The 72,089-nt window shown below is 42.3% G+C and overlaps 1 protein-coding gene and 1 long non-coding RNA gene across 6 annotated transcripts; both read right to left on the bottom strand.

Annotated features, from left to right (window-relative positions):
* Positions 1-36,106: 36,106 nt before the first annotated feature.
* Positions 36,107-42,423, bottom strand: LOC135446036 (uncharacterized). Its single transcript, XR_010439652.1, has 4 exons — positions 42,232-42,423; positions 42,072-42,103; positions 36,224-36,356; positions 36,107-36,125 (listed from the first exon to the last, which is right to left on the bottom strand). It is a non-coding gene; the product is annotated as an uncharacterized LOC135446036 (long non-coding RNA).
* Positions 42,424-49,404: 6,981 nt separating this feature from the next.
* On the bottom strand, positions 49,405-69,912 carry BTBD3 (BTB domain containing 3). Of its 5 annotated transcripts, none has more exons than XM_064709437.1 (5): positions 69,851-69,912; positions 58,886-59,150; positions 58,249-58,339; positions 57,656-57,774; positions 49,405-53,739 (listed from the first exon to the last, which is right to left on the bottom strand). In XM_064709437.1, exons 2-5 carry the CDS (start codon positions 59,026-59,028, stop codon positions 52,707-52,709), a joined length of 1,386 nt encoding a protein of 461 aa, XP_064565507.1. In that variant the 5' UTR covers positions 59,029-59,150; positions 69,851-69,912; the 3' UTR covers positions 49,405-52,706. The 5 variants fall into 5 exon arrangements, with proteins under 5 accessions (XP_064565507.1, XP_064565508.1, XP_064565504.1 ...); XM_064709438.1 differs by lacking the exon at positions 69,851-69,912 and adding an exon at positions 69,562-69,724; XM_064709434.1 differs by lacking the exon at positions 69,851-69,912 and adding an exon at positions 61,706-61,780.
* Between the last annotated feature and the right edge of the window lie 2,177 nt (positions 69,913-72,089).

The following is a 72,089-nucleotide window of genomic DNA, read 5'->3' as shown; positions in this document are numbered from 1 at the left end:
AGATAATCAATGTTTACATTTTGTCCCTGAGGCTTCTCAGCTTCTCAGAAAGGAAACATCCTAAGAGAAGGGTTTTACATGAAAAGATGTCTGCGACACCATCTTTCCATTAATTCCAGTTTCTCAGGCCTGGGGTGTAATAGTATGCCTTGAATTCATCAGGTGCGAGCATGCCCAGCTCCTTGTAGAGGAAGGCTGTAGAAAAACCTCTGAACATGCACAGCATCCCTGTGGTTTAATCACACAAAATGGCATTTTCCTGTGTTGAGGCAGGGGAAACCACCAGTCACCACATGTTAGATGAGCCCTGTCTGCAGCTGAGCTGCTCTTTGAGTTCACTCTGTGGTGGAATAAAACAACTTGGTTTAAACCACTGTCAGACACAAGTTCCTAGCACACACCTCTTCCTGCAAATGTGAACTTCACAGCTGAGCTGGTTTCAGTGCCTCACATAGGCAGTGAGCAATCAGCCTCCAGCTTGTGATGGAACTGCCAATTTCTGTTCTTTATTCAAATCTTTTAATTCCAATTCTGTAATAAACTTCCCTTTCAATGACTCAAGGAATGATCTGCTTTGTCTCACATATCTCAGCATCTAAAGAAGCTTTGACAGGAGCATTCCTAGGGCTTCTGAGATAAATATATAATAAATCTAATGTTGTCAAGCATGGTGGCATTTTTATTTTATTTTCAAAGAGAATTTAATCTAACTTCCCAGGGGATTCTTCTCTTGTGTCATAACAAAGTCTGGCTTGTAATAGATTTCCCATTTTTCTTTCTATCTTGTATAATGACAAAATTGCTGCAAAGAGAAGCAGTGTTCTATATGTCACAAAACATAAGTGGGAAGTGACAGTCGTCTTCGAAAGGTTGGGCTCAGCCCAAGCCCCGATTTCTGGAATCACTGGCACTAAATTATTTCCTATGACCCCATAATGAGTTTCCAGCCAGGCCTGAAGTACAGGAAAAGTCCATATGTAACATGCACTCCCCCTCTCCCCAAACAAAACAATGAGGGGGGAATAAAAAAAAAAAAAAATCAATAAATAGCATTTAAGAGCCAAACTTTCAAATGATGGAATATTGATATAAAACAATATAAATATAAAGAACACTAAAATAACGTGATTTTAATATTAACCAGTCAAGAATCTGGTTCCTACATATACATCTCTACATGTCATCCTAAATCAAAAACTTTTAATATCAAATTTATGGCTAGTAATGGGATGTAATGGAATTCATATATCCTTTGGGGAAAGATGCCTCTATTACATTGCAAATACATTATAAATCCTTATGTATCAAAGTAATAAAAGCCACTACTCTCTTCAAGGCCGTAATTTTCTTCAACAAATTCTAGAATCTTTTCATTGTTATTGAGCATCCTCATAAAACACCAATATTTTCAACTGTGCTTTGGATGAATCTCTTTTGCTTGCTTGAAAATTGCATTGCTGGCAGAAAGCAGAGCTGGTGCTCAGTGCGCAGAGTCACATTTGCCACTTAAAAAGAGGATTAAAGGCATTTTTTTTCTGGGATGTTTTACATTGCAGACCTCAGGCAAGGAGTTCAGAGCACAGCAATTAGCATGTGAGCAACCTTGAGCTCACAGGTAGCTCATGTTCTGGAACATTCCTTGGAGAGCTGAATTGACATGGGAACCTGGGGGCAATGGTACTGCTCACATCTCACTGTCCAATTACACAAATGCTAATTAGCTGTGCTGGACTCTTAACAACACAGTGTTTTTATTTAGGAGAGTCCATTCTCTATCAAGAGCTGAGGTCCCTCACATGTCACACCCAGAGGCTGCTGTCATTTCTCCCCTCTTCATGCTGATCCTGCCTGTCGTGGACATCTTTTATGGAAAATCCTTTCCTTAGGAGTTTTTCCTCCTGAGAATGTGAGGCCTCAGGAACAAAATGTAAACATTGATTATCTGCTGCTGTGGGATGCAACAGGTGCATCTGTGATTGGCCCATGTTGGATGTTTGTAATTAATGGCCAATCACAGCCCAGCTGGCTTGGACAGAGAGCCAAGTCACAAACCTTTGTTATCATTCTTTGCTATTCTGTTCTTAGCCAGCCTTCTGATAGAATCCTTTCTTCTATTCTTTTAGTATAGTTTTAATGTAATATATATCATAAAATAATAAATCAAGCCTTCTGAAACATGGAGTCAGGTCCTCGTCTCTTCCCTCATCCAAGAACCCCTGTGAACACCATCACTCCTACCTGCTGGTTTTTCCACAGCTGGCACCAAAGCACCCTCCCCAAGCTGCAGGCTGGGATCATTATTTCCTTTTGACACCTGAAGATGCTGAGACAGAAGCAGTTGACTGCCCAAACTGTGCCACGTGCTGATGACTTAGGAACAGCAGAACTCAAATCCCTCAAAGACTCAGACATCTGTCCCAATAGACAGAGACTTTCTCCAAAGGCTTTGGCAACCATGCCTCAAGCATTTTGCCTTCAAAATTTCTAGCCCATGCGTGACGGTGTTCACAGGGGTTCTTGGATGAGGGAAGAGATGAGGATCTGACTCCATGTTTCTGAAGGCTTGATTTATTATTTTATGATATGTATTATATGACAACTATACTAAAAGGATAGAAGAAAGGATTTCAACAGAAGGCTAGCTAAGAATAGAATAGCAAAGAATGATAACAAAGGCTTGTGTCTCAGACTCTCTGTCCAAGCCAGCTTGGCCATTAATTAGAAACAACCACATGAGAGCAATCCCAGATGCACCTGTTGCATTCCACAGCAGCAGATAATCAATGTTTACATTTTGTTCCTGAGGCCTCCCAGCTTCTCAGAAGGAAAAAATCCTAAGGAAAGGATTTTCCATAGAAGAGATCTGTGACACCCATGGATCCCATTAATCACCTCTTACTCCTTCCTTAGCTTGACTGTGACTTCCACTGCACAGCTTCCCTCCCCTCTGCATGTATCATCCTTCCACCCTGGCACAGGAGCTCAGGGACACCCCAGCTGTGCAGGCTGGCAGGACAGGACTCTCACAAGACACCCACCATGAGGTGGATGGTGCTGAGGCTCATCAGCTTCATGACCTATCACAGGGGGAGCAGGAGAGGGACTTGTGTGATTGTTCTGAAAGCCTGCCAAGCAGCTCATTAACAGAATTAAACAGCCTGTAGTATAATTAGCACAGGGAAAACTGTATGGCCTTTTGTTACTTGCCACACAAAGTAGCTCATTTCCTCATCCTAACATGACAGGAGGAATGGGATCACAAGTACAGGTCACTGACCAAATGCACTGGACCTCTGCTCCATGGCTCCTGCTATTCAGGAGTGTTTGTGTTGCTTGTAGAGATGCCCAAAGTCTGGGCAGATAACTCATGCGGCTCTGAAATGAGAGGGTCCAGGGTTGCAAAGCTGGCCACTGCAAGATGCAGCTTCAACACAACTTGGTGCCATCATCCTGCTCTAAGAGCCCAGCCTCCCTTTTCCTGTGCCTTCCAAGATCTTCCCCCTTCAAGCACCACTTGAGCCATCAATAACAACAGCCCTAGGCCAGGCTCAGAAGCTTTCAGGTTTCAGTGTCTCCATCTGGGATGTTTGTGGGAGATTCTTGTTCTGTTCCAAAGAGCACCCAAAGAGTCCTACTGAAAATCCAACCGTCCCAAGGGTTTCTCATTCCCAGCTGTTACTAGATCTGATATAAAAGGTAAAAGGGATGTTTCCACAAACCTTGGTGAGGGTTGAGGCAGTCTCTGAGCTCCTCCACATCCACCACTCCTCTTCAAAGGAGGAGGAGGGGAAGCTGGTGTTACAGAAAAGGCCCCCCACCAATGTGTTTGTGCTCCACAACAATGCTGTAAACATTCTCTATAAAACCTCACTTTCACCATGACACAGGCTTTTTCCTGCTTCTTCCTGCTACTACTCTTGTGCGTCCTTGTTAATTGCTCATCTCCCTTTGCTGGGCAGCCAGGAGGGAAGAAGCTGCTCTTGCCAGGAGCTGCTGGAAGATGCTGCACGAGGGATTTCAAGCCCCCCTCCTCCCATCTCTTCCCCACCCCCACACACCACTTTCTCTTTTTATTTTTGAGAGGCTGGAATATCTCAGGATAAAGAGACTGCAGCTGTGTTGGGGGAAAAAAGCCCAGTCACGCCTTAGCAATTTATGGACAATTTCCCATTAATAAGAGATAATGGATTGCAGCTCAATAGATTTGCAATTGTACACTCACTCTTTGAGAACATGGAGGAGAATCTGACAGCAGTTTGTTCCTCTCAGCAATGGCATTACCATGATTTTGTATCTCCCATTGTACACAGGGGGATCTGGACAGTTTGAAAGGGTTTAACAGGCTGTTAGGGAAAGCATGGGTGTGTCAAGTTATTGAAATGACCTCAGATACTGTCACTGCAAGGGAAGCCTCTGATAGCAATTAACCTTGGGCAGGAGTGAGGCTGTTGGGTTGTGAGAATGAGAGACCCAGTTCAATTCTCCTTGCACAGGGGACCGGGAAAACCCATGCTGGGATGCTGCAGAGAAAATTTGCATGTGTGTTTCCTAGCAGATCAGCTCTCTTGGGTCCCACACATGCCCCACAAGCTACAGCCATCACAGGCTCTCACTGCACTATCCCCATGCTGGTCTGAAGTTACAATGCAGGAACAAAGAGACAGCTCCTGCAGGGACACAGAGCCCCTTGGGGTGAGAAACATGGGTGTACAGAACCCAAACTAATCAGTCTGTACAGGAGTTTTCTCCTGTGAACTGTTGTCACCGAGTGCCTGAGTCACTGTGTGCAGCCAGGGACCAATGCTTCCAGATAAATCTGCTCACGTGGGGAAGAGCTTGTTCCTCTCCAGAGTTTCTCTGCACTTCATATGCAGTCCTGGAGAGTCACATTGGTTAATGGTGCAGACAGTTCCTCTCAATTTCAATTTGCTGTCCCTCCAGTATAATTGACTCCCTCTTAATACCTTATGAGCAAGGGCAGCCACAAGTGCACCTTCTCCACCACTCATATTCCTGCACACACCCTGACACAGCTCCAGCTTTGAAGTGACTTTTCCATCACTAAGGCTAAAGACCAGCAGAAAATTTCTATTTAAAATTCACATCTCCAGCTCCTCTCTCATGCTGTAGCACTGTGCTGTTTTTGAGATAATAGAGCTTGGGTTCCCAATGAAGACACATCACCAGTTGTTTTACAAGGGGGTGATTATACTTTGTTTGCTGCAGCTACATGATTGCTAAAGCATTTCAAGCATCACTCTGAAGTGACAGCACTGAAGTGCAAGACCCACATACTGGTTTTTTGGCTACATACTGATAAAGCACTTACAGAGACAAGGGTGCATCACAGAGAATGCTACTGTCCAAAAGAAATGAGCTCCTGCTTGCCCCCCAGCCTGGACTAATTGCATTGATAGATTCCATCTCACCCATTACACTTTTAATGAACTATAAAAAATTAGTTTCCAGTCACAAGATTCCATAGTGAATCTACAGTTTGGCCAGAGTTTTTGCCAAATTCTTTACAGTCAACTACTAATTTTTAGATTTATATATAGGTAAGCATGTGTATATATATCTATACATACACATGAGGGGAAAGAAAGCTTGGATACACCAGTACTGAGGAAATGCAGCAACTCCCTAAAGGATTTCCCTAAGATATAAATCACAGACAACCAAAGCAGCACCTTTCCAGGTCCAGGTATAAGCAAAAGCCCACGAATTTAGCACATGTGGATGCACAACTTAAATTTGAAATCTTTTCTCAAAGCTCAGGATAGATTCTTGTCACAACTTCCCAAGATGATCCAAGTTCACAGCAGAGACTGAATCAGTCACACTCCATGTGGTTTCCAGTTTTAGTACAGGTCTCTCACAGTGACAGGCTTTTCCAAAGGATGCAGATTCTGGGCTGTACCACAAACACCCAACATGCACCTCCTGTGACATCTGATCCTTGAAAGTGAAAAGTCAACACTTTCCTAGGGAGAAACATCACTTTCCACTGGAGAAGTAAATGGTTATCAGTATGTCAATTTTCTCCAAATGGACAAGTTCCTCTCCTTCTTACTCCTGCCTCTAGAGACCACTGCTCAGCCAGAGTAAGAAGCAGATTGAATATTCCAAAATTCTCATTTCAAAAGGAGACAGACAAAGAACAGCAGCATTATCTGCCATGGATTGAACAGAGCAGTTTAGTGATCCAGCCCAGGGCTCCTCCTTCACTTTGGAGAATGACCTCTTCCCTGGCCTTTCTCCCAGCCCATCCTTTCCTCATGGAGAAGGGACATTTAGGAGTAGGCAGGGACACTAAGATGCAACAGTATTTCTTCCTTCCAATCTAAAATACCCTAGCATGCACCAGAGCACAAAATAAAACCCAGACAGGTTGAAGTTCACTGGGGGGAAAGATGTGTTTTGCATTCTATACCATACACAATAACATCTCATCTACCTTAAAAATCACCAGAATTTCAGGATTATGGATTTAAAAATCCATAGTTCTGGATTTTTAAATAGCTCAGCTGAAAACCAATTCTCCTAATGAAAAACAATAGCAAATTACTTAAATATTATTAATATCATGCACAGAAATAATTATTTCCCAATTAAGACTTGTCTAAAGAATAGTCTTATAGATTATTTTGAAAAGATGACAGGTCTCCTGCTTGGCTGCTGCGTTTAAATTTGCATAAACATGACATTAAAACCTGAAAAAATCACTTTAAAAAACAATTACTCCATCAACAAAACCTGACAGTGCAGAACTCAATGGCAACACTGAGATCATCTCAGTGAGAAAAGATAATCCTTCCCTTTAAATGACATTAAACCACCTCTTGCTTTAAACAGGACTGCAGTTCAGATTTAGGTTTTAGGACCCTTTAATAATTGAATGTGTGTCAATATCATTATTTTTTGGCTGCACTGCAGCAGGTCCCACACCAAGCACCTCGACAGGAGGAAGGATTATACAAGATCTTGCCATGCTGAGAAGACAAAAATGAGACACCTTCCTGTTATCATGCCATGCCTGTCTCTGGAAGCTTTTGTTCCATCAAAAACTTGTTAATTGCTGCCTTGGTACCAAAGGAACAACATGCTGTGGTGGGACCATTACGAGTCTACAGGGATGGCTCACCCTCAGGGGTTTTTAATTGGCTCAGTGTTCTTAGAAGATGCAATAAAGGGGGATAATCAATTGGTGTCAGCATCTAATAGTGGAGATTCTTTACAAAATGGAAGAGAAAAATCCAAACCCTACTTAATTGAAAGCTATGGCATCTGGGGCTGCAAAAAACGAGCTGGATGTAAAATTTATGAAGTATTTGTGCACAGCCAAAAAAAAAAGAAATGGTGAGAATTTTAAAAGGCCATCATCACTTCATCTCTCTGATAGAGCTATGGCTTCAGGTCTCCAGGAAGCAGGTCTGCAAACTCCCATGCAAAACAGTAAATTACAAGTCAGAAGACCCAGTGATCATCTGGCTAATCAATAATTCCCTTACTACAGCATTGCAAGGACTGCATTGCTTCTTCAGTCCTTCCTGGCAAACCAGAAGTTTCCTGTAGAACTCTTTTACCTCATGCAATGTATTCATGGAAATTCTCCAGAACTGCCACTTTGATCTCCTTAAGTATACAACACGCTCCAGAAGCTTCAGACCCAATAATTAGTTTTGTAGCATGGTTTTATGAAAAGAAATTAAATGAAGGCCTAGTATGGCCAGTTTGCATGAGGACTCAAGTCTCCAGACATTTCCTCATGAAAATTCAACTCTGATATCCCAACAGTATCAACTCCAAGCAGTGTATACCAAGACTGGTTTCCTGTTTCCCATGAAAATACAGTGGGGCTATAATGAAACAAATAAACTCATGTACATGAGACTAATAATAATTCATTTCAGTGTTTTTCTCAAAGGTATTTTGCTTTAAAAGCTACCAATCAGGTTTTCTCCAGGAGACAGCAGACAACAGGTCTTTTGGCCTTTTCCCTCCCCTCACAGTAAGCATCCTCAAACAGAGGGCTGTCAGAACTCAGAATTCATCCTCATCTTAAATAAACACCCTTTGTTTACTGACAAGTGGACTCTCTTTTGTCTGTGTGTACTCTCCAGTGTTTGGCACGAGGCAGAGCAGCAGAAAGGGGCCAGGATGGCCACAAGGACCATTCTCATCTTTTCCCAGAGCACAGAGCCTTTGTGCAGAGCAAATGCCAGCTGTGACAGCAGTTTGTGATCACAGCTTGCTTGTGACCCCTCCCTTCTTCCCCCCCCAGACCTCTCAGGGCCCAAAGCCAGCTGCAAGAGAGGCATTTTCACCTGGTTTTGTCCAAAGACACCTGCTGTGAGAAGCAGTCCATGGCTTTGCTTGGGAGACAAGGGCAGGCCGCAGATTTACCCTGTGGATCTCAGGCCTGGCACTTCCCATGCATCACTAAATGGAAGGAACATTTTCTGTTTGTGTCCTCATGTAAATTCAAAACAGTAATGAAGCTGGGAGCATCAAAAGGTTTTAGCAGTGTACAGGATTAGACCAGGCTTAGATAACTGAATAAATGAACTGACTTAATTAGCTCTCCTGAAGCAAATTATTACACAGCGCTCATTTCCAACTCTCATATGAACCCCAAAGAGTTCTAGAAATGTATTAATTCCTTGAATAATAAATCTTCTATTTTTGCATACCTACTGCAATTATGATGGATAATGAGATTTTAATTAATCAGACCCAGATTTTTTAATGCTTTTGAAGAATGTGGATACATTAGGGACTTATTTATCGAGTAAATTTTGGAGGGAAAAAAAAAATCAAAGGAGCAGAAGTCAACAGGAATAGCAACAAAAAATTTTCTGTGTTAACTCATCTCTAACGGATTTCTTAAGAACATCCATCCCACAAACACCCTGTCTTGAGTATGAACTCTGCAAACTCTCAAATCCTGGTCAAACTATTGACTTCAGTACCTCTCTAGAGGCAAAAACCAGTTATTGGCTGTTATGCTGCACAGAATACATTCTTGGTTTTACTCAAATAAGGTTTTTTCAACTGTAATTTAAATGCTTACTGTATGAAGATTATTTTCTTGCTACTATATTCTGTGCTTCCAGATACTTCTGAGTGAGAGCCACTTACTATTAACATGGCAAAGCAGCTATTAAATGTTAAACCTTTCTCTCATATTTTTCTTTTTTTTTCAACCCCTTTTGAGAAGGCAGCTAAAGATCTCTCTCATGGAAAGGTGGTGGCATTGCAGTTGTCATTAATTATAAATCAGTTTCTAATATGACTGAGAGCACAAGGATTGTAGGGGGTCTTGTTAACATGAGATTAAAATTCTCTTGAAGTTTAATTATTTTGCAAGAAGGTATTGGACTGGATTTGTGACAAGCTATTGCATCTCTGGGCTTACTGCATTGACAGGAGAGATTTTGTTCATCACAGGGAGAGTATCAATGATCACCATTTCTCATGGAGAAATCCTAGCACTTGCAAGGAAAAAACCTGAAGGGGAAGGGAATTTCTATCCTAATTACAGATTTCTAGCAAGTCCCCTTTCTTCTCAGATCCTCTTTTGATAAAAGTGAAGTTGTCGCTGGAGGGCACCAAGAAGGTCAAGAGTACAGCACCCAGCAGGGCAAGGTCAGCTCTCACACATGTTTGGAATAGGGAAAAAGGCAGTGCTTCCACTTTAAACCAAACTGAATTTTAAGTCTTGTTGTGAAACTTTCAATTTTTTTTTTGTCCCTCTTCAATGAACCTCGCTGGATTTGACATGGTAAATAAGTTTGGCTTTCCCTTCCTTTTCTGCCCCTCAAAAGAACTCAATTATTTCCTCTGGAAAAGCCACTTTTCTCTGAAAAAATATGGTGAAAGAATTTTTTTAATTAAACCAAGCAATTGGCAGGAGCATATTCAGGCTTCTTTTCCCTCTGTTTGAATTGCTAATCTCTGCACCAAAAAAATGTAATCCTTGCTGAGACACAGAGCAAGGAAATGAGGCAGCAGACCCCTCTGCAGCTGCAGTAATCTGGTCTTAAAGTCAGAATTTACAGAAGCAGTTACGTGCAGGTGTCCCTCTGGCTCGAGGAATTAGGAAACCAAGTACTTCAGCCTTGAGAGGATTCTCCAATCTGTAAATTTGGGCTCGTGCATAACTTTGCAGATCTGGGCCCTGCAAGTGCCTCGTAGAAGACAGCCAGATGTGTCCTCCTTGGCATCTCTCTGGAGAGAGCTTAGAGAACAGATTTTCTTCTGTTCTTTATGTGTACAGAGCTGCTCCTGAAGGAGCACCAGCTCCTTGCTGCATGGGGTGGGTCCCTGGTTTCAGAGCAGCCCCCAAGCCCTGAGTTGCTGCCCCTTCTCCAGCCTGACCCTCTGAGCTGCTCCTCCTCCTCCTCAGCAGCTATTGCACCCCACACCCCAAGGGCCTCTTTAACAGGGGCACAGAGGATGCTAAATTCCATCTGGCCCAGAGAAACCAAGGTCACAGTTGTGGCATTCACATTCTCTGAAAAACCCCTTCGCCCAGAATTTTTCTCCTGGAAAGCTGAGAAGCCTCAGAGAAAAGGAAAACAATTCTTATCTCATTTGCTTCTCCTGTGTTGTGCTCATGTGGAATGTGTTTGGAGATTGTTTACCCACAGGTCATTGTTTCATTGGATTCTGGTGTGAGTTGTTTTCACTCTGACCAATCATTGCCAATGTGCGTTGAGACACTCGAGAGAGTCACAAGTTTTCATTATTATCTTTTTAGCATTCTGTAAGTATCCTTTCTGTATTCTTTAGTATAGTATAATTTAGTATTCTTTAATATAATATAGTATCATAACATAATAAATTAGCCTTCTGAAAACATGGAGTCAGATTCGTCACTCCTTCCTTCATTGGGGCACCCTGGAATTACCATAACAGTGGTTAAATATTGCAAGGAAATTTTCATCTGTATCTACAATATAGGAAGCTCAATACAAAAGGCACCTGGCCCAAGACAAAGTGTGTGTTTGCTCAGGCCTTTATGGGAAGAAACTCACTATTTATAATCATTGCTGCTGCAATCCACCTTGGTGATGCAAAGATTCATTTAGAAGCTGCTTTGATATGTTGCACTCAGCTCTTTGAGCAATGAAATGCTTTTGTGTGTGGTTTTCCCCACCCCCTGAGTTTGGTTGCCCTCCCCACCACCAATCTAAATTTGCTTTTATGTGCTAGGAAAACAAAAAAAAAAAGTGCGAACTCACCACTTCTGAACATCTTGTCCTCCTAATTTGTACAGAGCTGGTTTGTTCAGCACAGAAACAGTACTAGGAGCAGAATAAATTTAGCTGGGATGTGAGGTGGGGGGAGGGAGGGGATGGCAGAGCCAGGGGGGAGCAGAGAGGGGCTCTGCAATGGTGCTGCTGTTCTTGGGGTGTTCTGTGAGCAGGTCTCCTCATGCCCCTGCCCTCCTGCAACCTTGTTTCTGCCAGCTGCAGTCAGGATGGAAATGTTACCTCCATGCAAAGCCTCTCCATCATTTTATCTTCCTCCTTTCCTCAGAAATTTGCCTTTCTTCAAATAAACTGTTTTAATCCCAGTGTTCAATTTTTAAAAATTTTTCCTCTCCTCCTTTCAGCTCTCAATTCCCCGGGTAACCCCATGCCCTCTCAGGGTCTCTCACCCTCCTTTGGCACCCTATATCCTCTTCCCAGCCCATCCTTTCCCTTCCCTTTCCCTGCTCCTCCGCAAGCACAACTCCTTTGCTCCCCAGCTTTCTGTCACTTTCTCCCAGACTCTTCCCTTCCCAGTTCTACCAGCTCTATCCCAGTTGCATCCCCAACTTCTCCCTTGCTAGAGCACATACACAAGGACACAGCCAAGGATGTCACTGAGCCTGAGGACCAGCATTATTGAGAATATGCAATAAAACACATGCTAAAGCCACTCAGGAAAAAGCTGAGGACTGAGGAGAAATGGAAAATTCACTAAAAGTGGAGAGCAAATACCTTTGGGCATCTGGGCCTAAAAACTACATGGGAGAGCCCTGTCAAGCTGTGCCATAGACAGCCAGCTTGGAGAAAATCCACAGCAGCAAATCCTCAAGTTAACCCAGGCACTTCTTCAACCTCTTGCTCATTCAATTTGAACCAATATTTTGGTTGTAATAAATAGCAGGTTTTCCTCTTTTGAAATAAAAAGGGCAAGTGGAATTCAGATTTTGTTATCTCATATTTTGAGCTGATGACCTTTGCAGAGAAGGGAGGGAATGGCCAACTTCATCTTTACAGCATTTATTTTATGTAACAGCTTTGTCAGCTGAGCTGAAGACAGAAATGGACAGAGCATTATTAGCCCAAGAGAGATGAGTCTCCTCACATTTCTGGAATAGAAATGGGCATGCAAACCATGATAAGTGGTTATCTGCAGCCAGCAATTTAACACCAGCTACAAAGAGAAAGCAGGCTAGAATCTGCGCTGATAAAAGGCATCTTGTGCTATTTGATGTCCAGCACTATAATTTGAGGCATTTTAATCTTTTCTCTTGGAGTGAGAGCCTGCTTGTTCTTTGGGTTCTGAGGAAAGGTGAGGATTGTTACACTGGGACAGCAAGAAATGTGTTAACGTGGCACCAGAGATTGCAGAGGGCAGATCCTCAGCCCAACATGATGACGATGATGATGAATCCCCCTCCAGTGCTCCCAGAGGGGCAATGAGCAGGCTTGGCAGTCATTTGGAGTGGCCTGAGGGTTGCAGCAATTTGTGCCTCCCCCAGGAAGCCCCAAAATGGGGTTGGTGATGCCAGGAGGCCTCAGAGGCAGCCCAGGAGGCAGTGGGTGTGGGGTCTGTGGTGCCAGCAGAGCCTTGTGGCTCTCTCTGGGGGGGTTTTCCCTTACAGGAGAGCTGGGGGCTGTCAAAGGGAGAATGCATGCAAACAAAGGAAAAGCTGCTCTCTGTAGCATGGCTGATTGTAGCGGACATCTTTTTGTGAAAATCCTTTACTTGGGATTTTTTCTTCCTGAGAAGCTGAGAGGCTTCAGGAACAAAATGTAAACATTGATTATCTGCTGTGTGGAATGCAACAGGTGCATCTGTGATTGGTCTCATGTGGTTTTTTTGTAATTAATGGCCAATCACAGCACAGCTGACTCAGACAGAGAGTCCGAGCCACAAACATTTGTTATCATTCTTGTTTTTTCTATTCTTAGCTTAGCCAGCCTTCTGAGATGAAACTTTTCCTTCTATTCTTTTTAGTACCATTTTAATGTAATTTATATAATAAAATAATAAATCAAGCCTTCTGAAACATGGAGTCGACATTCTTGTCTCTTCCCTCACCTGAAAACCCCTGTGAACACTGTCACAGCTGATGGCTGTCCAGAACAACCCCAAAAAGGCTGTCCAGAAACACTGTATTTCCCTAGCACAATTATGGCCTTACAAATCAGAGCAATTACCAGGCACACATTATTAACAAACATTTTTCTATCTATCCAAAAATACACATTGTCTCAGTTTGTGCCTGCAGAAACCAAAAGCATTTGTGCCATCAGGCTTCTCTCCTGGCAGTGAATGGGCTTGAGACAATTACATTTTCTTTTTTATACTTCCATCATCTCCAGCACCTCTGTGAATAACAGAGCTCCTGGCTGTAATGTCACCACAACCATTCTTTGCTGCAGCCATTTCCTCAAGAGCTGCAAGAGTCTCTCCCTAAAACAAGTCCAGCCTGTGGGCAACAGGGTTTTTTGACTGCCAAGAACCACAAATATGTTCTGTCCAGATCCTGGCAAAGTGTCTGTGCAGAGATCTCTGTCTCAGCTTGGAGAGAACTTGGCTGTTCACATGGGGCCCACTTGGCTCTGACAGCCACCTTTTGGTCAGTCTGTTTTCCCTCTGAGAGATGCATCCATGTCTCCTGGCCCGGTCTGTCACACAAAACCTGCTCCAGAAATTTCCATGGTCAATCACAAATCACATAGGGGTCTCCTTGAGCCAGGTCTCATAAGCTCTTGGAGATTTATGTCACACCCAAGATAGCTCAGCCACCTCAGATGGCATCAAATCAGCAGGATGGCTTCTGTGGTAGTGTTGGAAACAGGAAAGTTTTAATAAAAGGCAAAATAACAAAGCTCTTTACAGAGGAAAAACTGAGGCAAAGTAAGAGGTTCTTGCTCTTGGTAGAACACCTCACAAAAGCCATTAGTTCCTTTGTTCTCTTCTTTTTCTAGTAAACTGCTTAGACAGGACTTTTTGGCTCTTGTCCTGTTGGCTATCTTAACGTTTGAGGTGAAATCCCTCATGTTCTATGAGGTGTCTTGTTACCTAATTGAGGAGAAAACTTCTGGGCTTTTTTTCCTTTTTTAGGAGACAAAGGATAATTTTGTCACTCCATCAACAGGGGGCACATTCCCACATCCCAGTCCCTGTGAAGCCACATTCCCCCACACTTCTCCTGAGGATGGTACCTTGCCAACTACAAGGAAGCAGAGGTGGAACACAGCTGATACTGGATGAGCCCAGGTACACGAGTTCTGGTCTACTGCAGACTGATGTCATGATTGCATTTATTTAATATTATGAATATAGAGAAATAAACATATGCACAGACCATGTTTATTTCACTCTATCAAATGTAATTTTAACAAACATGGCAATTTTTACTGTGAAACAGAATGTCTCAACTATTATAAGTTTCAGTGCTTTGTAATTGTGCTTCAATAGGCACAAGAAGTATTTTACTGCACAGTGAATGCATTTCATTAAAGAGCATAAATTTACACCCTGTTGTAAATGAATGTTCTTTTTACACTGTATTTTTTTCCGTGCAGAATGTTGCCATTTCAGTATTCACTGTAATCACTCCACTGTGTTGCAAGCAAATGTCATTTATATGATATGTAAAAATTCAGAGAATTCAATTTAAGGGATCTCAGTCTGAAGTATAAATACATGCAAGCCACGTAACACAAATAAACTTACTCCAGATGGTTGCAGATAAAATCAAATCCTGCCATCATAAGAAATGAAATTCCCAGTACAAATACAGGCAATTCAGTACAGCTTCTGCTGACCAAACTGGGCAGAAAAATTAGCACCAATCCAAACATAATAAATTTAATGAAGTTTTTGCCACTAATTAGAGACCAAGCATTATGTTTTCTAGGTGGTTAAACAGCTTTTCCCTCTGCATGTTTCTGAGAATCTGCCTGGACTCCCCCAGCTATCTGCCCCAGAAAGTACCACAGGTAAATATCTAGAAACAGAAAACTATTGATACCATAAAATGAGCAATTCTAAAAGCAACAATGGTTTATTTGCCTCTCCACATTACAGCTGCCTGGAGTACTTACAGTACAGCCCAAGAGCATTAACAAACAGCCAAGCTATTTCTTCTCTGTTGATAGCCACCTTATTGCTTTCAGCAGCTAGCAAATTAAACCTTCAAAATAATTCTCATGTGCACTGACTGTAAAGTGAATTTAAATTAAACTAATATATTACAAGAAAAGTGAGTACCCAGCCAGAGTTCTCAGCAGCCTCTCTCTTCTTCCCAAGCCAGGCTGGGAGCACACAAATATAGTTACACACTTCACACCTGCCACCGTGCATCTGCCCAGCCATATGCTGCAGGACGCACCTCATCCCAGCCCTCACACACATTTGTATTTGCAAACACCTCCTGCCACTGGGAGGTGGGGGAGTCCAGCCAAGTGCTGCTGAAGCCAAACAACAAAAGCCTCACTGCCCATTCCTCCTCTGCCAGGGCCCCTTGTGTCCTCCCCAAACTCTAAAATGGCAATGGGCGCCCCAGGCACGCTCAGCAGATGCAGCTGAACATGAAGCCAAAAAATGCCAAAATTACTGACTCAACACCATTACACCAGGACAAGTCTCAAGTGCTTGAGATGATCCCCAAGGTATCAGAAAATCTCTTTTTCCCAGCCATGGGACTGCAGAAGAATTTGAGATTCTTCAGTTCTGCTTTTCAGGGTTGTTTATTTTTCCTTATCTATAACTATCTATTTCCTTATCTATTCCTATCTATTATTTCTCTGACCTGCTGAGATCTGTCCAGCAGGTCGGGTTGAGGCACAGTACCTGCCCTTGGGGTGGTGTTGGCTTTTTATACTAAGAACTACGAGTACTTTATTGACAATAATTTTCCAATACCTATCACCTATGTTAGGCAGTCTGTCTCTACTCTAAACCAATCCAGAAGTGCCACCATCACAGCAGAAGATGAAGGACAAGAAGGAGAAGAAGAAGGACAGGACATGCCCAGATTCCTCCATCTTGCTTCTGGAACCTCCATACTAAAACCCCAAAATTCTACTTTTTCACCCTTTGACAACTTAACTATTATTCTACTCAAATTCTTGTGGCTTGTAAATCTTCACACGAAATTGGTAATTTTTTCCATGGGGCTAAAATGGAAGGCACAGGTGTCTTTGACTCTGTGCCAAGGTCTCTGAGCAGCTTGCCAGGGTCTGGAGTCATCCAGGGCAGCCAGAGCAATGTCCTGGGTTCCAACAGACAAGGAAATCTTGCATAGCCCTGCTGGCATCCTTCTCCTTCTATTTATCCATCATTCCCAAGCTATCACTGATTGATCAACTTCTATTATTTAAGTTCAGGCCTGGGAGCAGCCTGCAAAGCTGTCTCACACCTTGCACTGGCTGGCTTCAGTGCAGAGCTAAACACTACTCTGAGAATGTTTTAATTGCTCTGGCATTCCTGAGGTGGCACAAAAAGAGTGGCAGTAGACAGATGGATTTGAAGTGCTCTAAAACAGCCTCAAACACAGCTTCTTTGCTCTTAGGCTGCTGGACCAAGCCCTAAAAATATGAAAATCCTGATGCGATTGATAATAATTACATTTTGGAGAGGTAGTTATTCTTGGTACTTGATGAAATTCAGCTTAGATGAAAATTTGGGAACCTACTTCTTACCTGTTTATTAAATAATAATTTATTAATAAACTATTTTAAATCCTGTTCTTTTTGTTTCTGGGCACATATCAGTTTTGTCTTCTGCACCTCTAGCTTGAAGATTTTAGATTACACTGAAAACAATCTTAAAAATCTCTGCTTTTACTCTAGGTCAAATTCAAGTTAGCCTCCTGCAAGTAACGCCCTGCAAGTGTCTCAGCAGGATATCATAGCAGAAATGGCTCTTTAAGTCTGGCACCAGGCACAGGCAGGTTGGAGAATGGATGTAATCAGATTTCAAGGCAGAAAATCTGACTGCATCAGCACTGTGAAACCCAGCAAGTGTTCAGCACACATAGCACCGAGTAGGGGAAAAAGCAGAAAAATGAGAGCAGCCCTTCTCATGGCGTAGGTAATGTTTTTCCACAGGAATCATGGAATGCTTTGGGTTGGAAGGGACCTTAAAGATCATCTCATCCCAGCTCTCTGCCATGGGCAGGGACACCTTCCACCAGAGCAGGCTGCTCCAAGCCCTGTCCAACCTGAACTTGAACACTTCCAGGGATGGAGCGTCCACAGCCTCTCTGGGCAACCTGTGCCAGTGGTTCATCTGCCTCTGAGTGAAAAATTTCTTCCCAACAGATAATCTAAACCTGCCCTTTATCTGCTCAAAGCCATTTTTCCTTGTCCTGACACTGCCTGCCCTTGCAAGAAGCGCTTCTCCCTCCTTTTTAGGTACCGAAGGCCACAGTGGGGTCTCAACACAGCCTTTTCTCCAGGCTGAGCCCAAACTTCTCAGCCTTTGCAGGAGAGGTTCTCCAGACCCCTGATTATCTTCATACCATTATCTCCACCCTGTGGAGGATGGCTGGCTGCTCTGGGAGGCTGCCCAGCCCCTTGCAGAGCAGGGCAAGCACCATCAGGTTCTGCAGAGGCATATCATGGGGCACATCCCCTCAATATCAAATAAGGAATTCCTGCATCATGGCCAGCACAAGTCCTGAAGACTCCTTTTCATCCAAAGTCACACATCACAGCTCTCCTTACCCCTTGCACTTACACATATGAAGCAGCCACTCATTTTATTACTCTGTGCAGAGTTTGATTACCAAAATCTGTTACACACATTCTTGAGAGACATCCAGTCACTGCTGGCATTAGCACATAGTTCCTCTTGGATTATTCCTCAGCATTTTAAAGCTGCCCATGCTGCTGCTTGGTACAAGATTGGATTTACCAGCATTTCATTTCCTGATTCAACCTTCCTGGCTGGAAGTTTGCAGCTCCAGTCCCTTGGAAGCCTGTAAGTTATGCATGGGTCTAGCAGCAGAGCAGTTTAGGTGCCCTTTCAGAGCAAGGGTAACATTGCTGGACAGGAACTATGTTATCTGCACTGCAGGTCACAGAGTACTCTGTGATTCCTGCTAATTAAATTCACTGTGGGAAGCCCCTTTCATCTCCATGTGTTGCCTAACTGCAGAGCTGGATGTTGCCCCTAATTGCTTTTTATAACAAGGTTATAAAAGTCACGCTGTCGTGTCCAGCTATGTCAGGGCCCTGACAACTGTACAAGACCAAAAGTGACATTAATACCACACTGTATTGTACCAAAATTGGGTATTAATGAGGAAATTCCAGTCCTGTTTCAGTAGGATCTTATTGTGATCAGTTAAGAGCTGTATTTACACAGGAATGTTAAGGAACATTAAAATAAAACTCCAAGTAAAAATGTGGATATCTATGTAACCTAAATGATGCGTTAAGACACGAGATAATATAATTGAGCATTACTATTAGCTGCCAGGTTAAAAATGTGTCTAACAGCATATTACAATTCTTTTTTTTCAGCCCAACACTGAAGTAAACTGAGGGAGGGAGTGAGATTTCTTGTGATGACCAATTATTTTCCTTGGTAAAGAGCTAAGTGTGAAAAGATCACTGGATGACCAGATGCTTCTCCTCTGCTAACAAAGAACTTCTGCACAGTTCAACATTTGAGCTAAATGGACAACAGGGACAAACCTGAGACTACCCAAACCCATCCCAGATATCCCTGTTTCTGGACTCAGCAATGAATGAACTTGGAGGAAAAGCAAGTTAGCCCAGCCTGAAACAGCCTCTTGGCACCAGCATTGTTGTTATTTCCACCTAAAGCCCACACTCCTTGGGATTCCTGTGGAAGTCTTCTCTGGGCACAATCTGCTGTGCTACAGGGCAAAAGATTAATGCCATTAAATTCAGTCTCAGATTACTCACCCAGGCCAAGCAGGAGAGAAGGGGTCCTAGTGTTCATATCACATTCTGCCCCTACTTGTACTCCTGTGTCACAGACATATTTTCTGAAAAATCCTTTTGCCAGGATTTTTTCTCTTGAGAAGCTGAGAAACCTCAGAGGAAAAGAAAAACAATAATTATCTGCTGCTGTGGAATGCAACAGGTGCATCTTTGATTCGTCCATGCAAATTGTTTCTACTTGATGACCAATCACAGGTCCAGCTGTGTCTGGGAGACTCTGGTCAGTCACAGGTTTTTATTATCATTCCTTTCCTTGCTAGCCTTCTGATGAAATCCTTTCTTCTATTCTTTTAGTATATAATTTTCTTTTAATATAATATATATTATAAAATAATAAATGAGCACTCTGAAACATGGAGTCAAGGTTCTCATCTCTTCCCTCCTCCTGGGACCCCTGAGAACACCACCACACTCCTGCACCCTCACCAGGCATCAGAGGCAGAATTCATCCACACAGACTTTGAAGTCTGGGATGCCATTTTGGAGGGATAGGTGCCACTAGCTCATGGATATTTTTCTACAGTAATTGCCAATTAATAAGCAAGGGAAACTGATCCTTAGAAGTGCTTGTTGCTCAGCAGCTCCTGGTTGAGATGGAGATGCAGTGGGTAGAAGTACCATGCTAAACCACTCCTGCAGACCAAACCCACGTGGCACAGGCTTGCCCAAAACCAATAGCAATCAATTATTAGCTAATGAAGCAGTTAATCACAGTCTGAAATGTGTTTGGCCTAGAAAATGCTCACTAGTCCTACATATGCAACGTGTTTACATTAACATTTTAGAAGGCTCAGCAGCTTCCAAGTTCCTTTATGTTTGCACACAGCAGAGATCTCTAGGAAAATCTGATAGGAAAGCACAGTGTACACTGAATTATTATAACAGACACCTGAATGAAGGTCTTAAGGTAAGGCAGCTCCACTTGCTTTACACACAACTTGCTGCTTTCTCATTATATTCTTTATCTATTGCTGAGTCAAGAAAAAAATCCAATTTTGTCAAACATTTTAAGCAAACTATAAAGGCCAGGGTGTGACGGTGATCACAGGGGTTTTTGGTTGAGGGAAGAGACGAGGATCTGACTCCATGTTTCAAAAGGCTGATTTATTATCTTACGATATATATTACATTAAAACTGTACTAAAAGAATAGAAGAAAGGATTTCATCAGAAGGCCAGCTAAGAACAGAATAGCCAAGAATGATAACAAAGGCTCTGTCTCGGACTCTGTCCGAGCCAGCTGGGCTGTGATTGGCCATTAATTACAAACATCCAACATGGGCCAATCACAGATGCACCTGTTGCATTCCACAGCAGCAGATAATCAATGTTTACATTTTGTTCCTGAGGTCTCTCAACTTCTCAGGAGGAAAAAAATCCTAAGGAAAGGATTTTTCATAAAAGATGTCTGTGACACCAGGGAAAAGTGCTTTTTCAAATTACTTTCTATTAGACATGCCCCTGTCTGAGACCAGGGTAATAAAGACATTTAGCCCTTTCCAACTGATGTCAACTGCACCAAAACCATCATCAGCACATCTCTAACTAAAGGACACCACTGAAGAAAGCTTGCCTTGCTCAGGAGCTCACACAATGTTCCATCAAGTTTTCCAGTTTACAGACAGACAAAAAAGCTTGGGTTATCCTGTCCCTTTGCAGCTTTCCCAGCCTTGTACATCTCCACTAGGAATCCAGGTAGGACTTCAATGGCTTTGGTTTCTCTGGAGCATATTTCCAAAGCAGGCACTCAGCCTCAGTCTGATCATGAGAGCAAGGAAAAGGGGGGAACATTCACGCAACTCCCTGAAAGCTCCTGTTCTAAATGCACAGCAGAAACCTGTGAAACATCTTCTCAGACAGCAAACCCTGGGGGATCAAGGCATTATATGTTATTCTGTGCCTGGAACACCCCAGAATTCCCTGTAATGGATGAGGAGATCACAGGGAGCTGCAAATGTTCCCAGCAGCATTGGCAGTCTGTGATTTTCAGGGTCCTCCATTGTGGGGAGGAAAGATGAATCTGACTCCATGTTCTCAGAAGGCTAATTTATTATTTTATGATATTATATTAAATAAAAGAATACTATACTAAACTATTCTAAAGAATGGAGGCTGGATATTTACAGAAGGCTTAACAAGATACTAATTAAAAACCCATGAGTCTCGCCAGAGTCCTGACACAGCTGATGGTGATTGGTTGTTACGTCAAAACAATTCACATGAAACCAATCAAACAATCACCTGTGGGATAAACAATCTCCAAACCACATTCCAAAGCAGCAAAACACAGGAGAAGCAAATGAGATAATATTGGTTTCCTTTTTCTCTGAGGCTTCTCAGCTTCCCAGAAGACGAAATCCTGGGCAAGGGGATTTTTCCAGTGACACCAGTCCCTTCTGGCAGCTGTGTCACAGAGGGCTCTAAAGCATTGACATCCCAGTGGAGCTGCACTGGTGTTTGCAACAGATGAGAGGAAATATTCACATTTTTACAAGTTGTAAAATCACAAGGCACTTGACTACACCAGCAGCTCAGCACTGTTTGTCAGCTCACTACTCATTTCTTCACATATTATAAAAGATAATAACTGGTTGTATCAGGTACAACAGAGGTGCTCTGTTAGGGTGCTGCTGCAGTGCTCTGTCACCCTGGCTCCCACGTGAAGGGCTCTGTGCTGACAGAAATGTAGAGTGGCTCCGTTTCAAGAGGCTCTACAAGCCTAAAAGCACCTTACTGGAAATATAAAAAGCTCCCCAAAACTGAAACAGTGAGAAAGATTTCAGCATGTGCACTATGTAGAGTCATAGGAGAATGACATGAGGGGGCTGCAGAAAGCTCAGCAGACCAGCACTGAGGATTGTGAGCTGGTTTCTGATTCTTATTTGCAATTCAAGAGGTCTGTGATTGATCAGACCATTGTTTCTTCTCCTCTAACTACAGTCCTTTCCACCCTCAGGGAAATACCAAAGAACAAGGAGTGAATAATGCTCTTAAGATATAAACCTTTGACACTTGGTGGATATTTTAACCAATGCTGGCATTTCATTACTGATATCAAATAAAGAATTATACAGCCTCGTTCAGCCTGATTTCCCTCAGACTATTCCAATCAGTAGCAATTGCAGCCTAAGTCTCAGGTTGAAGATTTCATTTGCAAATTAAATTTTGTGGGGGGTGGCAGAGATAAATCTGTTAGTCTGCGGTTTGATCAAAAGTTTGAAAGCTAGTCTTATAACAAAAGAGTGAAATCTTGGCTGCAAAGTCAACGTGGGGTTGACTCAAAATTTCCTCACAGCCCTTTAATAGCATAAATGCTTCAAACTAATACATCTGGGTCTCTGAAACAGTGGCAGCAGTATTTCAAACATTCTCAAAGCCCAGATACTTGGATGGGCTTGAACTGGTGACAATAATTGTCAAAATCAGCTTCTCAGGCCAAAGAGAAACACGCCAGGACTGTGCAGGCAGGCTCAGCTGTCTCAGAGGAAACACTGGAGTGAAGCAGGATGCCAGGGTTTCAAAAAGGAAAAGCTGGAGGGCATAGCAGCACATGTGCTGAGTGGCAGAAAATTAACAATTTTGATACTGCAGCTACTCCAAAAGACACATTGCCAAAGAATAGAACAGCAGAATTCAGTGAAAAATTAGAAAATACTCAGCGAGTTTGGGGCATCAGATAATCAATATTTGTTCCCCAAATTGTAACTGGTGAACCAAAACTTCCTTTAGGGCACAGAAGGTACCTCAAGAGATGCATCAAGCAGCATTCAGCAAAGCAGCACATGCCAGAGCTTTGCCATCAGCAGGATTCTCCACAAAGCATTTAAGGCAGGTCACAAACCAGCAAAACACCAGCTGCTTGCATTTCCTTTTTTTTTTTTTTTTGTTACTTTTCTAGAACAAACTTCTCTTAAGACAAGTCTGACCGAGTTATGTACAATACTTTCTCTTGCTCCAACCATTTAAATAGATTTGATAAGCAAGCCAGATTGCATGCCAGAGCTTCCAACAATTAACTTGCAAGAAATCCTGTGATGAACCTTAGTGTCTTTTCACACTGACTTTATTATACTCACAAAAATTTACACTTGTTCGTACACAATGTGAAAATAAAACACTGCCAGGCCAGCAGACAAATCAGTGACCTAAATGTTCCAGAAAATGAAATTATATATGTCTTGGCTGTCCTGCAGGGATTGCAGAAGCAGGAAGAAGTATCACCAAATAACTTGAATTCAATAATTCCCCAGAAGCACCAATTCCCATAACCTTGGGAAATTCTGATACAGTCAGCAGGAGAAAATACATCTCTCTGGCAGCTAACTACAAAAAGAGAAAGTGGGATGCTCAGGAAAAAGAAAACTAAAAGAGAATTATACACTGGAAGATATATAGGGAGAGAAAGAACAGAGGATTTCTTCTCTGTCAAGCAGAGGGTTGCAGATCCATCCTGTGTTAACACTTCCTTTCCAATTTGCTCACAAACACCTTTATTTTTTTTTATTTAGTTTAAACCCTGGCTTTGAAGCGGTGGGCTATGGGAATGAAACAAAAGGATGCATTACAAAACATCTCTCTGTCAGCCATTTGGTCTGACCAGCTGAGCTTCTTTTAATGTAAAACAAAAGAAGCTGAGCAGGCCCTCAAGCAGAGGATGCTCCTGGCCTTAACTGGAGCCTGACCAAATAATTGTCTTTCTATTAGAGGGTGCAGTCTTGCAGCCCTGCTGCTGAAACGGTGCTTTGATCATATCTTGTGGAAAACTGGCAAGAGCAACCATTTACTGTCACATTTCTGCTTTTACTCTACAGCTCTTATTACTTTATATGCATAAAAAATGCATGGCTACTTATAAATCTTTGATTATATTCCGGACTAGACCTGTTATATTTTTCACCTCCCCTCCAGGATAGAGTCTGGAAAATGCACACATTCCATACAGGGCATGGGAAACTGCAAGTTTGAGCACAGGCATTCACTCAAAGGAGAGCAGCAGCTGTTCCAGGAGCAGCACCAAAACCAGGAATGTGGAATTTGTCCTTTTTTTGCAAATAATTACACTGAAATTGCGAGAGGCAGCCTCAGTGTTAGAGTGCAAGGAGGTTGAGATGATTGTCCCTCCTTTCATGTTCCTGCTGTGAGACAGAGCATGATGCCAAAAACTCTTACCCAGTGAGCTGGTGATAATTACTGTTTTACAGCTCCATGCATGAAAACCACCCCAGGAAAGGGACACAGCTGCCAGGACAGCCTAGATCCCTGAAAAAGTGAAACAGCAGCCTACAAACCTACCTAGTCATTGGGAGGGCTCACTCATCAAAGATTCATAGTGGCTATGAATCCATTCATTGGTCCAGCCTCCTACTCTTGACAGAGATACCAATGCTCTGCCTTGTTTCCAGGTATCCTCCACATCACTCACCCTTCATCTCTACTTCTCCCATCTCCTCAATTCCCAGAGGGACAGGCAGCCCATATTCAACTGCAGGGATAAGAACATCCCTGGAGAAACCACTTCTGCCTGGGCCCATGGGGCTCTGTAGCCATTCTAAAATGCTCTGAAAAGCCAAAAAACAGGCACTTACCAGCAGGAATGCTAAGGAGATGAAGAAGAAAAACAAACATAGACATGCAAAACAAACATTTTTGGATGCACACATCACACTGCCTAGAAGAGATCCCACTGTAAATCTTGCCATGCTACCCATTCCCTTGAGACTTACCATAATCAAGTAGTTGTGCAGTCTTTCAACTTAAAGATGATCTTTAAAGGACAGGCATTGCTCTGCTCACCCTCTTTCTTTTATTTTCCTCCCACAGAGGTATTTTGACTGGATGTAGGAGTCTGAAATCACAAGCCAAGTGAGTGAAGGAAGGAGTGGGGAAGGCTTCTTTAATCACACAGGTGATGGTGAAGGGAGATTTGCACCCAGGCCAATTACCCAATAATCTGCAGCAGCTCCTGGTAGAAATGCCCCACTTTGTCCTTAATCCTTTTGTAGTGCCAGCCCAGCTTGGTGCCCCCTCTCCTCTCCTCTCTGACCACTTTCCCCCCCTAACATGCACATGCTGCTGCATTTTATGTGCTGAAACAAAACTCCTGGTGCTCAGGTATTGTGCAGATTACAGCCAGCAGGATCTCCTGTTTTCCAGCTTCCTTTTATTTCCCATCCAGAAACTGCCTGTTCTATGCATCAGGAGCTTAGGAAGAAAATGTGTTATTTCCATGAAGGCTGACACAGCCTTTTTCTCCATTTATACCTACTGATTTTTTATTTTTTTCCCCCACTGATGCATTATATGAGTCCCTCTCTGAGTTCCATTTTTGGACAGCAGTGTTTTAAAATCTTTCAGGAAATACATGTGCTGTTTAGCATATTATGGAGTGAGGATAGGCCAGGTGGGGATCATTTTACATGGCAGGGAAATGAGGCCTCTTTGCTCCATAATTATCAAATCTGCTTCTACAGAGAGCTTTTCTCTACTGCTAGGCTGCAGCCCTCAGTTACCTTATGCCACTTGGTAAATATCCAAAGGTCACTACACCAGGATTTCCTCTGGAAGGCAGAGTTCCTAGAAACACAGGGCTAGGGTAAGGAAAACAGTCCTGTGTGAAGCTTGGCTCCCTAACAGGATGAAAATTTCTCAGTAGTTAGAGCTGAATATTGAGAAAAGGAAAAGCTTTTCTTCTGGTTCCAACATTACCTGAGAAATATCAGTTATCAAAGAGGGAGAACACGTAATTTTACCAGGAGTCATAATATGTTTAAATTGGTATATACTCTTTTTTTTTTTTTGGACTTGGTGGAACATAGCAGATGCAAAAACCATTGGAAAGGTGAAGGATGCTAAGAAAAGTTACCATGCAGGTAACTGTGCCTTGTCAAATTCACCTTAGATGACATTTCTTTTTCATTAAGTCATTGAAGCTTTCACCTAAAAACCTCTTCTACATGTTTTCCTTTCATCTTGTCCCCAATTAGCTTTTTCAGTAGAGTTAAACTGGAGGTTAATCCATTTAAGTTTAACCTTGCCTACATGAGGGTACTTGAGATAAATCAGGTTTAAGTAATGAAAGGTTTAAATTCAGGGCAGAGGAGTGAAATGAGTCCGTCTTTTGGACCTCTGTTCAAGGCAACCTGGCCACAATTAAGCACAGTTTGTTTCCACAGTGGGCAATGTACAAGAAGATGTAGTGATAGAAAAAGGGGGAAGGCTTAAAACTGGCAGAGAGTATGTTTAGATTGGATATTAGAAAAAATTGTTTATTCTGAGGGTGGTGAGGCACTGGCACAGGTTGTCCAGAGAAATTGTGGCTGCCCCATTGCTGGATCAGCCAGCAATGGAATTAGAAGATCTTTAAGGTCTCTTCCCACCCAAACCTTCTATGATCCTGTGTAGGCCGTGTATGCAGGATGCATCCAGTTTCTCTGGGTGCATTACCTGTCAGAACCTCACAAAACCTGCAATCCCAGGTTTGCTCAGGACAACCTCCCCATGATAGTGATGCCACATCAATTTGGTCTTTTTTCCTTTTATATGCATTCTGTATTCTTTACACATATATTTGGAGCTCTGGATTATTGCATTCATAGCTAGTTTTCCCTGCTCTGATAGGCAGAAGGACAAAACTCATTTATTGGTTTCTCTGGGTCTGGATTGAAGGCACTTGAGATGATATTTCATGTTCTGACTCAGGTGTTTATTATTTCTTATCAGTAAAACAGTCTCACAGCCATGGGTTCAGCAGCAAGGCACAAAAGGGCAACAATCTCTTGTTACAAGGTCTGTTAAGACTAAACTATCCAGTTAAGAACTGACACCCAGATTATTTTCCCTTTTAACCCAATAACTGATCCCAAAGAGCCCACAATGTGGACTTTTCTGCCCAATTACAAAATGCCACCCAAACCCATGGAGAAGGAAGAAGAAGAATGAAGAAGAAACCCAGGACAACACCCTGTGCCCTCCATCTTGCTTCCATCCACAACATACTCAAAATCCCAAAATCTAAATTTCTTACCCAGGTGATACACTTACACTACTCTCTATAATTTATTTCACACTTTTATGGATTCCAGTCTAGGAAGTCTAGGAAACTTTCTCCATAAATGAGGGTCAAAGTCAGTGCTCCCCTGGGGGTCAGGACACCCCAGAGCAGACAGGGGAATATTCTCAGTTCCTTGGGTTTCCACACTCATTCTAAAGCCCTTATCCCATTTTGGGTCTTTCTGGGAGCCAAGGCCGAAACCAGCTCTTTGGGACACATTTTCATCAACAAGTTTCCATCAGAGGGGGAAGGACTTAGAGAGGGGGAACTGTGGGAAATGGATTTGTGCAGAGTTCTCCGGGCCTGACAGAAGGCCCACACAGTGTGTGCATCCATATGCAAACCTTGAGACAAGAAATGCTGACTTAGAAATGCCATGGAATGGGACAGATATTGTTGAGAGAGAAATGGAGCTAGAAAAAAGTTTCAAAAGATACTTTGGAGAAACAGAACTATGAAAGATGCATCGTAGTGGGACCCATGAGGGGTAGTTTTAGATGATTGGCTTTAAGGCATCCACAGCATGGTGTGGCAAAAAGCTGATAGGCCAAGAAACACTTTTAGTGTATTGTGATTAGGAAATAGCTGGTTTCTGATTGTGATGGTGTGTGTCACACACATCTTTTTAGGAAAAATCGTTTCCTTAGGATTTTTCCTCCTGAGAAGCTGGGAGGCCTCAGGAACAAAATGTAATCATTGATTATTTGCTGCTGTGGAATGCAACAGGAGGATCTGTGATTGGTTTCATGTGGCTGTTTCTAATTAATGGCCAATCTGGCTCAGGCTCTCTGTCTGAGCCACAAACCTTTGTTATCATTCTTAGCTGGCCTTCTGATGAAATCCTTTCTTCTATTCTTTTAGTACAGTTTTAATAGAATATATGCCATAAAATAATAAACCAAGCCTTCTGAAACATGGAGTTAACATTCTCATCTCTTCCCTCATCTAAGAACCCCTGTGAACACCGTCACAGGTGTAATTATAACATCTGTGTTGTGTCACCCTTCTCATGAGACTGAAAATGGAATAAAAGTTTTTAAATGCTTCTCAGCTGCCCCATCTTTGGGTCAGGAAAAGGGTATTGTCGGACAAGGGTGAAATTACCTCTCCTCTTATCTCTCTAATTGGTGATTTTTGTCAAATATGCTGATTTGCTAAACCTATAAAATTTGCTAATTTGCTAAACCTATAAAAACTGTATAAAAACCCTAGTCCTCCATGGAAAGACCACTGACCACTAGGATATTTTTAGTTCTTTCTCCTTCAGCAGATAAAAATGCAGCTCCATGGAATAATTTGGTCTTGTAATAGGAAATAATAAAAACGCCAACAACCGTTCACACACAACCTCCTCAAAGGAATCTTTGTGCTTTTAAGAATCAACATTCCAGAAATGAAATGGGAGGTTCATGTGATCCCCCTGGTGCAGCTGAGTCTGCTACATATGGGAGTGCTTTGTGCCAGGCTTTTGTGCTGGCACAGGCATATGGGATCAGACACAGAGGAGGAGTTCTGAACTTTTCTGCAGAAGGATGAATGAATTCAAGCTGGAGTAGCAGCACAGATCCTGCACTAGCCACTCCAAAAATAGTAAAGAAATCCCTTTTCTACATTTAGCACTCTGTGGATGGGTTTCTGTGTTCATTGATGAGCTCCTAGGCCAGCTCAAGTTTTACAAGAGCTTTAGCTCTTTATTTCTACAGTCAAAAGAGTGCAGGAGTTTTGAATATTAGCACAATAATATCTCCCTTTTTGCTTTCACTGCATTCAGCAGGGCTGACTCCACTAAATAACAGATAAATCTTAACTGTCTGTTATAGAAAGATTATTTTGAAAAAGGGTTTCTTGCCAGACTATTATTCATTTTGTACCACTTTTCCTTTTCTTGTTCTGACTTTTTTATTCTTCTATGAGAAAGAAAGATTTTTCCCCTCCTTTTTCTTTCTTTTTGTCCTGATCTAATTCTTGTGGCTGATATATAAGAGCACCAATTGATTGTAGTTTTTCATTTTGGCAGCTTTTTTTCAACAAATTCCATAGCATGATCTGACCAGTGACAAATGACCCAGCACTTTCCGCTTGGAATACTAATGCTGAATTATCTGGCTGCCTGGGATCTGATGGAGATGCAGCAAGAATTAAAAAAATTACTGCACAGGAGCAGTGCTGACTGAGCTTTTGACCTCCACTGTTTCTACAGTAACTGTGCAACGCTTTGTGCTTTCTATTCTCAGGCTTGCCTTGGAAGCCAATTAAATTAAAAGGCTATTCATTTCATTCTGTTTGTCTCCAGGAGGCTAACATAGAAATGCAAACAATTCCTGTTCATAGTTCCCTGCATCAGAGAAACTGATACTGTGCTGCTAATTTGTGATAACACTGTTAATCAATATGCAATCTGCCCTGATTTAAGAGATGTACATAGTATGTTCTGTGAATTTACAAAACACTGATTAGGGAGATCATGAAATTCAATCTTCTGAAGGGCATGTCTTTCAAACCCTTAATGCAGCTCTTTTTCTTGGTTTAATCAGATAATTAATCATTACCACTCAGGCTTTCCAAGAGCCAGATTCATCAATACTAGGAAGCATGGATTTGTAATATTGAACATTTACAGTCTCAGGAAAGCTTGGAGAAAAGCAAAGCTGTAAAAGGTGGTTGGTAAGCACTTTGCTTCTTTAAAAAAAGCAATGGAGGAACTGAATGAATATTTCTTAGTAAAACCAAAGGAGGACTGATCCACCAGTTTGAACAGCAGAGAAACAGTCTCAAATACACTGTTCTCTTAGGGACTAGTCTTGTCTCCAGCTCAGTGGGAAATTAACATTTTTATTAAACCACAGAAAACAAATTGGCACAAAACATTATTATTCTGTGTTTTTATCCTAAATTAAGCTTGTGATACAGCTCCCCATGCAACTTTGAGCAAGTGTAATTTCAGGTTTGGAGGAATGACCTTCACATTGAAGTGAAGCAGGAGGACTTCAACACCATCCTGCAGGATGTGAAATTACATCCTGCAACCTGCCATTTGTGGATCATTTTTGCAGGCTGGCAGCCACACATTGGAACGTGCCTATCAACAATGGCAGGTCAGATGTTAAGGTTTTTCTAATGGTCATGTTGCTGAAGGTTTGTTGGTAGGGATGGTGTGGGTTTGTAATAGAGGCAGCAGCCTCCACTCTGCCTTATCTGGAATAAGCTAAACAAGGCTGAAATGACAAAAATGTCATTTCAAAACCTGGAACACTATTTCTGGGAAAAGCTGGCAGTTTAGTCAAAATTGTCAAACACTGAACTACCTTTGTTAGAAAGATGAAAGCATTCTGGCCCAGAATCACTCAACTGCAGGGCTAAAACCCACAGACCTTCCACCAGGGGTGGGCTTGAAGACACTTCTCTGGGTTGAGAAAATCAACTTGCTTCCCCCTGCTATGATTTGATTAGTTCTGTTTTCTTCCCTCCCTGACTCTCAGTAAAATTTCAATCAGTTACTGAAGTATTAGAAGACGAAAAATTTAAAGTGAAAAACTGATAAGTGAGGACAGGCTTCATAATGTAGCTTGGAAAAAGAAGCAAATATGAAAATTTCAAGCAGGTCACTTCAGCATTCATCTACTATGCTGAATAGAAGAAACTCAATAAAATGAAGGGTGGATGACTTAGAGGAGAAGCCCTTTTGAGCCCCAAGATTTTATGCCACAAAGTGTGAAACAGCAGTTTAGCTGGCTTCCAAAAATCCAGCAAATATAAATATAAATATGAATAGAAATATAGTATATATATAGTGTATATATATATATATATATGCACACTATATATACTTTTATATATTTTTTATATATATATATACACTATATATATACTTATATATATTTTATTAATATAAATCAATATGTACACCAAAGCACCTGGAGGGGTTTGTACAGATTTGTATCCAACAGCATAGGAGGGACAGCAGAAAGCAAGGTCTGCATAAAAAGGACCAGGAACTCAGAGCTGGTACATTTCACTATAAATTGCACTGCTGTGAAGTTTCTGATCCATCTCTTGACCCTGCTAAAAGAGAGGATGCTAAATGATAAAATCCATAGGTCTGTGGGACATGGAGCTTCAGTTCTTTCTGTGTCCTTTGCTGCCTCATTTCCTTGCTTTGAGAAAGGAAATTTCCTTGCTAATTCTTTCCTAATTTCCTTGCTTTGAGATAGTTGTCCTGGTCATTGCAGTTCCTCTGCGGAATATTAATCTTGAATTTGATGCAACAGTGATGGGGCAAAACTTCTACCTGTCTCAGTTTTGCAGCTTAGAGGATGAAGATAACAACAAGAAAACTCTGTCTTTGATAATTTATTTTTGTTTGGTTTTCTAAGTATAGCAACCAGTTTCTAACAAAAAACTCCCACAGCTTCTCAAAGCTTTTATTTTTTTCTATGACAATTTCCAAACTAAGGCTTTTCCCGAATTAGATTTTATTTGAAAAGAGAGTACAGAAGGGGGCCAACACAGATTTCTTGATTCATTTTTCCTAAATGAAAAGAGATTTTTTTAAAGACTTATTTTTCTTTTCAAAAAGAAAGGTAACTTAGGTGTTTAGAAAAACCTGTAAATGGAACTCAAAGCTGCAATGTAATTGTGATCAAAGACTCAGCTAGTTTTGAAGGAGAGCTTGGTTTTATAGAAGGAACAACATTTAATTACAATAACTAATGATAAAAAAATTATAACGGAAAGGAAAGAAAACTTGTTCCATATAAGGACTTACCAGTGCATTCTGGACAGGATTTGATAAAGACAGATTACCTTGGTTTTTTGTTTCTTTGAGGTATTCTTCACAATCAATTCAGGCATGGTGTCCTCTCCAGAGGTATGAAAAGACCTGAGGGCTGGAAGTTTCTTACTGTGGAAGTAACAGAGAAAATACAATTTTAAACATGGAGAACATCTGACTATGAATGGTTAGCAGATATTCTATCATGCATCTACTCTATTATGTTATTCTGCTTTTGTGGTTTTTTTAGAACAGAAAATTGAGTATTTCTTTGCGTGATGTGCTGAAAAAATATGGAAAAAACACTCCCAAAATAGCTTTGATTTTCTATGTAAACTTGAGCCCTTTTAAAATTTAGTACTTTCCATAAATAAAACCCATTATCAAGGAAGAAAAAAAAAGGTGAAGAATAAATCAATGGGAGTTTTTAACGACACACTCCTGTTATTCACTGAAGCATGGCACCTCATTTTGGGCACACATGCAACGTGCACAAGATTGTGCCTGTAGGAAACACCTGTTTCTCATTAAGAGTAAATTCAGGCAGACTGTGCTGTCCAAAGCACCAATCTTGGTAACATACAAGTAGGACATCTCTAAAACTAAGCCTTTCTTATGGAAGATGAAAAAAATTAAAATCTGAGTCACATCATCAATAAAGGATTATTAAAGAAAAAAAATGCTCTGAGACTTAAAAAACAAGCTTATAACCAGATCCCCCATTAGTCAAATTTGTTGTTGTTTTCCACAGAAAGCTATTGAGGTAAAAGGAATATCACTATACAAGAGATCATTTTATTAGTTCATTTGTCTAATTAGAAGTTCAAGCCATGAGGACCAGCCACATTCTGGCTTGAAAAGTCAAATGTGAAGCTTACAAGTAATTAGATTTGAGAAATTAGGCCAAAGAAGTTGCAAAATTAGAGAGTGTTTTGATCAAAACTTTAAAGTATCTCTCAAATAAAGCAAAGTTAATTAAATAAAACGTTTCATGACTGATTAGAGTGTACATTTGACCACCGGTTTCATATCACATTCTCCTACCCACCAGCTGGAAAGCTGAAGGGACTTTTTATAACTTCATTAGAGCTACTTTGGGGAACAATTTAATTGTATAAAACCTTATAATGCAGATGCACAAGTACAGCACTACCAGCTGCTGGCTTCTGCTCCTGTTGGGCCACTCTCTCCTTTCCCTCTCCCTGTGCCATCTATTATTGTATTTACTGGGAATGTCCTGATGAAGGCAGGAATGATGAATCTGACTCCATGTTCTCAGAAGGCTAATTTATTATTTTATTATACTATATTATATTAAAGAATGCTATACTAAACTATACTAAAGAATACAAAAAGGATACTTACAGAAGGCTAAAAAGATAATAATGAAAACTCGTGACTCTGTCCAGAGTCCCAACGCAGCTTGGCTCCAGTTGGCCAAAAAGTCAAAACAACTCACACCAGAATCCAATGAAACAATCACCTGTGGGTAAACAATCTCCAAACACATTCCACATGAGCACAACACAGTAGAAGCAAATGAGATAAAATTGTTTCCCTTTTCTCTGAGGCTTCTCAGCTTCCCAGGAGAAAATCCTGTGCGAAGGGATTTTTCCAGAGAATGAGAATGCCACAATCCACACTCCCCCACTGCCTCTGAAGGATGCTTGGCTGCACAAGCAAGTGGATTTTCCTGCCTAACATCCAAAATGCAGAGTTCCTGAAGGAGCAGGAGAGACACAGGGCTTCCTATGTCCAGATCCCACTGAGGGAGCCTCCTGAGCAAAGTGTTTATCTGATATTTGAGAATATTTTTGGGTGGAATAGCTAAGTTAATATTGAGAGCACAAATACCCACCTATGTAGCTGCTTGAAATTATTCTTTTGAGTCTCAAATAACTGCAAGGCTCTGGCACAGCACTTCCCTCTCTAGGCAAAGAGAGGAAAAAGCCTTGGCTAAATCCAACATTTGGAGTTTCAGGATGAAATGGCCCAGTGTCATTTTTGTGATTGGCTGCATAGCACAGCAATGGAAGAAGAATGAGCAGCATTGCAGACAAGTGAGGTGACACAGCTCATCAACATGCAGCACTTCGTGCCATGCAGCACACTTGCAAGTGCATCACATGACTCTATCTTTTTTTATCTTTACCATTTATGTTTGTAATCTTTTTTTTTTTGCTAGACTGTATTTCATGTGTTTCTTTGTCTGACCTCCAACTCCTCTGTCAGAGGTGGTACAGAGAATGTGCAGCAAGAGCAGAGGCAGAGAGAAATATCAATTTATATCTCAGTCTTTGTGACTAAACACTGAGCAGCATCTCTTCAAAACCAACAAGCTCAGTAAAGTTCCCATGTGTTCAAGGCTGACTCTGTGCATGTTTGCTAATCAGCTTCAAATTATAATCAGGATATGAGAACACAACTTTGCAAAGCAAGTTGTAGCCACATTTCTCTTCACAGAGAAAAGCAAGGCACAATTCTTCCCAGGCATATTTCTGAGATTCACATTCTCTGAACCTCAGAGAAAGGGAAAACAATTTTTATCACTTGCTGTGCCTGTGTTGTGCCAAAGTAGAATGCAACATGGAGATTGTTTACCCAGAGTGGTATTTTGTTTCCTCGGCCTATCAGGGCCAAGAGTGTGTGTGTGTGTCAGGACTGTGGGGTGACAGTCACAAATTCTGTGCAGTTGTGAGCAGAGTTGAGTGCTTGGCAGATTCAGTTTAGATGTAATGTGATATAATGTAATATAGTATAAAATGATATAGTATAATGAAGTAATTAATTAGCCCTTCTGATAAGATGGAGTCAGATGCATCATTCTCTCCCCTTCATTGGGGGCAAAAATATCCACCATAGCAAGTGGATCAGCAAATACTCACCAGCGAGAAGAAAACAGGACTTTGGAGGGGAGAATCTGACTCACATCAGCCTCTGACTGATCAGTGACACAGCCTGGGCAGGGTCAGAGCCCTGGCAGAGGGACCACTCTGATGGGATCTCTCAGAGGCTGTGTATCTCCTGTTTCCCTCCAAAAAGAACCCCAAAATCATTCCCTGCAACCCAGAATGGATATTATCCAAAGTCCCCTTGCCACGACTGGTGAAAGCAATTTATTTTTTCTTCTGTGCGCAGGCTCAGAGAGCAGCAGGGTGCTGAGTGATTCAGCTTTTCTGCACAGCAGCAGCAGCAGCAGCACAATGTGCTTCAGTCCTGCCCATCAAGGCAGCCTTCCCACCCTGCAGCCCCACAAGAGCAGTCCATGGTGCCATGGGCAGGAATTGGCACAGATGGGGTGCAGGCGCTCCAAATTCTGTGTACAGCAGCCTCTCCCAACAGAGTTGATGCTGATGCTTTAAACCCCTCATTTCCCCCTGCTCTCAGCTTGGTCCCCTGTTTTTGGTGCATCCTTGAGGCTTCTGCACAGGGAAAAGCAGATGTAGAAGTAGCTAACAAGATCCTCATTAAGATCAGGTTTTGGTAATGACAAGCCAAATCACTCCCAAACTTCTGCTTCTCAGCTTTCAGCTTTAATGATCACTTGATTTACAGCCAGCAAAATTACCTGCAGGGATGCTGCTGTGAAACTAGAGCCTCCAGTCATATTTAGTTTCCATTTCAGCTACTCTACATTGAATATTCCCCTTGGAAATCCAGAGGGCAACTACACTGTCTGTTACATGTGTTACATAAAGACAATCAGAATGAGGTATTTGAGCACTGACCTGCTTGATTTTATTTTCAGCATTTTCTCCTTCCCACTCCCCCACATACATTTGTGAAGCATGAAATAAATTCACCCCTCCTGACTCAGTTCTATTCTTTTTCAATGACAGAACACTCGAGGTTGGTAAGTGAACTCTGCTAGACTGGGTCAGGTTTTCAAATGAAAAAAAAAGCCCCAAGACCCTGAAGCAGATTGATATAATTTTGGTTTCATAGCTGGCAATCATTTTTCATCATTGTTTCAAGCATGAAGGATTTAGCAATTGCTGCATAAAACTTCAGTGGCACAAACCTTTGATGTTCTGTCAAGCAGCTTTGCTTTCCTCCCTGTCCTACAGACTGCAGCCACAAATTACTCCCTGGCAATCCTAGGTGAGGATTATGAAGATTATTAGAAAAAAAAAAGATGAGGTTTAAAGGGTTATTAGAAGTGCCTTTGGCTTTCAGCAACACGCAAATACTCAACCGTGTCCTTCGCAAAAATCCTGATTTTCTTATTTTAATGTGCTGCTGTTTTTTCTCTCTCTCTCAACAGATCTCTTTGCTTGGGCATTTTCACCTCAGATTCCAAGTACTCAAACTGTCAGGAGCATCACCTCCTAGGAGAAAGCAGTGAAACAAACAAAAAACCTGCATTAGCAATCTGCTTGTGAGGTCTCTGAAAGGACAGTTATGCTGCTTGGAGTGTGACTCTGCAGTGGCAATACAGAATTAGAATGCAGAGTTCTATTTTATCTGAAACTACTGCCTTCACAAATGATGTGCTATTTCCCTAGTTAGAAATTTAGGATGATTTTTTGCCCTGGCTTGAGTTCCTTTGGGCTGTCCTGAATTTTCTTGTGGACGCCTATTTAAATTAAACAGGTCAAAATGCGACTGTTATGTCACCACAAGAGAAAAAAAATGCTTAAAAATGCTTAAAAATCCACATCCTATCCATTAAAGTCTGCCAACTAAACAATGTGTACTCTTAGTTGAGTTTTTGGGTTTTTTTGGCTTGCAGTTTTACTTCATCTACAGCATCTGCAGTTCACTGTATTCTGTATCTTGTTGTGACACTGGATTCTGTAGACCCTTGGAGGATTCCCCCAGCAGCTTCTGTAGTTTTTGGGGATGCAGCTCTCAGACCTTTGCATCATGACTGCAAGAGATTTTTATCATCCAAACAGGCTTTAGCTGTAAGATGGGGATAACAAAACTTCTCCCAGTAATTGATCTGCCCAAGGTTATACAAAGAGTGGAGGTTAAATGTCAGCATCTTCCTCAGAGCCTTGGAAATTAGTGCTACAGATCATTACTGAGGTATTTGAATTCTAGAATGATGCTTAGGCTCTATTGCAAACATTTTACAGGAAACTGCCCTATTTCAATAATCTCTAATGCAATGTGGAAAAAGCAGAGCAGTTTAATGAAGGGATGAGAAGGAAGAAGAGAAGTAGTAATAAGTCAAAGAAATAGGCTTAGCTGTTGGTATGAGATTTACAGATGAGTGTTTCCTAAGTATAATCATGTACAGAGAGGCATTGAGATCCTCAAAACTGGGTAATTCACTCCAAATGCCTCAGATTTCATGGCTTACAAAATTTAAATTGACCTCTGCAAAGACTAGGCAGTGATGAAAGTTCAAATTAAACAAACTTTGCTTTACACCTTAAGAATTCAACAAGACTGTACAAGCACCATTTAAATGATTGGTTTTTGGTGTGCTGGTACTCTCACTTATTTCTCAGTATTTAATTATCAAATACCTCAATGAACTCCTCAGGATACAGCTACAACTCAAAAATTATTCACTGAAAAGAGCTGTTGAATAACATTTGACACACACAGGAATCCATTTGTGGAAAATCCTCCATCAGCAAAATTCATTGACTAAATTATATGTGGTTAATTATTCACCCATCTCTCACCACACAAATTTTTCCTCTCCTTTGACAAATTCCTAAAATGATCAGAATGCTGATCACAGCTCAGCAGTCTGTGCAGCCTCTTGCCCCTGTCTCCCTTCCAGTTCCTTCCCTCCAGCCTTTAGCAAGCAAACCCTTCTGGTTCAGCAATTTGGCAAAGCAGGGAAATTTTTGACTTGCAGTTGTATAACTCCTGCAAGGCACTCCAGTCAGCAGGAATGCCATCCAGGGGATTCACTGCTGCAAAAATGCAGAAACAGCCGTCCCTCCCTACCATAGGACTCCGTTGGAAATGCAGAGCTCAGCTCTGAATGCATTGATTTATTGGAGGGACAGGCAGTGTGGAAACACTGTCAGGCTTCTGCAGCCACTGAAATGGGAGACTGATCCAGTCCTGTACAGGAAAAGTGCAGGAATCCAGAAAGATATAAATCAGAAGATGCAGGAGATGTGGGGTGGGAGGAGGAGTCAGAAGGGCAAACTTAGCTTGTGATTAGCTTTAAATCCTGAGAAACACGAAACAAATGTTGGCTGCTTCATGAATTACACCTTGCCTTTCCTTTATTTGTAATTCTCCAGCACAAGTGCAGACCCAAACTCCCCCTGCTCCTGGCTTGCAGCCACCTGGGCCAGCAGGATCTGCCTGCTTTGCTGTGCTCCATTTCCCACATATCTTCTTTAGAAACCCTTTATTAAGATCTTAGCCCTGATGTATTTTTAATTCTGCTGTGAAATCCTCACTTAGGGAAGACGCTACAAAGCCTTCCACCCATCTCTGGCGCTGAACTGTGCTCTTTCCTTCCCTTCTCTTCCCAAAATGCCACTTTTTAAGGAGTCTCTTTTACACTACAGAAATAAACTCTATTTTCCCACCCTGTCTGCGCAGTGCCTGGTTTATACTATTTATATAACAGCTCTCTAACTATTAAAGGGTAAAACTGCAGCCACAAAATTCATACTGCACGTGGTTCTAAACCTGAATTAGCCTTCCCTTTCTTGTGACAATTTGTATTGAATTCCATGGTCTGAGGCTTTGCTGACCATTGTCTACCCTGACCCAGATCCATAATCCACGTCTGATTTCTGGAGTACAAGATTCTGTGTGATGTACAGAATCCTGTTTGCAGGTGATCCTCCTCTGCACTGACTGATCACAATTACCCTTAAAATGCCTTTTGCTCCTGTGTCACAGACATCTTTTATGGAAAATCCTTTCCTTAGGATTTTTTCCTCCTGAGAAGCTGAGAGACCTCAGGAACAAAATGTAAACATTGATTATCTGCTGCTGTGGAATGCAACAGGTGCATCTGTGATTGGCCCATGTTGGATGTTTGTAATTAATGGCCAATCACAGCCCAGCTGGCTCGGACAGAGAGCCAAGACACAAATCTTTGTTATCATTCTTTGCTATTCCATTCTTAGCTGGCCTTCTGATGAAATCCTTTCTTCTATTCCTTTAGTATAGTTTTAATGTAATATATATCATAAAATAATAAATCAGCCTTCTGAAACATGGAGTCAGATCCTCATCTCTTCCCTCATCCTAAGACCCCTGTGAACACGGTCACACTCCTGTCCTGCAGATGAGCATGGAATCTCTGAAATTCCCTGGAAAAGTTCCACCATTCCTGCCTTTGGCTCCTCAGACAAAAGGGACCTTTCCAGCAGAGCACATCAGACCAGACCTTACTGCAGAGTTGTACTTTCAAGGCATTTCCTGGGGCTTTTCCCCAGGATTTCCTGGATTGATGTGGGAAGAGATGACAAGAGAGCCTGCAGTTTTTGGGAGGGGCAATTGGGCTGCAGCCCCTAACTAGTCATTTTGCAGCTCACCCTCTGTAAGGCATCTCTGTCCCACGTGGTAAAAAGGCTTATTTATTCTTCTCACATCTCATTACTAATGCTTCGGATGTATTCTAAGCAGCCCAAGCAACCAGCTTCTGTTCTTGGATGCCAGCCCAGCTCTCCTTGACATCACCAGCACGCACAGACTATGTGAGGAGAGAATTCAGCTCAGTGTAGCATTTACACTGCGTGCTGGTTATTAAAGCAGCCACCCGCTCCTGTTTCATAAGCAAAGATATAAATTCCAGGCCATTACATAAAATGACTTTACAGAGCACTTACTTGGCTGCAGCCACAACTTGCAGACCCCTCTGCTCACCCTTTGGAGGAGGAGTATGGGCAGCACCTCTCCTGCAGAGAGAAGCATTGCACATCCCACTCACTGCCTGGGCCCCAGGGGGAACTCGAGCTGGATTCTGTGGGCAGATAGGGAGGCAGTGACTGTGCCCAGATCTGGGGAAAAACACAGGAAGGACATGGAGCTGGTGGAGCAAGGCCAGAGGGAGCCACCAAGATGATCAGAGGGATGGAGCAGCTTTCCTTGAGGAAAGGCTGAGAGATTTGGGATTGTTCAGCCTGGAGACTGAAAGAAGAAAAGGCTTTGGGGTGACCGGATTGTGACCTTCCAGTACCTCAAGGGAGCCTCCAAGAAAGATTGGGGACGACTGCTCACTAGAGCATGGAGTGACAGGACAGGGAGGAATAGCTCCAAACTGACAGAAAGTAGGTTTAGATTAGATATTGTGAGGAAATTCTTCCCTGTTACAGTGGTAAGACACTGGCACAGGTTGCCCAGAGAAGCTGTGGATGGCCCTGATCTGTGGAAGTGCTCAAGGCCAGGCTGGATGGGGCTTTGAGCAGCCTGGGATAGGGAAAGGTGTTCCTGCCCATCCTGGGGGGATTGGAACTGGATGGTCTTTGCAATCTCTTCCAGCCCAAAGCATTTTGTGATTCTGTGGCATGTCAGGAAAGCCAGCTGGAGATCTTACAGCTGATCCACCTATCATGTAAAGGTGAGATGGTGCCTTCTTGAGAGAAAGACTTTGCTATAGAGCAGAACAATTTCCAGGCTGCTCTCAGGTGTCCTGAGCCTCATTCCTTCATCTGTAAAACAGGACTAACACCTCCCTCACACACAGGTGATAGGGAGATGAAAGATGTTCAAAGATTAAGTATAAAAACATGACAAGCCTGATTCAATATAAGCTGGCAACCAGTGCAAGTTTCAAAGGCAATTCCATTCACAGATTTTAGTGCTGTTTCAGAACATTAGTGTCTACTCTGCTACTGCAGTTTGCCTTGCAAACCCACAGCTGTCAAATAGAAGTCATTAGGAGAAGCAGGGAGAAGCCAGAGTTTTTGTAAGGATGATCAGGAGCAAATTAATTCATGTTGGCTATGAATTTTGCATCAGTAGGTTTCAGTGCCAATCCAGTGGTAGTAAACAGTTTATATTCTCCCTCTGGCTATTGTTGTGAGCTGTGTTCAGATGGATACTGACCTCCCTAAATTGCTTTATAGGCTGTTAACATCACAGAGATTTTCTTTGCAGCTGATACCCCAAGGCTGGAACCTTCAGGCTAAAAGCTGACACAGCAGCTCATGGGTACCAGCTCACTGGAGCTATGCTGAGGGTCTGATTTGTAATTAAAGAGCAAAAAATTGACTTCTGAAAAACAATAGTGGGATGAAGGTGAAGTCTGCTAGGAACTCATTGGCCCTGGAGTATCAGACAGCAGCTTTTAAATTTTTCTGTGCAGGGATGCAGCCTGTCAGAGGTGTGTGCTTCCACCACCTAACCAGTCACAACCCACTGCCCACACACTTGTATCAACGAGCAGAGCACAATATTCCAGGCTGGATTTAAAAGAAATTAATTCTAGCTAATTTACCTAATGCAGTCTCAGCATGGCTCTGGAGACAATTTGATGAGCACAGTCAAAGGAGCAGGAGTGTGTGTACATCCCTAAAACTGAGGATTGGCTGGCAAAACAAACCCACTTCTGGTGGCTTTCCCAGCAGCTAGCCCTCACAGAAATCACCCTCACCTGATACCACCAAAAAGCAAATTATGAGAGCCCTTAGACTAGAAGTCAATTGTAAAGAATAAAAAAGAAAAGGCAAATAGAGGCCCCCTCTGACACTCACTGTGCAGGGATCCATATCCATTGTTAATAGCCAATAAATACTTGCTTCCAGAAATTCTTTGTGCCACTTCCACTGCCCCTCACACTGCTGCAAAACTCTTCCTGCCAGAGCTTTAAACAAGGCACACAACTGACTCCAACTTAGATTTGACACTTTTCCTCAAGATTAAATGGGCTGCTTGCAGAGACAGACAACTCAGTAACTTTAAAGCTCCCTGCCTTAGCTAACAAGAAACAAATTGCTTCCCCAGTGACTCCTCCCAAGGGATTAACCTGTGATATTTGCATTAATTCATCTTTAAATGTAAAGCAGAATAGATTCTGTTTCTTTAACAAATTTTCATATTATTTAAATAGACTTGTTTTAAAAGCTAATAACATGTTTGCTTTGGGAATCTTTTGCATTTATACTTACCTTTTGGCTGGCAGCTCATTATATGGGAAGATCTGTTGGAAGTAAAGCAGTTGAAGATTATAAAGGTTCTACAAAGGATTTACATGTGAGGCCCCTCTGACTGTGATTTTCAGCAATGTTACTTTTCCCCCATTTAGTGACATTTAAGGATATTGGGAACCTTTTGGTGACAGAGCACACCAGCAATCCTTGGCTTCTGAGGAGAGGGGGCTTTGCTGCCCCTTCCTGATTGCTGCTGCCTATGGAGCAGGTTGGATCAGCCGGTGCCAAAGCACTGCTGAGGGGTGGGATTTCATCCTCCCCTTTTTGCTGCAGGGGAAATGGGGATAGGGAAGAGTGAAGGGAACAGCAGAAGAAGGGTAAATTTTTCACGTTTGCTCACAAAAACCAGCACAGATTACACGGTGCTCACTCATTCTGTCCTCTCTCTCCAGTTATGTCAAAGTGCTTTGAGATCATTATTGGGTAATTAATGAAACAATAATTATCTGATTGCTTTGGAATGTGGTCTGGATGTTGCTCACCAACAGGTGCCTCTTTGATAGGTTCCATGTGAATTGTTTTTAATTAATAACCAATCACCATCATCTGTGTCAGACTCTGAGGAGTCAGTCACGAGCTTTCATTATCATTCTTTTCCAGCCTTTTGATGTATCCTTTCTATATAAAATAGTATAGTTTTAATATATAATTCCTTATAATATAATATCACAAAATAATAAATTAGCCTTCTGAGAATTTGGAGTCAAATTCTCATCTCTCACCTCATTCTGAGGACCTGACAACACCACAGTCAGTGAAAGGACCTGAGGCACGGCCCAGTTCTGGATGCCTGTGCAAATCTGTGTGGCTGTGTTAGCTTACATATCCATCAAATCAGGGAAAACCTTCCTGGGGCTTGGTTCCTCTTGAGCCCAAAGAGCTCCCAGGCACTCCCAGCACTGCTGTCCTGAGCAAACAGAGCTGCTGTGCTGTTTTCACTGCAGCAACATGCAGTGTCACACGGCGTCAGCAGTGACACCCCACTGCCCGAGCAGCTGCAGCACTCCCAGCCTTTGCTTTAGCCTCTGCAAGAAATTAGCTGCCACACAGAAATCACACTGATTCCACAGCTTGGAAATGGAATTCGTGCAAAGATTCTCTTAAGGCAGACATGAGGTTCTGTATTTTTTAATAAAGCTCACAAGTGAATATTATGAAGTGGTGGGGGAAATCAATACTTTGGTCACTGGGTAAATACTTTTGAGTTCTTTACTGGCTTTAAGATTTACTGTTTAGCCACTCCAATTCCTACCATGTGCAAATGTTTCCTACATTAACAGGAGAAGAGTGATTTGTGGGCAGTAAATGGGAAACAGGACATCAATTTAACAGGGCCATTTGGGGTTAGCAGAAAATGACAGAACAGCAGGAAGCACTTAAAAGCTTCCCTCCCAGCAATCACAGCCCTTCAATTTTGAGTCTTCTTCTCCAATCAAGTAGTGTATTGATGAGAAACCAGTTCTGATGATGACCTTTGACAGACCTCATTCTGGCCTTCTGGTGTAAGTAATTTCTCTAACTATGGTGTCCTAACAGGAGCTAAATTCATCTCATTTACACAATCACTCAAGATGCATGAGAAATGGCAGAAACCAAAGGTAAGAGGTTTTCTTTTTCCCTTAACTTGGATAATTTTTTTTTCCTTTGAAGACTCCTGATCTCAGCTTGAGTTGCTGGTATGGCTTTTTCTGTGTGCTGCTTCCTCTCCTGTCTGTCCCAGCTCCTTGAAATTATGGATGGACCATCCTTACTAATTCATCAGTCCTCCTGTGACTCAATGCATGAGTTCCTTCCTGTGCTGCATATTTTTAAATCTCATTCTGTAAGGCTGCTCCTAGATCTAGCCACACTCACATTTCATTCCAAGCTTTTTTTCAATTAATATCACTTCTTTGGCTGTGCTGGAAAGAAGCTCTCATTTTTCTTTCAAAGGCAGCCATGGAGTGAGGAATGCCAGATTTCCTAGACAGGAAATGGTGTTCGCTCCCAGTCCTGCTAATGTCAGGAGATGTATTTCATCACACAAAAATACACCTTTGACAACAAACCTGAGAGCACAGACCATGCTACTGGAAAATCAGAACAACACAATAGCTTCCAGCTGATATTCCTGACCATTCCACAACCTGCTTTTTGAGCTCCAGCTTGCAGTTGTGAGCCTCTGCCTTTTCCCAGGGCTCCAGAGTCAGAGATACCAATGAGCACTATGCTCTGCTGGGGAGTTCTGCCTGTAAAATGGGATGAAAAATGACTGCCATGAGCTGGTAAGAACCCCAACTCCTGAACATCTCATGCTGCACTTCACTGGTTTTTAAAGCTCCTAATACTCGCTGAGAAATGCCGTGAAATGCTGACCTGATCTGAACTCCCTCTGTCAGCTCACATTTGTCCCAGCCCTGGGCAGGCATCGTGCCAGATGTGGGGTCAGCCATCCCCTGCAGCTGGCAGAAGGGTGGCACAGAAATCCCAGCAGAGGCCACCCTGTGTGCCCCAGCTAATTCCCCACAAAGGCAGAGGTGAGCCCATGCCTGCCTGACACCAAGTCAGGACAAGTGTTGGGTAAGGGAGCCCAGCACCCTGTGCTGCCATCCTGGAAACACAGCAGGGTGCAGGGAAAGCCTCCTCTCCCAGCTGCCCTGCCCTTTGCTGACTTATTCTGAGCCCACAAAGATCCTGTGTAGAGGGGTGAAGGAGAGTGCTCTCAGCAACAGACAATACTTGGAAATTATTTTCCTAAGCAGGGTCAACCAACCTGCTCATCCCCAGGCACTGAGGAGGAAAAACATCTTATGTAGCACATATTGTAAAGAAAGTACCGAATGAAGCATGGAGGACAAAGCCAAAACATGCATGGATTGTATTCTGAAGCAGCAAAACAAATTCTCCCTTTGTAGAGTCTAGGGAAGTCTTGAGCATAGTCAGCTTTTGAAAATCATTGAAATAGTTGTCATGACTCTATTCTGACCTTCTGTCTGTTAATTTGGCTCCCATGATGCCTGAATAGCTCTCCTGAAGCCAGTTTGCTGTCTATTGTCTGTGCCTGATGAGAGCTGTTATTTCTGATTAGGTACTTTCCCTCTGTATTCCAGATCTCTGCCCTTCATTTCTCTCCCTCAGCATATTTCTCCCTCAGCACTAGCGGTGTCTGCAGTGAGTACCACTCCTAGCATGCCCTGGTGAGCAAAACAAAAGCAAGAATGTGTCACACCTGAGCCTAAGGCTGCAGCCAAGGGACCATAACCTCACATCTGGAAGTGCCTTTATGTTGTGCTACTCCCATGCTCTGGAAGTTCTGTTGGATTTAGTATTTCTAAGCTAAATACATTTCCACCATTCTTTTATTCATAAAACATCCCACTACAAAACCAAGCCAGACATGCCAGGCTGTAGGTCTCTGGGAATTTATTTCATAGCATCACAACTTCCTACAAAGAGGGGGTTAAAGAAAGAGATGGTTCCATGTATGTTTTTAAGGTAGATGTGAGCCTTGTCTCCCAACACCTCCCCTGAGCACACTGGGACTATTGAGTCTGGAAAAGCAGAGGCATAAATCAGCCTTTACAGAATCACAACTCTTATACCTTACCAAAAAAGTGAATTTATCTCATTTTCCCTTCTAAGCCCAACCAGCAATTGGCTGGAGAAAACTGAAATACATCTGTACCGAGGAAAGAATTATCCTGCTCCTCCTGCCATGCCAGACCAGCATTCAGCCCATCCAGGGCAGCTTGCAAGCAGTGTCACCAAAACACTGGGGTGTCCCACCCTCCCTCAGCCACTCTTTTTCCACCAGGTCTCATAAAAAAGGGAATCTCTGGGCTTTGAACACATGGAAGCCTCTGGTACAGAGCAGGAATAGCAGCTCAGGAGAGAAAAAAGCTGGAGAATCTCCCAGAACAACAAGAAAACAAAATGGGATTCTCAGCTGTGAAAAATCACAATCGTGTGCCATTCAACATCCCAGCCATAACCTTCCATCACCAAGGGTGTTGTGATACAGGATGAGATTTTTTGGCTCACAAAATCACCTTGCTCAACTTGCCTGTATCCAGGAGCCTCCACCCCTGCCTTCAGTCCCCAGGGCACTTGATGCTTCCAATTCCTGCCAGCTGCTGAGGTGTTTGACACCATGCTGAGCACGTAGCTGCTGCCACCACAAGGCAACACAAGGTGTTTGGCCCTCAGGGAGTGGAAACCATTCCTCTTCACAAGACAGGTGTCTGCTGGGGAAGGCAGAAAGCCTCCCTCAGAATGGAGAATGTAAACTCCCTCCCCCTGAATTATTATAATTTTGAAATTCAGGGGCTCTCAGGCAAAGATATGGGAATGGGAATAACAGTTCTTTACTGGTATGTGTAACAAGGCAAACAAAACAATGAGAACTATGGCATGAACAACAAACAGAGCCAGGGTAACAGTCCTTGAGGAGTGCCCTGAAAACCAAAGGAGTTCCTCCTCCCTGCCATCAGTGCTTCTTAGCAACAAAATGGGAAAAAATTCCACAAGTAACAAGGAAAGAACAGAGGGAAAAAACCAACCTCCAACAGCAACCACAGCAGTCCCACTGAGATTCCCCTCCCTGCAAGCCCCTGGTTGTTGTCAGGTTAGAACAAGCCACAGCTGTTTGTGAAATGGTGGTGCTCCCCAAGCAGCACAAAACATCCCTGGGCAGCTTTAAAATGAGATCTAGGAAACTGCACTTTCTACTCTCTGTTCGAGTGTAAACCCTATTGGACCAGGGTGGAGGATCCCTGAAGGCTAACTGTGTTATCTTTGTCTATAGAAAACAATTAGAAAGCTGATTTTAAAATGCTACAATTAAAGGCTTAATATAAATGCATTTCTGATGCTATCAACAAGTGCACAGGCTTCAAGAAGCTCTTTCAAAATACCAATTCCTTCAAGCAAAAAACTGGTTTTGTTTTCTCTTCATGGTGAGGGGACTGTGGGCAATTTACACACACTTTGTAATCTTAAAAGTACTTTATCTGTGCTGTGCATCTTATGTGCTAGAATTCTATACACAGCCTGTAAAAATATACATAAAGCCTTGTACAAATTTACTGTTCTGTCTATAGATTCATGGCTGAAGATAAAGCATTCTAGCAGAAAAGCTTGGGGGCAGGGCACACAAAATCTGATGAGCAGGAGTTCTGTAAAATTTAATAGACACATTTCTACCTTTATTTCAGATAATCAGATTACAGTGGGATTTCAAAATTAATTTCCCTTTCTTTGGCAGTTTTATGCTGTGTTTTGGGAATAATCATACAAAATGAACACTACAAATGAAAATTCTGGGTTTATTGAGGTCACTAGGGCAACTCCTACTGATTTCAATTGGGCCAGGGCCTCATTTTATGAGGAAGTCTTGGGGAGAAAATAAATTCAGTCTTCTAGAAACAGAGCAACATGGCAAAAAGCCTTCCCTTAATTTTATTTTGAACATGGTCACACTGCCATCTGAGAAAACAGCTCCTTTCATTGCCTTCAGGAAATCAGCAGGCAGTCCTGTTGCCACTGATTCCCTGCAAGCCTGGAAGGACAGGCTGGCTTTCAAATCTGCTGCTTTTTACCTGAATGCTGCTGATGGCTCATCTGCCCATCGTGTCTCACCCTGGGCCAGGATCTCACCTTCCCCCAAGTGCTGGGCTTGGGAGGTCCCAAAGACTCTCTGAGCTCCCTCAAGCTTGCCCTGGGCTGTAGGAGAGCCCCTCTTGCTAGGCTAGGAAATATTAGGCTCCTCCACCTGAGAACTGAGTATTCAGAGCCTGTTTTAGACAGGATTTTGTCCTCATAAGAAGCAGCAGCCACGTGCTCCTCAGCAGTTTCCAGCTATTTGGGAGCAGGGAGCCTTCTCCTGCAAGACAAACAAGTGAGTGCAGCTCTTGGGGTCCAATTGCTCCCCAGTCAGAAACAGAATCACAGAATGGTGAGGTTGGAAGAGACCTCTAAGATCAAGTCCAACCTGTGCCCTAACACCTCAACTAGACCATAGCACCAAGTGCCATGTCCAGTCTCTTTTTAAACACATAATACATAAACATCTCACCACTCTTTCCTTCCACTTTAAACTTCTTTTTTTGCTGGCACAAATACACACATGATTCTCTGCCTCACCTAAAAGGGTGCAATACTGACACTGCTCTCCCTAAAATCAATTTCCAAAGCAAGTGTCCTATCACTCCCATCGTATTTCAGGCAGGAGGAAAGGAGAAAGTCCCTTTGGATGAGATGGGCCATGCTTCATTCATCTTGTCCACTTGGTGCTGACCATTTTTCTGACCATTTAAGAATCATTTTTATGTTTTCCAAAGCATCTGAGGCTGCCAGCAGCACCAATCTCCTCTGCTACACCAAGCCAGGCTGCTGCTGCCAGTGTGGTCCTTGCTGCCCCACATTTAAGAGCTCTCACATTAGTACAGTGCAAGGCACAGGGCAGTTCCTGCTTGAAGCCAGCTCCAAATGGGAAGTGCTGGCACCTAAGAGAACTTGGATCCAGAATGGAGCCAAGTACTGAAGTAACAATTCTAGAAAGACAACTTACCCAAAGTGGCAAATTTAATGCCTGCAAACATGCTTCAATCAGAATTTTGGATGAACTCTGAAGGTATTGATTTTTTTCTGGGGTAGACTTACTCAAATTTCCATATCTCTTTATCAGACTGTATTTTTTATCATTAGCCAGTAATATATGGAAGGTCTTGGAGATGGACATCACAGAAGTGAGCCTTTAAAATAAGTGACCTTTAAAGTCAGTGAAGTCTCAAATCTTAAAGTGAAGGCTCAAATCTCCTGGAAGAAAACTGTTAATACTCAGAATTCTGAATAATATTATATAATTAACTTTTCAGCAGAGAACAGCCTCTTGGCACTAACACTGTCCTTTCTGATACATCAGAGACTGAAAAGCATGGCCTTTCCTGTGCCAACTGTCTTGTAGAATAAACAAAAGACCCTCCCCCTTCATCTCCACATGCTTAACAATATTAATAGAACATGAAAATATTAATGCCAGTAGACAAGGTCTTTCATAAAGTACATAAATGAATTCATTCACTCTAGCTCATTAGCTTAATCATCAACCTTTTTACAATGCAACTGATTAACATTTTCATTGTTCTCCTTTGATTTCCCTTAGACTTTTGCTTCTATGGGGATCAAAAGATCTCTGAATGCATAAGCTCAACAAATATCCCTGCACAACTGAACAACAATAGAACTGTTAAAAGAGATAACTAAGTAAGGACTTTCACAGCTCATGCTTCAAAGATGCTGCAGGAAACAACCATTTAAGAATCATTTTTATTTTTATGTTTAACGTGATTATACACATTCATGAGTCCAACAAGATCTGCACTGTGACATTAAAGATACAGTACAATAACATTCAACATGAGGTACTTTATATATTTATATATATCTGTCCTTTATAAATAATGCTGTAAGCCTGCTAAGGTCAAACACTGCTTCAGCACAAATGGGTGCTGGGACCTGAAGTGAGCCGAATTTATCACAACAAAAAAACAAAATCCAAAACAGTTCAGTGCAATAAGTGTGTAGAAATCAAAGTGTTTACTTAAATACTATTTTAGATATGCAGAAAGTATATTACATTATACTCTCTTATCACAGATTCCTCTCACCAGCAAATCAAAGATACAAGTAGCAGAGACAGCCAGAACAGTTTAGACAGAATCTGTGAGGGGATCTCTGTAGACATCATGTTTACATCCCAGGCTGACATGGCTGATGCTTGCAAGATGTCCATCAATGTACTCAGGCTTGGGTGGTTCTGCTAAACCAACCAAATCCACATTCAGACTCCCACTGAAGTGCCCTGATGTCCCTGGTGAGTGGCACTGGCCACCTTCTTACATCCCAGTACTTGTTAGCATCACAAAGTGCTCAGAAGCAAGTTGTGCTGTGAGCATCACAAGGTGTTTGGGTGCCTTTGTCTGATCACCCACACTTGAAATCTTTCCCTGCACCAGCTCCCAAAACCCAGAATGGACTCAGAGGAATTAAGCTAGAGGTTGCTTTCATCCTACATCGTCAAAAAGACTTCATGAAAGAATCAAATAAGAACAATAATCAAATAACAGCTCGTTTTCTACACATTACAGCTACAGAGTGTTCTGGTCTCTGAACTTCTCTTCCAGCCAGTGAACGTAGCAGATAAGTCACCTTTATTTGCAGGAAAGTCAAAACAAATAATACATTCAAAGTGAGAACCCAGGATTAGTTAAAGGAATGCAGTACTCTCTGACTTGTCCCACCAGCTGTGGCACATGATTTTTTTATCAACCAAATCAAAATGCAGCTCCCTACCAGAACCTGTCAATCTGCTTATCACTTGGAGTAATTACATCTGCATCAGCCACTTGCTGTACAAAAATTTAATCAGCTGATTAGCATCTTTCTCTGCTTTGAAATGTATCTAAATAAATGGAACTGCTGCTCAGATGTTGTCTAAAAGTAGATGACCATCACCTCATCACAATCTCAGATTCCTTTCTATAATCTCTTCAGCAACTCTTCCTCCACTCCATACCATTTATACTCTTGTCTATTTTCAGTTGAATATCTAAATATAAGTAACTGGAGGTTTTTATAAATCTCTCCCTGGGAGTTTTCCACAGAGCATTCTGTTTAGATTTCACAAACAGTCTGGATTATGTACATCTGTTACAAAAAACAAAACATTTTTCTATGTGTTTTGAGGGTATTTACATTTCAGAAAGAGTGCTGCTTACACACACATGTATGTATGTATACAAAACAGTAAACTTTAGGATGGATGAAAGGCATAAATCCTGTGGAGTATTTTTTACCTGGCTCTCCTTTTATTACCTAGAGAGAAGATTTGGGCTTTGACTACACTCCACTTTTCCTTACTTCAGATGGTATTTTGGACACTGCCAAGATGTATTTTGGCACTTTCCAATGGCCAGGGGCCAGGATTCCAACCATCAAGCAACACTTAGAGTAACAGCATTAAACTGGTAAAATAAGACGAGAAAAACATTTTTATTACAGAACTGACAAGTGAATTTAGGGTTATGCTACATTAATGTGTGGATATACTGTAACATTAATCTCCAGCAGGTCTAAAGAATCATTTGGTCCTCTCATTTTGTTCAAAGGTACACAACAAACAGAACCCATTTTGGAGGTGAAGCAAGATGCTTTACAATGGACAATGCAGCCTTTGAGGAACACTGTCCCAGTGCAGTGATGAAGGATTTTCTCATGTTTCAATACTACCTGTAGTTCTTATTTATACTGGTTTCCTCCCCTGATCCAAGGAGTATCCCTCAAACTTCTGCAAAAATGATACAGACATGTAACTTCTGTTACATCACCAAAAATGATATGGACATGTAATTTCCTGGGGGAAAAACTCAGCCAGGGAAAAGGTTCCAGACCACATAATCTCTGACTGATGTGCAGCCATAAGCAATTGCAAGAGCTCCAACAACAACCCATTAGGGGAGACTTCCTCCCCCCTCACTGCTATTATACACTAAGTGTAACATGACCACAGTTGGGACTCTCCTGTCTTTGTCTAAATTTCAACTGGTAATAAAAAGAAAAAAAATTTCTCATATTACAGAAAAAAATCCAAGTCAAGATTGATACATTCTTTTCTTCCTGCCTCTACCATGTTTAGGAAGAAGAAAAAACCCACCCAAAACAAACAAAAAATTATCCTGCATCAGATGATTGATATAAATGACCATTTATTTAGGAAGGGTTCAAAGAAATGCCATTTAAAGAGCATATCAACTCCAGTGTAGCAAAACCTGGGTGATGGGAGCAGAGTTTCAAGAGCTGCACACACAATTTGAACACATGTAAGTACTTCCTTGCCTTCAAGGTAGGATTCCTAGAAAATGAACTCCAAGGGTAACTTGCCAAGCCCACATCCCTTCCTCACTGTGAATATGTCCATGCTCTGGGGATATGGCTGGTGGAGCTTCCTGAAAGATGCTGCCTTCTTCCCATCTTCCCCTGGAGCCATCCCAAACAGTTGGCTACAGGAGAATCTCACAGGATGAAGGTTTAAACTTGTGCTTTTTCTGCTTATACCTGAAGGACTTCTTCCAGCCTCCATGGTCAAAAGCAGCTTGGTTCACTGGAATCTCTAAAGTCTGCAGAGCAGACAGCAGAGAGAGCTATAAAACAAGACTCTTTGTTTTCTATCCCTAGCTCCCCAATACAAGCAGAAAGCAGAAAATGGAGAAAGAAAAAAAATGGATCAATGAAGACAGTTTTGAGATACAAGAGGGGGACATCCTCTGGTGATTCACTGGTGTCAGCATCAGCAAAGAAAGGGTCAGCACCACCAGCAAACAGGCACCCCCCCTTACAAAGCATTTAAAACTTGCTTGTTTCTAAGAGCTTCCAGTTTAAATATTACACTTAATCACCAATGATGCTACAAGTACAGCAAGCCAGGAACTTGCCCACAGCATTTAGTTACATATTCCCTGTACTGATCACATATCTGCAGATAAAAAGCTAAGAATCAGTAGGCCTGAACCAGACAGGTTCTTCATAGCAAAATGCTTTGTATCCACACACTCCCATTCAAGCATAAAATATGAGTTCAGGAATTTGTCCTCCCTGTACCCCTGTGCCATTCGTACTGTCCGAGGAGCACTGGAACTGAACAGTCACCTTCCCACACTGAACTTCTGTCATTCCTTCTTGTCCAAAGTAGCTGAGTTCATTACCATCCAGAATCACGCTCGCCGTGTAAAAGGTGTCAGGCTCAATCTGCACCGGGTACTCAAACCACACGGGAAAAGTGTTACTAGAACCATCTGAGAAGTATTTACTCAAGTTCTGGCCCAGGATAACCCCTTGTCGCTTCAGTTCAATCTTAGCACTGTACTCTGCCGAGCCACAGCTGGAGCCATAGAGCCCAAAGCCAGCAATGAACACCCTCTTGTCGACAGCGAACTGGATGCTGTCACAGCGGCCCCGGTAGCGCCACTGGTTGCTGCGGTAAGCGCAGGACTGGAAGCGGTGGCAGCGCTGAGGGACCAGGCCCTTGCGGGGCTTGCTGACGAACTGCAGCTCCGGCTTCTTGGCGGCCGTGTACCACAGGAAGATGTCGTTGGTTTCGTTCAGAGTCAGGATCCCCGACTGGGCGGCGCCGTTGGCGAAGTCGTCCAGGGCCATGGTGGGGATGCGGATCAGGTAGAGAGCCTTGCCCAGCACCTTGCGCTTGTTCTCGATGGTGGCCGTCAGCTCCTGCCGCTGGCACTCCACCTCAGCCCAGCTCAGAGCCGCCTCGAAAACGACGATTTCTTTGGCATTCAGAGTCTCCCTTCGGAGAATGCTTTCAAGTGTCTGAAAATCAATGTCACAGAAGCCCTCAGACTTCAAAGCGAGCTCAGCTTGGGCATCAATCACTTCCCAGCAGCGCTGGGTCAGGTCAGGTTCCTCGAATAAGCAGCTCTGGGAGAGCAGCACGCAGGCATTCTTTGCACTCAGGCTTGTCTCGAGAAAGTTAACGCAGGCACGGGCCAGGTGAGGGACAATGTACTTCTTGGCAGCATAAAGAGTGGCCAGGACAGTGTCTGCTGCCAAATCGATCTCGTCACAATAGATGTACCTGAAATAAAGCACACAGGTGTAATGCTGCTGCTTAATGCGACACCAGTTTGTCAACAAACTCATACAAAATCATAAACAAAGAATATTTAAATAGCTCCATATTAAAATCAAGCAGTGCTTTGGGGAGTATTGATTAAGCCCAGAAAGAAAGAACAAAACAAACTCAGCACTTATGTTAAGACCAGGGAAGAGAACAGGTTTAAATCTGAGGTGAATCCAACTTTCCATTTGGAGTGCATGCTTTGAGACAATTGTTTAAACACTGTGGCCCCTGCAGCTCTGTGCTCCTTCCCCTCAGGTCTTGCCTCCCAGGCAGGAGCTCCTGCAGGGCTGCCTCCCTCAGCTACCACAGGAGCCTGGAACATGTGTTATCAAGAGTCCTTGGACTGCGTGTCCCCTGATGGTGAACCACGGTTTACTGAGGTGCATGAACAAGTTTGTAGAGAGTAATTAGGTAATCTAAGATTAAATTTCTAAGAAGAGAAATGCTATTCAAGTATATCAGGTGTTATCATTTCTGTAACTACTGGATTGGGTTCTTTTCAGAGGTGGCTTTTTTTTTTTGGGGCTCGTGGTTTTGGTTGTTTTTTTCAAAGGGTTATGAAACGTATCGGAAATGGAAGATTTTCAGGTTTTTAATGCTCACAACATCCTAACTCAACTAGCACAGCATTTTCACTCAGTCTCACTGCATAAGGATGAAAAAAGCTTTATTGCTATGGCAGTGTGGTGGAAGAGATGAAGGTGAAATTCTATTTATGTGACTAAACTGCTGGGATTCATTGCTCAGAGAAATGAAGCATTGTACAGTTTGTTCTTTTCAATATCTCATGCTTCAGGGCTCCATTTGCAGCTGGTGAATGCAATGTGCTAAAACCATGCCAAATGCAATTTCACTCTTCACAGGGATAAGCAAGTCTTGATGGTTATGGCTGATAAAAGTGTCTTCCTCCAGAAAAGCTAAAGTTGTATGCAACCCTGTACCAATTAAAATTTTCTAGTTAGCAGGTTTCCCTACACAATGAGTTTTCTGCAGAACAGATGTGCCTATAAAGAGGAATTAGTACCTACATTGGTCTGATTATAGTTGTAAATAACTATTTGTATTTTTGCAGCTGTAAGATAGTATCCTCCATGCTGCACTTGGAAACCATGCACAGAGGAGATACTGCTCCAGCAACATAAAATCTAAGAGGTTACAGAGAAAAAAGAAAACTTACATAGAGCCAAGCTTATTTTTAGTGTTTACTGCTTGGTTTCAGCTTATCTGTGAAACCAAAGAACCCATCTGTATATCAATGGTTACAGGCTTAGCTCCTTTACCTCCCCAAAAAATTCATTTTCAATAATTTGTTTTTATGATTGTCCTGATTGCTCTCCTACTCTTTCCTCCCTTCTACTACTTCTCTTTGCCTGCTAGTACAACAAAGAATGATGACGTCTGTTTTAAATCCAAATAGTTCAAAAGTTGCTATTTTAATATTGAAATATTGAAAATAAAGAACTGATATCACTGATGTACAGCAGACACAGCACAGATCGACTGTCAGCAATACTCCACACCTCTGACTCTGCCAATGCACCTCAGCTCTGGTTTGCAATTGCTGATATTCCAGTTTCACCCTGTTCTCAAACACAGGATTCTGCCAGAGCACGGGGTTTGGTGGTTTAGTAACACATTCAGCCTGGGATGAGATGAGATCACAGTTCTAACTTGAACAGTCAAGACTGAGATAAGATATAATTCATTAATGCACCAATTCAGTCTGGCAGCCAGACTATGAGTTTAACCCTGTTTTTAAAACTGGGGAGAGCAGTCAAAGCAGTCTTACTGGGAGAATAATTAACGTCTACCCATCATGGTATTTCCTATATTACACCTGGCAATACCTTGTTTGTTGTCAGAATGCCCACTGTGTAATAAAACAGAAAAAATATTTATGCCATCAGAATTCATTGGCCCACGGGAAAAAAACCCCAAACTTCTTGAGCAAGATGTCAAAACCAAAAAACCCAAGATAAATGTATTTTCTGACAAAGTTTCTGATGCAGAAAGAAGCCTGTGAAGGAGAGGCTGCTTTGGCATAGCCAAAGTCTTTCCCTCTGTAGCAGCACAGCCTTGCCATCCATGGCTCACAGCAGCTGCAGGAAACTCTCCCAGGGATGGTTTCCCAGAGACAGAGGAGTGGAGGGGACAGTGGCTCCCCCAAGCTCCACATGCAGGGGATGCTGTGAGCAGGGGACACTGCAGTGCTGAGCAGCATCCCTGAGCCTTCCCTGCACCATCCCAGAGCTGCAGACACCGACTGGGGCACTCTGCAGCCTCACACACGCTGCATCGGGGAACACAGCACTGGCAAGGTTACCTCAACAGCCACACAGACCACAAAGTTTTTTTGGTCTTTAGGGTTTTTTCAACAAAGGCTGAGAAGGTGAAGAATCCCATGGTTCTGGCCATGCTCTCCTAGATAGTCTCCTAAATTGCCATGGGCTAAATAATATGCCAAGACCTAGATGTCAGTGTTGCTACTCTCTTTTCTAGGCTTTCTTTCTGCACACATTTCTTAATGATAAATTCAGAAAACATTCAGCTTTTATACAGCACATCATGTTTAGCCACAGTGAAACAGATTTGCTGTTCAAAAAGAAAGGGAGGCTGAAAGAACCCAAGTATCTTGTATTTGTGATTTGTAAAATTCAGCATGAAAGTAAACTGTAAGTCCGAGCTCTGCCACAAAATCAAAAAGGCCCAGAGCAAAGATCCATAACACACCTCCCTACATAATGTCACATCTTAACTTTATATTCCAGGTCTACAGAACATCTGTGGAGCTCTCCTGGCAGTTACCTATATTTGCACAGAACATTCCTGATGTTGATGATAACCTATAAAAACTCTACGTGCAATTTTGAATGTTCATCTATGATGCCAGTGAAATGTTAAAAATGAAAAAGAAACTCTTCTGTAATCACAAGTTAATCAAAACAATCTATGAAACACAATAAATTGCTAGCTAGTGATTATATCATTACATGCAAGAAAACTTAGAGCATATTAAAGGGATCACTATCAGATACTGATGTATTTTTTGTATAGGAAAGCAACAGCATTTATTTAAGCTGAAGGAAAAAAAACAAAAACTGAAAGCCATAGCATTTCTGTGATAGCGCATTTTTCCTCAATAATCAGTTTATAGATACATTCAAGGACAATTCAGCAGGGAAGCTGCTTCATTATGCCCATTTAGGAAAAGAGAGCATTTTTTATGCAGTTTGCAAGAAGAAAAATAACGATCATGTAAACTGACTCGTTTTCCTTGTTAGATCAAACCCCTATTCATGTAAACAGCCTTTTTATCACTTTCCAAACACATCAATATGATACATAAGGAGAAATTTATTTTTCAGAGGCTATACTGAATAACTTAGGGTCATTTTTCTAAGACAAGACCTGTGTACTGCAGGTTTATAAAAGAGCTGGAACTATGTCAATCCACAAACCCAGCAATTCACTGGGTCTGAGGGGGCTTTGTGCATGCATTTTTAACTTTTCTCCGTGCTTGCAAAGTAGAACAGTTGGTTTGGGGTTTTTTGTTCCAGCTGACAAACCTTTTTAGTAACTCCATTCCTTTGTGTAACATATAGTGACAAATCAGATCAATAGGCATTACAGTACACAATGTGCCCAAAGATCCCCTGTCAAAGTCATTATTTACAACTGCCTACATTAGTCTAATATGTGTGTGCCTGGAAGTGCAGGGGGAGAGCAAAATTAGGTGAAAGTTTAAAACACAAAAAGAAGAATATTTCAAGCAACTGCTTTCTTTCTGTTTATATGCAACTTCAGCTATGACATTGGCAGGGCATGTATACATCAGACAGGAACACATATCCAGCAGATGAATGATGCTTACTTCAGCATTGCAAGGAAAGCAGCAGGCTCAACATCTGGTATACGGATTTCATCTTTGTCCTCAGCGAGCTCTCCGTAAAACATTGCATGGAATACAGAGCTCCCAACAGCCAGGACATACTGTTGAGAAAGGGAAATCTTATTTCATGCTTTGAACTCAAACACTGCCAACACAAACAATGTGGGAGAGCCACTCTGAGCAAGCTGGGCTGCGCTGACAGGCTCTACAGATACACTTTGGTAAGAAATGAAGTCCAAGTTAAGAACAAGTTACACATTTTCCTTGTATTTTACTCTCCTGAGCATAGATGCATTAGCTACTGGAAAACTCTCACCTCCACCACAGAAGTTAACTATTTCTAGGAAATCTCAAGAGCAGTATTAATCAACAGCACAAAGCAGTATTCCTAACTTTACTGTCTTAGCCCAACACAAAGAAAAGCCAGGGAGAGATTATCCCACTGCATGTGGCCTTTCCCAACACAGGCTGCTGCCTGTCCCAGAAGAGCTGAGCCTCCCACACTCAGTCCTGCTGTACCTGTGGGAGCTCTCTCTGGCTCTCCCACCCCAGCAGATCATGCAGCTGTTGCTTACTTTGTGTCCTGGCAGCCGCTGGGTCCCACCTGGTGGCCCGACCACAAAATGAACATCTGCCATCAAGTCATTGTTGAACATCACTGCATTTCTACAAACAGAGGTAGCATGTTAATTTGTGGCACCCAGGAACTCTCTCTGTATGTCCCAGACCCAAAAAATATGATTTTTTAACAACTTCAAGTTGCTCATTACCAAAGAGAAGCAGGTCACACTTTGCTTTCAGCTGCTTTACACATCATTGCACAAATATATCAGAGAAAATACTAAAAGTGTTTCTGGTGTGTGTGGGTGCAATAAAACAAACCCCCAAACTTCTGAGAACTTTCCAAGAAGTGGAAATCAAAGTCCAGAGCATTTATCACTGAAAATCCCCACTGAGGTCTAAAAGGAAATCTTTATGGTGCAGCTTTCAGCCATATTTTTATTAACTCAAACAGATGCACTGACTAGAAAAGAGATACTAAAACATTTCTCCATTACCAAAATTCTTATTTCCCACACACACATACAGGGAGAAAAAAAGCCCAAACAAATTAAATATAACTGTGTTTTCTTCAGTAAATAAATGAATTCTGGACATTTTGCTACTTTTCACCCCTCATTCAAACACCAAAAAAAGCTGCCCTGAACTTACCTCTCTCTGATGGTTGGATAAAGTCCTTGCCAATTAGGTGCAGGAATAGTGTTGTTGTTATTGAGATTTTGCTGATGGTACTGCTGGACAGCAGTTGTATTTGTATTTGCTGGTTTCTTTCGGGGAAAAATATCAGCAGCCATCTTCTTCTTCTTTTTGGTCTTCAAGGTAATGATTTCATAGCAAACTGGAGGCAATTTGCTGTTGCTACTGCTGCTGCTATTTCCTTTCTTAGAGCTCTTCTTAGACCTGTTCTTGACCGTCTCTGGAAGCATCAAGAAGAAGGTGAGACATTTCATGTTCTTTCCTTTCTCATCTACCATCAGTATACCCGTGAGTAAAGACCACAGCCTAACTAGCCAGGAACATTTAGGAATCTACGTGGAAGCTGGAACACCGAAAGCAGCAGAGCTGAGACTCAGCAAGACAAGGTGACCTTTCCAGCACCCGGAGTAAGAAACTGAGTTTAAGTTTGATCCAGGACTTGAACCGTTAAAGACATCCCCATCATTCCTTCCAGCTTTCCCGATCAGGAAGCGCCTGGCAGCGCTACAGCCGGGGCAGAGGGCAGGAGCAGCGCACGGCGGCAGTGCCAGGCTGCCGGCGAGCCCGAGTTGTGCGGGCAGGGCTGGGAGCGGAGCGGCAGCCGCGCGGCCGGAGCCAATGGCTGCAGGCACGGAGCGCGATTGGGCTCGCACACAGTGACACCTATTGTAGCCACCGCGGCGCTCCCGCAGCTCCCCCGCAGCCGCCGCCGAGGATGGCACGGAATCAATGGCACCGCGGCTGCCCGGCAGGGCGGGAGCGCTTCTCTGCTGGCTGTGTGGGCGTGTGAGCTCTCCTCCGTGCCGCTTCCACAGGCGAAGCAGTAAGAAGTTGCAATCAGGTAGAAAGGTCTATCTGAGTCTATTCGATATTAGCACAGCTTCCTTTGCCTGTAGCATCCCCACAAATCCCTCCCGTAGGAGCTGCTCGGCGAGTGCGGGACCGGTATCGGAACGGAATTAAAGCAATGGAGCAGCAGCACGGCCAGCGATGCAGGCAAAGGATCCCTTTCAGCGGCTCCTACTCCAGTGTAACATCAACAGGGATGAGGTCACAGCTCCAGCTTTAACTCCTTCTGTTTCCAGATAACACAACAGCCTTTGACAGGGGTCCCAAATCGCTAAGCAGCGCTAATTAAGCCAGATTACGCCAGACATGGCTGCACCACATCAGAAGAAAACTTCTAGATGTGTAATCAGATTAAAGCAAACCAGAGTGACTATATTTAATCAATATTTCAAAGCATTAAATTAAAGGGTCTGAATGATTTAGAGAGTCTCAGGCAAAAATCATTCCTTGAGACACAAACAGCCAATTTTATTCACAAATAAACAGGATATAAGCTATACCAACCAAACCATTTAAATAGGAAATAAGTCTATTTTATAGTCATTAGTTTACTCAGAACTGAAATTTTGATCACATTTCTTTAATATCAGGTCAGGTGTCAAGAAAAACCACAAAGTAAGCATAGCCACTTAAAAACAAAAGCAGGGAAATAAAAAATACTTGGTATGAGGTGTCAACATATCCCACCTTAAAATACTGGGGAGCATATAGTTCAAATATGATTTCATAATTACTTTCAGTTAAAAAAAAAAATCCCTCTGCTTTCAAAGCTAATTTAGCCACATTTTGCCCTAATTAGTTTTGCCGGACAAGGGTACAGCAGGGAAATTAAAGTGATAAAAGGTTGGTGAAGAAATCTTCCTGAAGCCCCTGACTCAAACAGAAATATTACTCAGGCTATTTATTCAGTCTCAACCCCAGCTGCTGGAGTCACAGCTGTGGCTGTGTCACACACACTCAGAATTTTTAACCTGAGGATGTGCTGGCATTTCAAAGATTACCAGGTTTCCTTGGGAGATGCTGCACACCAAGCACTCACTGCACACCCAGCCATGTGCAGGCTCTGCTGCAGTGCTTGGGGATGAGGATGATGATGATGCCATTCCCAGACACATCTGTCCTCTCTGGCTGAAGGCACTGCCCATGGAAGGGGAAACACAAGGAGATGTGTCCATGCTGCCCCATTTCACAATCCAACACCTCAGTGCAAAATCTCCTTGACTGCTGCTTTAAAGGAAGATGGTGGGTTATGCCTGAAAGGCAGAGACACATTCCTAAATACATTGAGGGGAGGTTATGTAACTTACAATGAAATTATTTCTAGCAACTTTTTCTCTCTCCTCCACACATTTTCTTTTTTATCTGCCATAGACTGATTAGGAAAGGAAACTAAAAACCTAAACCATATTGAACTGTAGAGAGGGAGAAGAAGGGGTAAAGGAGAAGAAACTCATCCCACAGATGGGATCTTATAACTGCTCACAGCTGAGTTTATAACAGGAACACAGCAGGTATTCCCAGCACAGAATTTGAGTTTGTTGAGTTTGTGTAAGTTTGTTTTTTTTTCTCTCCTTATGTAAATTTCCAGCCCTTCCAAATAAAACAATAACCCTTTTGCCACTGCACAGGACAAACATTTCAAAAGGAAGAAATCGTTAAAAAACCTCTTAAAGATACAGAAAACCACAGACTCCAGAAAATCTGGTTCTCAGCATTGCAGTTGGCAAAAACAAAAGACAGCAGGGGTTGGGAGATTTGATTGTCATTCCACAAATCCATTTTATAGACTCCCAAAGTATATAAAAAAATCAAGCTCTGCACATTTCTTCAAACCAATGACCAGGACCAATTCAAAGATTTTATACACACACCAGATAAGGTCACTGGGAGGCTACAGGAGATAAAGAGAATGAGGGACAGACTGACCAGTTAACTCCATGTGGGAAAGACAGCTTGTAAATGTGAACCCACAGGAATCCACCAACCTTTGAGCTGTGGAGCACACCACACATGCACAGCACATTCTGGGAAAGGAAAGGAGAGAGAAGCTGCAGCTGAAGAACGTTCTGCCTGAACTCAGAAGTCAGACAAACCCCAGTAGACAAGAAGTATCTGCATAACAGGATAAAAAAATCCAGTCCAGAAAACAAAAAGCCATCTTTGCCTGTTCTTAAGCCACCCACCAAAACCCTGTCTGCTCTAACTAGAAAATAGCACAGATTCCAGAAGATAACCTAAATAGATTTAGATTTTCATACAATTCCTATGAAAAACTACAAACCTCTTAGAGGTTCATAGCACCTTCAACTGCACTTCATCACCCCAGGAACTAAGTCTCATCAACTACTCATTAGATGGATGTGAAACAGGAAAACAAAAAACAAAACAAAGAATTATTGTGCTATTCTCTGTAGGTACAGAGTTTGTGGTGATTGGGAGTGGGGATTGAGCTGAACCTCAATGGGCACAGCTGTGAAAAGCTGTGAAAAAAGGTGAACAGCATTGAAGGCAATGAGCCATGGAGTGCCCAGGTGCGCTGAGCAACCACCAAAGGGAGCAGAGGGCACACAGGTGCAGTGCCTGAACATGATGGGGATAAAGGCTGGGCTAAAGGGCAATGCCTGAAGCCTTTTGAAGTAGTTTGGTGTTACTCTGTATGGGTGGAAGCCTGATATTATATGGTGATACTCTGTGTATCATGGCTGTCTGGACTGCAGCATGTGCTATGACAATTCTCACTCCCTGTTCTTTCTGTTTTGGCAGCAGCTTCCATTTCCTTTCATACAACAGTGTTTTGTTGGTTTACTATACAAATATGTTAATAAATTTAGAACTCAATAGCCAGGCAGTCAGTAAAAACAGCCCATGAACTGCTGCCTGTTGAAAGACCAAAATCCCCAGTTTAGATCAGTCTGTCTCCAACAAGAGGATGAAGGAAGGTCACCTTCTCTGACCCACAGATCTATCCATTTCTGAAATCTTATTACAATGTTCTCCTAATCTTCTTCAGCAAGTCTCATTTTTCTTCATTCATTATATATTAACAGAACTAAACTTGATATATATACAACTGAGAAAGAGGGAAATACAGTTCTTCAAAGGCACATTACTTTTTATTTTACAAGCAAAGTAGTCAGACCAGAAATATTTCAAGTTAAAGGGTATGGGAAATTCCATGCTTAAATCTTTACACTGGCCTAATGGATATTCAAAATGCCAGAAGAATTAAGGAAAATACTATATTCCCAGTCTAAGATACTACACACCAAGTTACACGTCCCTTCCAAAATATCAGGAGCAGGTTAGGAGCCCTTGGAAATCAGTTCCTGACTGAACATTGTGAACTGAAGCAGCAATTCTGCTGTTCAAACCCAAGTGTGTGCAACACACCTGCCATCCCAGCTTATTCATCCCTCAAGAACATAAAATACCTTGTGAGGCACAGGAGTCACAGGAAAGCCCAGCTCTGGTACAACTTTTAATAGCATGTGACTACTGTAATTGTGCCTTTCTAAAGGTAACTTCCAATAGGGAAATCAGTTTCATTTCCAGACCTGCTGGGAGTATTCTTCCTCATACTTCATCTGTTTCTCCTGCTGCAATAGCAAGGATACCAAAGGGTTTCTATCTTTTTTCTTCTTCTAATAAGCTGAGTCTTTGGACATCTCTCATTTACAGGCCTGTTCCTCAGGTAGTAACATGAGCTACACAATTCTATAAACAAGCTTTCCTTAAATTCCCAATTGTTTATTACAAACACATCATGAATAAAAGAGATAATTCTTAGTAAGCAATGAGGAAATGCATACATTTATTTTTCTGTACAATTGCCAAATGTCTTCTTTGGCAGTTGCTATGCCTGTGCAGTATTAACATTGTTTAAATCCTGAATTTCCCCCTACAAGGAAACAAATTTCAGAGGACACATCTTGATGAACCAAAATAAATAAACAATGTTACTGTTTAACAAATCTACCTGCCTGTCCACTGCTACCTTCAAGCACTCATTTAAAAATGGAATATACATGTTCAAAAACTAACTAAACCAACAGAAAACCTCAATAAACCAAACCCACACAGCTGTGGTGCCTTGTTCTGTTTACCTCTCTATGAATTATTCAGTCACTTGGAAGAGTCCTTCCCAATCACCATTCCAACCCTTCTGTTTGTAAAAACCAATTTGGAAATAGCTCTACCCTTCATTTCCTCAAGTAAAGAAATGCATTGCAGTGGACAAAACCTCCCAATCTCCTCTCTCCTAAGTTTCTTATTGGCTGCACTGGAAGAAACCAAGATGGCATCTGCTTCTGTTGGCTGCATGGAAAAGCTGGCAATGAGGTCTGAGTCAGGTCTTGTATGGAAAAAAAATAAAATGGCAACCAAAGGCAGGAAGAAAGATGGGCAAAATTGTAAAGACTGTCAAAGAAGCTAAAATAGATGTTAAAACAATAGCAATTACATCCCAAACTAGCAAAGAGCTGTGAAAGTATCAGAGTAGAAATGCATCTTGAACCAAGGCTAGAAGCTTCAAAACAAAGTCAGAAATAGTTAAACAGTATTTTTCTATAGAACTCATGCTATGCTAGCAACATACTTGCTAGTAAATATTCTTAACTGCTTGGTGTTTATGAGGATTTAAATATTTTGCATCACATTATCCATTAAGATAGTTTCTACATTTTCTTCTTAAATGCCCTTAATGCTTCAAAGAAAACAAAAGCAGAAAGTCCTGAGCAGCCTAGTCAAAAGGTAAACACCAACTTGCATAAAATAGAAAGCTAAAGAATGAATATTCACAACTACTTTTTACTCCTGTAGTATTTCCTAGCATGATACATGGTATTTGTTTTAGGCTCTCTACCAAAGCAGCCTTTCTATTAAATCTCTTTAATATGCCATTAAGCAATGTCCATTCTGAGACAAAGCAATCACAACAAAACATACAATATTAATATCTAGTCCTGTGTTTATTTGCAAGTAAATGTGCACTTTCTTTGTATGGATTTCAAGTCACTTTTCATGAGCCTGTTCCTACCTCAAATGCAACATCTATTCTCATTTTTTCCTGTTACCTTTCTTGCTTAGCTGCTTAAAGCCTGCAATTTAACTTCAGTGAGAGGTTGAATAACTTAATATTTATGCCCCAAACACTTTGCTATGCTGGGTCTTTTTCTTTTAAAGTTAAAGGTCTTCTTCCCTGATGGGCCAAAATAATGTATCAGAGTGAGAAAAAAAAAAAAGTTCCAAATTTCCTTGTATTGTCATTCTGATTTGAAGACCATGCCTGCTGCAGGAATGCCAGTCCACATAAACCACAGCTGTGGCAAGGAAGGGCTACACTTTGACAACCTGCAATGAACAATGTACCTGATCCCATTACAGTGAATTACCCCACAGACATTCTCTTCTGGGCATATGGTACAAAATAATGTCAAATGCTTCATTACAACATAAAATATATGATTTGACAAACCTGCTAAGAGATATTCCCCAATATCATAGTTTGGGAGCTGCAGGAAGAAAATATCTCAGAGCAAAATTTGCAATGCATTCCATGTGCATTAAGTTGTTTCTTGATAGTTCGAAGTAAAACAAAGAATTACAAATGCACTCTGTGAAGAGAAAACCTGCAACCACAAAATGATAATTCAATTCAAGGTTAGAGGAGATAAAACTGTTTTGCTACTAATTTAAAAGAGACAAATTATGCATTTTTTCTCCATCATGGCTACTCGAGCTTCTACATTTCATTTCACAAGAGCTCTGCTCTTGACAGTCTGTGGGGTCAAAAATTAACTTCTTTCTTAGTGGCTGCCATTTATTTATTTATAAACATGATATTACAAACCTGAAGCACTCAACCCTTTTTCTAAGGCAAAGGTCAACTTTAATTCCACCATGCCTCTTACCAAAATTGACTGACAAAGGAAAGCTCAGATAGCTCAGGAAATTGGTAATGAGATACAGTGGTTTTCATCTCTGGGTCACTAATTCTAAATTGACTGAGGTCAACAGTAATCAAAAGTCATTAGCATTTAATGATCCTTTGGTGCCCTGTGAGAAAGAAGCCAGTGATCTCAGCACACTTCAGGAAAACCAGCACTGCAATCAACCCTCACATGCTGCCTGCTTCAAGGGAGAGGTCAGAGCAGGTGACTCCAGACAGAACTTCCAGTCCTGCAGACAGATCTCACCTCTGTAGACAAACCTTTAACTGATTTGAACTTGGCTCACAAACCATCATTTTCAAGAGTTACATTAATATGGGTTCTCTGAAGAGCAGACTGTAAGCTGCCTGCTGTCCTGTTCCTCCTGTTCTTTTTCCCCTGCACACTAAGTCTGAAGAATGCAAATGCAAACAGGCCCTTCCTCAGAGAGGAAGGCTCTCACTCAACCAATGGCACCAGCAGTAACTACTCCAGGAGTATCCACAGTGAACTGCACCACAGTTAATGGTCTTGGTGGATAACTCAAGGACTACATTTTCCACGTGCAGGTAACCCACACTCACCACATCCCACCATTGTGCTGGAGCTCCCAGTGGGACAGAAGAGGGGAGGGGAGATTGCTGCAGTGCACAGCCACACCTGCTCTGTCCCTGCACACTCAGTCCCCTGGGACTGTCACAGCAGCAGCACCTTCAGCAAGGGTAAGGAGAACAGAGGGGACTTTTGGAAAGCTCAGTCAGGTGTTGGAATGTTTGGGTCTAATGGAAAACCATACTGTGGTTTTACATCTAGGCTTAAAAGCCCACAGCAGATGAGCAGCCTGAGTGCTCACAGCAGCAGAGCAGCACAGCTGGCAGCATTCAGGGGGTTAAAGAGGAAAAGTCTTGTACAGCATCTTCTTCCCACTGCATTTGAAATTACAGCACAGGAAAATCATGACAGTGAAAGAGGAACAGGTCTGTACACTGGCAAACCAAGCCTTTGATGAGAAATGCATTCTCAGCCACAGTGGCTCGTGCTTCTCAAAAGTGAGAACTAAAACCAGTGAGTAACTACTCCAGCAGTGAGTTTTCACATATGAGAGACTGATTGCTGCCAACCTGAGCCTAATCCAAATAGTTCAAGGAATGGAACAGCCATGACATCCACTACACTGCACTGTCCTGAATGACTCTCCCTGTGCCACACAATAGAAACTGTGTATCCTTTTACCTGCCCTTAACTGATTCCAGACCCCTCCAGCACACACAGCCTCTGTTTGAATCCACAGGGAGATAAAGATGTTCCCAAATTTTTCTCCTATCCACTGTTTAACAAAATCAGATTTATTTTCCTTTGCTGCACATAGTTCAGTCACACTTGCCTTCCTCAGTATTTCCATCAGTTTCTCCTCCTCTTTACAAGAGAATGGCAGCTACTGCACCATCCTGAATTTTCAAGAAAAACACATACACACTGCTAAAATTCTGGTTTCAGAACCTATTTTTATGCCTTAAGATGTATTTGTCTGTCAATGTTACGGTATCTTAAACGTTCCTCTTCACAGTAACTCTGACACACTTTAGAACTGCAGTAGAGGAAAACTAAGGAAGGGGCAAGCAATCAAACAGAACAGCATAATTAAGGGACTGTACAAGATAAACACAAATACCCATTAGTTTTATGTATTATGAACTTTTATATAGCATGAAAACCTTTCCTTTTTCTGGGTGCACATGGGGTAGAATCACTTTGGTCTTGCAGAATTGTAAAGGCAAAAGGCACCTCTCAGAGAAGCAAACATCTCACCGGCTGAAGGACTGCTTTCTTTTCCTACTGTCAGAAAACCCTTGCACCCAAGCAGAGACAGGACAGATCTAATTCCAGAGAATGTAGTTTTTAAAGAAAATTACTCCTTTAAATTGCTCTGGATGCAAAGAGGACAAAGTGCAGCTAGGGTGGTTATATGGAGTGTAACCTGGTACATAAATACATAAATATCCTGTTGATAACAGCCTGGTATGGAAGTGCTACATGATCCTCTAGTGAAATATTTATTCAGGATATCAGACAGGGTACAGGAAACAGGGTTGGACAAGGGGATGTCTCTAGATACCTTCCAAATGTGTTTGTTGCCAGTCTTCACCCCACACATACTCACAGACTGCCAACCAGCTCCCCAGAGTTTTAAAATAAAACTTTTTATGTGTCGGACTGGCCTGGTTTTCACAGCAGCTTGCTGAGATATCAAACCCAGAGAGGGCAGCAGGATCACAAAACAGATGAGCCAGGGCCCAAAAATGGGAAGTTTGCAAATTTGAATGCAGTGATGTCTTACTTAAACTCCCCTCTCAGTTTCCTGACACACACACAAAAAAAGTGCTTTTGTAACCAAGGAATTCAACTTAATGGCAGAAAACACAACTGATGACAGCTTCCACCACAAAAAGCTTGTAATCTTTTCCTTCCAAGATTCCCATCTCTTACATCCCTCTTTTGCCTCATCCATCAGCCCTTTGGGACAGAAACTGCTGCTTTATCACTCATTTAAGTGCCTCACAAAACAGAGCTCTCACACCAGCTCAGGCACCTGAGCATTTGTAAAACAGAACAGCAGCCAGCCAAGTCCAAGGAGTCCCCAGAGACAGTATCAGGGCAGAATCATTCTGAATTATCAGAGAAAGCTAATGCTGGGCATAAACAATATTCTGCTGCAAAACTTATTTGTACAAGTTTCTACAGACCTCTGTTTTAACTGAGCCTACCCCTAGGACTGCTGCTTTCATTGTAACTGTTTAGTGAATTTAAGAAAAAAAAAAAATTGCTCACAAGCTGTAACAAGCAAGTGGCCAAAACATAAAAATTATTGTTGCAACTTGCATTTTTTTCCCCCCTGGCCTTAAAGGGCAAACTAAATGAATCCCACGTTCCTTCTGGAAGGTGTTTCCTCTGGGGCAGAGCTGAGGATCACTGGCAGGGAAACACAAGGGAAGTTATTGTGCAGTCAGCTGCAGTTACTTACTGGGGGGGATTTAAAATGGAAAAAAAAATAAAGTACTACAGTAAAAAAAGCTATTTTGAGCCTAACTAACTCTGGCATAAAAGTTTAAGCAATGCAAAATAAAGCACCGTACACCTATAACCCAGCACCATCTCTCTACAAAAAACAATCAAAAAAACCCCCAGAGCACAGATTAAAATTTAACACACACATCACATGCTGAAAACAAAGTACTAGGATAGTGAGGACTAACTACAAGGCAAAAAATCTGCACCAGCACTTCTCAGATGAGGCAGCCTGTTGAATTAGGTAACCACACTTTAGGAGCACTCAGGTATCTGAACTTCAATCCAAACTTTTCCTCCAACTCACAACAACCTCAAAACTCCCTCCTGTTTTAAAATGCTGCAGCACTCAGGACACACCACAACGAACTGAATTTATAAACCTCGAAGTTCACAGGTGGCTTTCTACAAACAAACAGGAAAATGGGGAGTTGTGAAGGTGTGGGCCTCAGGGACCCCTCAGACAGGTACATCAGAAGTTCGGCCAACAGCGCGGGGAAGGGAGGAGAAATTTATACCAAACCGGCTGCAACTATTAATTGTGCCTCCGGGAAGGTTACCGAATTAATGCTTAAAGTACTTATTTAACAAAAGAGCTTTACTTCAAGCAGGAGAAAAGCCCCAGAGCCCAAATTGTGTTCTGCCTGCCGCTGGAGGCTCCAGCCCGGGCACAGCCGGGTCCGGGGCTCCTCCCGAGCCCGCTCCGGGGGCACCGCCGCCAACCCACCCCGCTGGCTGCCGCACAAAGGGGCACCGAGGGGACACCGACACCCGCCTGCGGACACGCACCGCCACTCCAGCCGGGCAGAGGCCGTGCCCGGGGCGCTCTGTGCGGCAGAGCCGGGCGGCCCCGCTCCCCTCACCGACGGCCCGGCGCTCCGCGGCGCTGCCGTCGCTCAGGTGCGGCCGCCCCGCCCCTCACGGCGGCGCCTCCGCGGGGCGGGGGGAGCCCATTCCCCGCCGGCACGGCCGCCGCAGCCCGTGAGGGGAGCGGGATCAGCCGCCACATGCCGGGGAAGGAAGAAGGAGAGGGGAGCGCGGCTGGCCCCGCGCGGGCGGCCCCGCACCCCGCACTGACCTGAGGGCGCTCCCGGGGCGGCGCGCGCGCGGCCCCTCCTCGCACCGGCGCGCGCGCGCGCGGCCCCGCCCCGCAGGAGCGCGTGCGAGGCCCCGCCCCCGGCCCCGCCTCTTCCATCCCGCGCCCGCCCTGAGTGAGGAAGGGAGTGAAGGAGGGAGCTCTTTCCCAGAAAGGCGGCTGGAATCACCCCCCAGGGCCCACCGCGGGAGAGGTGGGATTTCACCTGCGGATTGAGTTGAAAAACAAACAACGCCCTTTTTCTTTTTTTCCTTCTTTTTTTTTTTTTTTTCCCTATTAGAAATCACATTAGTGCCCGAAGGTGTGGTGTATTCATACAGCCCGGACTGGTGGTTGGACCTGAGAGCTAAGTTGGGAGACAACATAGCTGTGCCTTCTGTGAAAAACGAGGTTCACTGTTCTGTAAAAATTCTGTGAAAAATGCGTATTTTATGATTGGCTTTTCACAAATATTAAAATGAATGTTATATGTGTTGTGTTAGAAAGTTATGCTGTATTAGTTCTCTTAAGTAGTGTGTTAAATATAGTTTTAGGTTTTAACAAAATGTTAAAATATAAACTACGCTATGTAGGATACTTTTTTTCTAAAGAAAGGACTCGCACTGAGATAGCAGCCACAGGACACCTAAATCTTTCAAAGAAAAAGAATTTATTGCTCCATTATCAGAAGAAATTAACTTCTTCCCACCTCGCTCAGCCCTGAAGATGCTATCAGGATTCAGAGGAAGAAGCTGTCACTGACCAGAGAGAATCCTGTGTTTGAATGGAATTTATGCATCATGTGTGAGGTGCATGAATATGCAACAGGCTGTTGCTTTTAAGGGTTAATCCTCTGTTAACTGTGTCTTTTTTCGGGCTTATAGTGCCCAGAAAGAGGTACCCAGACTGTCTGTAACTCTTTGTTTCTATTGTCTCATATTGTCCTAATCCAAATTGTTCACACTATTATTACTCTAATTGTATTACTATTTTTATAACCATTTTATTACTATTAAACTTTTAAAATTTTAAAAACAAGTGATGGGTGTTTTTCACAATTCAAAAGTTTAATAAAGGACAATAGGAGACAAAGAAAATAAAGATTTCACTGCCGGGTGCTTGGCATTCTGCCAGGAGCACACCTGCTATTTCAGAGATGCTCTTTAAATACCCCTGCTATTGCATCAGTCTACTGCATATTCATAAACAATTATACATATTAAAACTTTTCCTCAAGAACTGTTTAGCATGGCTCCTCCCCGGGTCTGCCTTTTAAGAGCATGCACATTTCTTGGCTGTGATTTTGGGGCTCTTCATCACATGAATGTTATCCCAACCAAGCAGGCAGTTTAACACTATATCAGCTATTTCACTATGTCTAAGTTTAGTTAACAAAAGAAATAAATAAAGCTCTATAGCAAAGTTACTTTAACATTACACATATAGCATCCATTTTATTATTTGTGGAAAGCCAACACTATAATATGTATTTATAACACTTCAAAAAAGTATAATCCACTCTTTTTTTAATTAAAAATTCTGTTAATGCCTGAATTGCAGCATATTCACGCTGCACATACAAGATAAGTTGGGAGACAACTAACAGCATCTTTTTAAAAATAAAATAAATTTGAACTGACCTTTTTTTTTAAATTAGGAATCCCATGAAAGTTCAAGCATATTTATGGCTTATTGCAACCAACCTGTTTGAGGATTTGCCCTCTAAGAAAAAAAGCAATCTGTTTTTCTGTATATGCACCAATATCTCTGAAGAAGAGAGCTCTCACCCTTCCATTTAGACAACAGCTTTGTTAGACTAAAAAGAAAAATGGATTAGATTATTAGGAAATTATTAGAAAAGTAGATTACAAGGAAAAATGATTGGTAGCACAAATCTTTGTGTTTGTTCATCCACTGTTATTCACAACCTCCAAGAAAAAAAAAAAAAACCAAAAACAAACAAACAACTCCAAAACAAAAAAAAGCCCACAAGAAAAACCCCACACCAAAACCCCCCAACAAACAAAACAAACAGGAAAAAAAAAACCCAAACAAATATCCCAGGGCCACCAATAGGCAGCCAGAGAGCAGAAACACCCTTCCCCATCACATTAATTTGTTTTTTTCCCAAATAAACTCAATCTTACAAGAAGATTGTGCCATACATCCTTCCTTGCAGGTCCTATCCTGCTGCTCATAGCGTGGCTAGGTTAAAAAAAAAACTAAAACAAAAAACCAACCA

Source organism: Zonotrichia leucophrys, chromosome 3, assembly GCF_028769735.1.
Source record: "Zonotrichia leucophrys gambelii isolate GWCS_2022_RI chromosome 3, RI_Zleu_2.0, whole genome shotgun sequence".
In the NCBI taxonomy this organism is placed as follows: Eukaryota; Metazoa; Chordata; class Aves; order Passeriformes; family Passerellidae; genus Zonotrichia; species Zonotrichia leucophrys.
Note: the sequence above shows the minus strand (reverse complement) of the source record. Positions and strands in the feature narration are given on the sequence as shown.

Bases quoted from the DNA above. Each gene is read 5' to 3' on its own strand.
- BTBD3 (XM_064709436.1), bottom strand. From the start codon at position 59,208: ATGGTAGATGAGAAAGGAAAGAACATGAAATGTCTCACCTTCTTCTTG. The intron at 58,340-58,885 runs GTAAGTTCAGGG...CTCTGTTTGTAG, and splicing joins TATCCAACCATCAGAGAGAG to AAATGCAGTGATGTTCAACA. The intron at 57,775-58,248 runs GTAAGCAACAGC...CTTTCTCAACAG, and splicing joins AGCGGCTGCCAGGACACAAA to TATGTCCTGGCTGTTGGGAG.